This window comes from Trichomycterus rosablanca, chromosome 7, assembly GCF_030014385.1.
Source record: "Trichomycterus rosablanca isolate fTriRos1 chromosome 7, fTriRos1.hap1, whole genome shotgun sequence".
Classification (NCBI taxonomy): domain Eukaryota; kingdom Metazoa; phylum Chordata; class Actinopteri; order Siluriformes; family Trichomycteridae; genus Trichomycterus; species Trichomycterus rosablanca.
The window spans coordinates 4,504,443-4,568,665 of NC_085994.1; the positions used below are offsets into that span (position 1 = coordinate 4,504,443).

Here is a 64,223-nt window from a genome sequence, read left to right on the forward strand (position 1 = left end):
CATGTTTGTTTTATTGTCGTGTAAATCACTGATTTGTCCCTTTGGTAGTCAAAAAAACTGGACATCACCTATTACGCTTGTGTTGAGTAGATTTAGAATATATATCCTGACTCGCTTCCCATCGGTGTCAAAACAAAACATGTTTAGAGTGTGGACCTGAGTGGAAGTAGATCATTTAAGTGCCAGTTATTGTTTTGTCCAAAGCTTTAGTTTGCACCTATTTGCCCCTTGTTACATGATAACATTGTTTCGGATCAGCAGCAGCTTTGGAAGACAACTGTTCCATGAAGTGTGACAAAGAACTGTGAATGAAAATGAAAAGTAGCGTGTTACAGTAAGATAAACTAAATGCCCTGTCTGTACAAGGGTAGACGTACTATATTGTTTCTTTTGTGCACATTTTTGGTTTAATTGTTGTTTTTGTTGTTGTTTTCTTTTGTTTTTTGCTTTGAAGTAAAGATACAGAAATATGTTGGAATTGGAGGGCAGGGACCTCATGACATCTCGTGGCTGTTTCACTTGACTGATATGAGCGATAAAGCAAAAATATTTCGTTTTTTTTCCTGACAGCAAAGAACTGACATTAAATTTCCATATGCAACTCATCATTTAAATGATATATTTCTTTCTCTTGGCCATACACACGCACCAAAGACTTTAGATACACTTGTCTGGTACGTAAATCACTGATAATTTTATTAGCTACACCTGCCATACAGACCAGAGGAAGATCAACAGTTCATGGAAGAGAAAATAGCTCTATCTCTTAACTGTGTATACCTTCAATGAGTAGGTGTAGGTGTAGGCCAGTAAGCTTTTACAGTATTAAAATCCCAACAAGACCAGAAAACCAGAAAATCGGACCAAAAACAACACACACTATCGATTCATTATTATATTGGTGTTGGTGCGGTGCTGAGAATGGTGTATAGAGCGAGATATGGACTCCAGTCAGTATTGGAATACCCATAAAGTCCATCTGTATGGTAGGAATAGCTAATAAAAAAAAACCCAAAAAATCACTGAATGTATGTGCCAGATAGGTGTACTCAATAAAGTGCTTGATGTGTGTATGTTGTATTTTGTTTGTTGCTGAAGTTAAATGCAAAGTAATTGACCAGGGTAAATCAGGCAGGGAAAATGGTGGTAAAAACTGAAACACGTTTAACTACAACAGCACTGAATGTCCATGATTGTGTTTATACTGGTTTCCTCCAAAAATCACTAATTGCGGGCGCGCAGGTGGCACAGCGGGATATTCCGCTAGCACACCAATGCTGAGATTCTGAACTTGGTGTTGCCACCGGTCAGCTGGGTGCCATCTGGCGGGCACAATTGGCAGTGCCTGCAGCAGATACTAATTGGCCACCGTATCTGCAGGGTGGGGGCCGGACTATGTGTGGGGTGGGATCTTCGTAGCTGTGTAAGGACCCTGATTGGCGAAAGAGACGCCTGTGCAGAATGCAGGGGCGAGAAGATGAAATCGGGTATCCCTCAGCAGCGGAAGACAAATTGAGTGTGCTAAATCGAGAGGAAATGCATTTTAAAAAATCCCTAATTGTACATTTTATATTAATAGATAATAATAATAGTCTTTTTGTTACTATATAACAATTGTAGATTTTTGAGGTCATGCCATAATTTTTATCGAGATTAAGGAAGATGAATAAATCAGGTCATCTTTAAAAAATAAATAAATAAAGATGAAAAGTGTCCGCAATACAAACATCCAGGCCAGACATGGGAAAAATGCTTTCATCAGCCTTGAAATCCTGAAGCAGATTTTTTAAATAGGAAATCCCAGTCGGCATATCAGCATTGGAATAACAAAAATGCTTTTTTTCCTTCATCATCCATCACGATATTCCATATTTTATTTAGTACACGTTCGAATAAAGTCCAAGCAGTTTAATATTGAAAAGTGTGAACTGATCTGGATTAGAATTTAAGTGAAGAAATGTAGAGCCTGCATGGATGTGACTGTGTAGAGTTGGTGATTTTATTTTTATTTTTATTTATTTTTTCATTTACTATAACTGCATGACTTCAGCGGATGACTGTGACAATGGAATGTGCATTTAGTACAAACAGGCAAGCATGTGTCCTGAAGTGCAGTGGTGTATTCATCTGTCCTGATGCATGGGTAAGGTAAGGAGAACACGGTTTGCATGGCATGTACTATCTGAATAAGTGTTACTGTGTTTCGGTAAATGTTTGAGAGCTAAAACATGACAGGTGTTGTTGGGTAATTCATGCCATTCATGCCAAATTAGACTATTTAATTAATGAATTACTGAATCTACAGAACAGACTGACTAGAATCAGAACATCTGTTTAGGTTTTTGTTTCTGTTTGTGTTTTGCTAAGTTCCAGATGAGCTCAGCACACTTTCATTATTAAGTTCATGGGTTGAGTAATATTTACTCATTACAGGCTCCTTCACTGCTGGTACCTCTGCTCTTTCCTCACATTGCCTTAATTTCTATGTGCTAATTGTTATTTTTGTGCTTGTCATGAATGCTTAAGCAAACCTGGTTTTGTTTGTCACAGTACACGCAGCTGAGTGCCACTGACATTTAGCAGAATATTTGCTTTAGTTTCAGTTTATTTGACTTTAATTTGATATGCTGAATTATTTCATAGTAAAATGTGTTCAAACAGCCAGACAGTGTTGAACTCGTTTGAGCCAAAGTCGTCAGATGTGAAATGAGTGATGCTTTACACTTGTGAAAGTCCCTATTTCTAATTGCATTAAAGTTAATATAGTCAGAATGATGTTTTACTTGTCTCAGAATATGTTGGATGCAAACACATTCAGACTAAATGTATTTTTAAAGGTCGATAAGTAAAAAATCATAGCAGTGTAGCTTCAGATTTTCTAAAGAAAAGAATTAACGTGTTTTCATTACCAATGCTGACAGAAATCTGTGTTTTACTATGAAAAGTGACTTTTACCACATGCTACAGTACATTTTGCATTGGGTAGCACTGTCGCCTCACAGCAAGAAGGTCTTGGGTTTGATACCCAGGTGGGGTGGTCCAGGTCCTTTCTGTGTTGAGTTTGCATGTTCTCCCCATGTCTGCGTGGGTTTACTCCGGGAGCTCCGGTTTCCTCCCACAATCCAAAGACATGCAAGTGAGGGAAATTGGAGACACTAAATTGTCCATGACTGTTCGATACAAACTTGTGACCTGATGAATCTTGTGTAATGAGTAACTACCGTTCCTGTCATGAATGTAACCAGTGTAAAAAAAAAAAACATGACGTTAAAATCCTAATAAACAAACAAACAAACAAATTGTTATATTAAAACCAACAGCTAGTCTGTATGACCTAAAGTTGGTTTCCAAAATGGTTAAGCCATCAGGAACTCAAAAACAGCCCCCTAATTTGCTTCATCTGTGTTATATAACACCACTCAGGGATTCAGGTGTTCAAGGTGTGTTGCAACCATGGTGAAAACTAAGCATCTGTCACAAAAAAATAGAGGAGAACATTTCATTGCACCAAAAGTACATTTCCAAGACCTTGAACATTCCTAGAGACACCATTGAGAGTATTTTCCAGAAGTTTCCAAAATAATTGTACAGCAGCAAACCTTGGCTATGGGAGAAGGCGCAAAATTTCATCCAGATGTCTTCTGATCTGATCAAGACTACAAAGAAGTCAGTGGCCACCGTAAGATTACTTAAAAACCAGTGACTTCATGGCATGTGCCACTCCTGAAAAGCACAGAAGGAGTTTGGATAGCCCTGCAGAGTTTTGGGACACAGTTCTATGATGTGACGATGCAAAACTGGAACTGTTAGTCCATATACACTGATTAGGCATAACATTATGACCACCTTCCTAATATTGTGTTGGTCCCTCTTTTGCTGCCCCATACACAACAAACTGTGCTGCACTGTGTATTCTGACACCTTTTTATCAGAACCAGCATTAACTTCTTCAGCAATCTAAGCTACAGTAGCTCGTCTGTTGGATCGGACCAGTGAATCAATGAGCCTTGGCCGCCCATGACCCTGTCGCCGGTTTACCACTGTTCCTTCCTTGGACCACTTTTGAAATACACTGAACACTGCAGACCGGGAACACCCCACAAGAGCTGCAGTTTTGGAGATGCTCTGAGCCAGTCGTCTAGCCATCACAATCTGGCCCTCGTCAAACTTACTCAGATCCTCACGCTCGCCCATTTTTTTTACTTCTAACACCAACTCAGGATAAAATGTTCACTTGCTGCCTAATATATCCCCCCCACTAACAGGTGCCGTGATGAAGAGATAATCAGTGTTATTTACTTCACCTGTCGGTGGTCATGTTATGCCTGGTCGGTGTAGATCAATAGCTTGTCTAGTGCATGTCTAGGCAAGGCTTATGACTAAAAGAATACTATACCCATTGTCAAAATATGGAAGTGGGTCAGTGGTGCGGGGATGTTCTTCTGCTACAGGAAATGTGACAGGCAACATGGATTTACAGAAATACCCTAATAATGGTGTCGTGGTATTCCTGCTTTGGGTTTCTAGTTATGCTCTGGACCCACCACAATCTGAATAAGAATAAAACTATAATTAAAAATAATGTAAAAAATAAATGAATGTGTTTTTATCAGTGTGAGAATGTTTCGGTTTCCCGCAGACCTTGGCATGGCAACCATAAAATGTTATAGGAGGAGCCTTTTGTGTTCCAGTGTTCTGATTGGCTGAAAGCAGGTGTTCTGAGATTGCATGGTAGGGTACTGTGTGTGTGTGTGTGTGTGTGTGTGTGTGTGTGTGTGTGTGTGTGTGTGTGTGTGTGTGTGTGTGTGTGTGTGTGTGTGTGTGTGTGTGTGTGTGTGTGTGTGTGTGTGTGTGTGTGTGTGTGTGTGTGTGTGTGTGTGTGTGTGTGTGTGTGTGTGTGTGTGTGTGTGTGTGTGTGTGTGTGTGTGTGTGTGTGTGTGTGTGTGTGTGTGTGTGTGTGTGTGTGTGTGTGTGTGTGTGTGTGTGTGTGTGTGTGTGTGTGTGTGTGTGTGTGTGTGTGTGTGTGTGTGTGTGTGTGTGTGTGTGTGTAAGAGAGAAAAAGAGGGAGGGAGAGCTTGGGTATATACACCGATCAGCCATAACATTAAAACCACCTCCTTGTTTCTACACTCACTGTCCATTTTATCAGCTCCACTTACCATATAGAAGCACTTTGTAGTTCTACAATTACTGACTGTAGTCCATCTGTTTCTCTGCATGCTTTGTTAGCCCCCTTTCATGCTGTTATTTGATGGTCAGGACCACCACAGATCAGGTATTATTTAGGTGGTGGATCATTCTCAGCACTGCAGTGACACTGACATGGTGGTGGTGTGTTAGTGTGTGTTGTGCTGGTATGAGTGGATAAGACACAGCAGCGCTGCTGGAGTTTTAAAAAACACCTCACTGTCCCTGCTGGACTGACAATAGTCCACCAACCAAAAATATCCAGCCAACAGCGCCCCGTGGGCAGCGTCCTGCGATCACTGATGAAGGTCTAGAAAATGACCAACTCATCAGCAGCAATAGATGAGCGATCGTCTCTGACTTTACATCTACAAGGTGGACCACCTAGGTAGGAGTGTTTAATAGAGCGGGCAGTGAGTGGACACAGTATTTAAAAACTCCAGCAGCGCTGCTGTGTCTGATCCACCAGCACAACACACACTAACACACCACCACCATGTCAGTGTCACTGCAGTGCTGAGAATCATCCACCACCTAAATAATAGCTGCTCTGTGGGGGTCCTGACCATTGAAGAACAGGGTGAAAGCAGGCTAAAAAAGTATGCAGAGAAACAGATGGACTACAGTTAGTCATTGTAGAACTACAAAGTGCTTCTATATGGTAAGTGGAGCTGATAAAATGGACAGTGAGTGTAGAAACAAGGAGGTGGTTTTAATGTTATGGCTGATCGGTGTATATACTGGATCTTTTTTATGGGGACTAATTGTTTCCATGATGACGGGAATGCACAAGTCGGTGGAAATATCACACAGACAAAACTCTCTCTTTCTGTCTCTCTCTCGCTTTCTGTCTCTCTCACTGTTATAAACCGGCAGTAAAATAAATCAGCCAATGAGGGACTTTAAATATGGCACCATAATATGACTCCACCTTTTCATCAAGTCAGAGTTGCTCCAGTCATCTGAAACTGCTAACACTGTTAAGTATAAATATCTAAAAGCAGTAACAGCTCAGCATCATGATGATATGCCACAAATAACAGGTTGAAATAATGGTGATTCTCAATCCTGTTTTCAGCTCTGTAGTTTGTTTGGCGGGTTGTTTTTTGGCATTAAAAGGTCTTCCTTGGTCGCATTGCTTGGTAGTGAATTCCAAACTGCTTCTGAAAGCAACACAACACAAATACTGTTAGTCAGAAAATGAATGTATGGATTTTTTACAGAGTTAGCCACACACAAGCCTAGGAACACCAGCCACAATGCCAGATCTAAGCTGACACTGAGCATCATTGGTGCCAGGAAAACTCTACCTGCCTAAAATGCACAGTGCCAAGGTTTGATGGAATAGGAATTAAGTTTGGGCTGTAGATAAATCGTGATCATATAAATTTTTACTCCTTAGTTGGTTCTGAATTTGTTGAAATAGGTAAAAAAAGATATTTACGTTCACAAAGCAGCATCCTTTAAATGTGCTGTGTTAACTCCCACATCCCAAAATTATGCCAGTAGGTGCATTGGCTACTTCACATTGCCTCATCTGGGTGTAAATGAGTGACTTTATGACTTCTGAACTGTTTGCCTATTCATGGTGTCTTTCCATGCTGCACTTCATATTTGAGTCATGGTCAAGGCCTGGCAGTTGTGGGACATATTATGTGGGTTTCCTTCGGGTACTTCACTTCTCCTAAACTTCTCACAAACATACTGAAGGTGTACTGACTACATTAAAAGGTTACTGGGTGTTGGGGCAGGCTTAATGTCCCACGATTTTAAGGTGGTCTGTCCTGGTTACTGTGTTGCTGTGTGACCCACCTTGACCCTTTCAAGAGTCTTTACTGTTTTTTTACCTAGCTTATGTACAGGTACATATTGGAACAAAACAACGTTCCTCCAGGACCATGATGCAACACAAGTGCAAACAATACAATAAACGTGAGCAATGAAACCCTGATCACAATAAAGCGGTTACCAAAGATAAGTGAATAATAAATAAATACGTAAAGAAATTCCTATACCAGATACGAGGTTTTACTATGTGGTTGGGGTGGCATGGTGGCTCAGTGGGTAGCACTGTCGCCTCACAGCAAGAAGGTCCTGGGTAACTACCGTTTCTGTCATGAATGTAACCAAAGTGTGTAAAACATGACGTTAAAATCCTAATAAATAAATAAGGTGGACTGGTTATGTTAAATAGTTACTGGGTGTTGGGGCGGGCGTAGTGTCCCACGATTTTAGGGTGATCTGTCCAGGTTACTGTGTTGCTGTGTGACCCACCTCGACCCTTTCAAGAGTCTTTATTGTTTTTTTTATCTAGCTTATGTACAGGTACATATTGGAACGAAACAACGTTCATTCAGGACCATGATGCAACACAAGTGCAAACAATACAATAAACATGAGCAATGAAACCCTGGTCACAGTAAAGCGGTTACCAAAGATAAGTGAATAATAGCGTGTTTTAAAGCTAATAGTATATTAAAATATCTGTTAATGCAGGCAACATTCCTACACCAGATACAAGATTATACTCTGTGGTTGGGGTTGCACGGTGGCTCAGTGGGTAGCACTGTCGCCTCACAGCAAGAAGGTCCTGGGTTCGATCCCCAGGTGAAGTGGTCCAAGTCCTTTCTGTGTGGAGTTTGTATGTTCTCCCCGTAACTCTGTGGGTTTCCTCTGGGCGCTCCGGTTTCCTCCCACAGTCCAAAGACAAGTGAGGTGAACTGGAGACACAAAATGTACCATGACTGTGTTTAACATTAAAATTTGTGAACGATGAATCTTGTGTAATGAGTAGCTACCGTTTCTGTCATGAATGTAACCAAAGAGTGTAAAACATGACGTTAAAATCCTAATAAAACAAACAAACGATGTCCCACGATTTTAGGGTGATCTGTCCAGGTTACTGTGTTGCTGTGTGACCCACATTGACCCTTTCAAGAGTCTTTATTGTTTTTTTACCTAGCTTATGTACAGATATATATTGGAATGAAACAACGTTCCTCCAGGACCATGATGAGGCACAAGTGCAAACAATACAATAAATGTGAGCAATGAAACCCTGGTCACAGTAAATTGGTTACTAAAGATAAGTAAATAATGCATAAACACAGTGTTTTTAAGCTAATAGTATACTAACACAAACGCAGCAACATTCCTGTAGCAGATAAGAGGTTTTTCTCTGTGGGCGCTAAATCAGCGGTACAGTAGGGCGGGGCAGTGCGCATGCTCAGTGCGCAAATCATTCCCTATCGGCTATCGCATGAATTGCATTGGCGCATCGCAGGAGACGTCGGGAATCGAGCTGTCATCTACACCGAAAGGAATGTTTTACTGTTTTTAAACTCTGCATCCTGGGAACCAGAGCTGTATCATCATCTGTAGTGCGGATTTCGAGCAGCCAGACGGCGGGTGGGTTGAAGACCGCAGGGCGTCGACTTGAGCATCAGTGTAGCGGTTTAAGGCTGAGAGGAGGCGAACAATAAACGCTCCAGAATCACTGTCGACATGTCCGGGTACCAGGGCAAGAAGAACATCCCCCGCATCACCGTGAGTGTCTGAGGGTTTTAATTTACCCCTTTATAATGCAGGTAAAATCTCTGCATGCATTTTCTTTTATAGGCTCGTTTGCTGCAGCAGGTGACTTACAGAAATGACAGAGGAGAAGCTGAAGCTGCACTTTAAATCACCTGTTAGGATGAATGAATCATTTAATTGAGGGTTTTGGTCATTTTGTTTGTTTATATTTTGGTCCAGTTATGTCAGGGACATTGGTATGGACAATTCTTCATTAATTTTATATAGAACATCAAGCCCTTGTCTGCTTCCTCACGCCTATTGCCAGATATTAAAACCGATGAACACATGATGCTCTTTTGGTTGTCTTCTATTTATAACTTAACAAGATTAAAACCAAAGCATTACACTAAAAGCTATTAACAAGCTATCTTTGCATTGCTGTTTGATGTCTGGCACTGCCTGGATGAATCTTCTCATCATTTCTCTCATATAAATCCTATATTTAAATTCCTTGTGTTAATAATGGAAAGTAAATGTCCTTCATAATATTAAGGTATCGGTTTAGCTTCCTCTTATGGTGAAGTGTCCTTCCCATCCATCCCTGTGGAACAACCCAGTGTGCTGCTTTTGATAACTGTGTTAAATGGAGAAAGCTGAATGAAAATCCTCTTTAGAAAGTGGGTCAGTGGATTCACACAATATCTCATGAAGCCATGAAGGCTACACCTCGGTTTAACCTATCATTGGGTTAAAATGTTGAACTGGTGGGTGTCCATTGTTTTAATGTGTCTGTTTTACAGAAATGTAGGTTATATGTGTCACTTAGGGAGGGGTAAGCTAAAATACACCAAAATTAAATACATTTCTGGCATTTAGCAGACGCTTTTATCCAAAGCGACTTACAGTACTGTGACAGTGTACAGTCTAAGCAATTGAGGGTTAAGGGCCTTGCTCAAGGACCCAACAGTGGCAACCTGGCAGTGGTGGGGCTTGATCCAGCGACCTTTCCATTGCACGTCCAGTACCTTAACCACTAGGCTACAACTGCCCCTACCATAGTGCCCCAACATTTGCATAGCGGACAACACTGAAGCAAAAAGTACCTAAAATGTACCTTAAGACATAATTGGTATATTCATATACTTAATGTGACCTTGGAATTATGTTCTTCATTTCAACACTATATGGCCAAAAGTATCTGGACATCTGCCCATGAGCTTGTTGGTCATCCCATTTTAAAAACTAATGGTATTAACATAGATTGACTTCCATGTGATCTTTTCAGATATAACAGAAGCCACTTTTCTGAGAAGGCTTCTCACAAGTCTGTGGGAATTTGTGCCCATTCAGTCACAATAGCATTTGTATGACCAGATACTGATGTTGGTAAAGAAAGCCTCAAATGCTGTTCCAGTTTGTTCCAAAGCTGTTCAGTGGGGTTTTGTGCAGGACACTGGAGTTTCTGTAAATCAAGATTTTCTTCATGACTTTACAGGGGCACAATGGAACTGTTGCTGCGAAGTTAAAAGCATATAATTGACCTATTCCACCTGTTAGCAATTGTTGTAGCTGAAACACTTGAATTCAAAAATTAGGATGGGTGGTTCAATACTTTTGTCCATTTAGTGTAATTGTCTGTTACCTGACCCTGTGAACATGGATGATTTCACATTTTAGGTGCAAAACTCTGTGGTTATAACACTTTATGAACCTGAAACTATGCACAGTTTAGGGGCAGATGCAAACTTTGGTTTGTTTTTAATTTAATTGTAATTTTGTAATGTTGGTGTATTCTAGTTTACCCATCCAATTAAATGGTACTAATAATAACCCTGCAATGCTTTGGCCTTTGGTTTTGGGTGTGTTTTTGCCTTGCCCCTAGTGAAAATGTGAAAATGCTGGGTATGTGGGTACGGTGGTGGAGCTGTTACTGTAGGGGCCAGATAGCCGCATTGAACAAAGGTTTACAAGGGCATGGGTTTGATCCTCTGTAAAGTGTTAAGCATAATTCAATGTCAGAGTGGATTAATTCAAGCTTCTCGGTTTTCCAAAATTCTCAGATGTATGCCAGGGAGTGGGTAGGCTCTACATGTTGATTTTAAATATTTAAAGATTCATATAGAATGAATAGCGGTGTTGTTAACTGCTGTTGTACTGTAGTAACAATTTTCTTACGGAGCAACAGTGTGTGTTTGCCTGTTAGTCTCTTTTCTCTTCACACTTGTCCACTTTCTCTCTATTTGCTGTGTCTTCCACATCTGTATTTTCTGGTCTCAGCTGTCTCATTTATACTGGACAGTGCCACTGTGTCACTCTGCAACAAATGCCATACACATTTTTGTTGTATTGCACAATGTTGCACAGTTTATGTATGTTACATTTACATTTTAGGCATTTAGGAGACGCTGTAATCCAAACTGACTTACAGTACTGTGACAGTGTACAGTCTGAGCAATTAAGGGGTTTGCTGAAGGGCCCAACAGCAGCAACCTGGCAGTGGTGGGGCTTGAACCAGCAACCTTCTGATTACTAGTCCAGTACCTTAACCGCTAGACTACAACTGCCCCTATTTTATTGTACCTTTAATGGTTATTAAGAGCACGCTGTTTTATTTTGTCCATTCCCTCCACTTGCAGTAAAATTAAAAACCAAGGACCAGGGCTGTTTTTCACATTATTTAGTCACTCTTGATCACACAGTTATATTCAGCCATTAGCTATTAGATTTTTCCTAATGCCCAGAGCGCTAATGCAATTAAAAACGTTTGGAAAATTAAACACACTGCACTTTCTAATAGCATAATCTCTCTTACCTGACATTCACAATATATCAAGGGGTCAATCGGTTTACCAGAGCTTGATTCCATTCATAACACTGTAAATCTATTGAGAAATGCCACCACTGGAGTATTATACTGTATATTCACTGGAATATAGTGTTGTGGTAAATAATTTAAAGTACAAATTGCAGTTTAATACACACATGCAGACATTAAAAAATAATTATATGGCCTTGAATATTTGCCCTGCTGACATGTTTCTACAGTTAGTTACATACTGCATACTGCATAGGACAGTTGGCAGCCTAGCGGTTACGCTACTGGACAAATAAACGCAAGGTTGCTGGTTCAAGCCCCACCACTGCCAGGTTTCCACTGTTGGGCCATTGAGCAAGGCCCTTAACCCACGATTGCTTAAACAGTATACTGTCTCAGTTGCTATGGATAAAAGCATCAGCAAAATGCAGAAAATATAAATGTACTGCAGCTTTAATTTGCAATAATTAGTGTGGTGTGCATGTGCACCAAATACAAACCTTATTTTCAGAAAAGTTGGGACATTTTGTACCATCAAAGATGTTAGCTTTTGCACCTTTCACTGAATAGTAATACAGAGAACTCAACTTTCCCAAAAAAAGGTGAAATGTGGACTCATCTGACCACAGCACACTTTTCTACTGTCTGTATTTTATTTCAAATAAGCTCAGGCCCAGAGAACTTGGGTTAATTTTGCATAGAATTGATGTATGACTTTTTCTTTGTGTTAGAGAGTTTTAGGTGAGGCAGCGGCGTACTGTGTTAAGTGACAAGGGTTTTCCGAAGTACTTCATAATTAAGAGGTGTTTAAAACTGGAACCATAATTAATCTTCCTGGAAAATGACACATTTGTATTTATCCCCCACACACATAGTGAGGAGAATGGTTAAAGAGGCAAAGCTCATAGATGGAGATCTCCAGAAGTGGGTATAGTTTTGAGCTCACTAGGTGTCCAATATGATAGAATCCACCTTAATGCGAACAAATTATTCAGAGGTCAGGTCATTGTTATGTGTTTTCTTTTATCCAACCACAAAGACAAGCACCTTGGAGTGGGTGCCACACAGCAGCCCTGCGACATTCAGCCACTTTAAAGCGTTTTTCCAATATTTGTACCTGTTTTTCTCTGGGTACTTTTTTTTCACCAATTAAAGTCTGTAAAGCCCTGTACAGATCTCAGAAAGCAGGTCAAGGGATGTAAGGAATGTCCCTTGAATTAGAATTTTTTTAAACAGTTGTTCATAAGTACAAAGTACACAGAGACAGTAGTCATATTCACTATTAAGAAATAAGCGAAAACATAAAGTTAAATATAATTCTATCATATTTTTCACAGTGATGCGTAATGAATACTTTTATTTTGGCTGTTTCGATTCACTTTTCTTCCACCATGTGATCTGCATCATTGTGTTTCTCTATAGAGATGTCTGATCACATCAGCAAAAGGAATTCAGAACCTCTCTGGATCATTATGCTTTTGATTTTGTTTTCTTCTTATGGGTTATAGATGTAAAATGAACTTTTTAATCGTGCTTTTGCTGTATCAAAACAGACAAAAGGTGGAAACATGGCCAAAACTTGTGCTGGAAGGATTTTAAATTGTTGTAGCAGAACTTCCTACTTCTTCACTAGGCATGTTTACATAGATCCTTGACTGTGACATACATTATCTTGGACTCTAGACTAACATATGATCAAATTCCCCGAGTACAATCTCTATAAATTACAGACCTGTCTGTTCAGTTAGGAAGTTACAGCATATAAACGTACAAATAAGGAAAGTGTGGTTCTTAGATGTGCTCTGTTAAACACATTAATTCTCTGAATGACATGTGTGTGGGATGGACAGAGGTTCTGTACTTTGTTTGCGAACAACTACAAGGAACAGATCTAGTTACAGATCAGATCGAGTCCAAAACCAGAAACCAGACATGATAGTGTGTAGAAATGTGGTTAATAGAAAAATGAAGCAGATTGGATTAATAAAATCTAAAATATTTAACTAAAGACTGTAGTAAAAAAGCTAATTTTATATATCCAGAATGTAATGGCTTATCGTTCTACTTAGTTTGTATTCCCTTGTACATAACATTTTTGTAAACACTAATAACGTACTTTAACCCTTTGATGCACAAGCTAAGCAAACCCCTTCTAATGCACAACATGGGTCAAAAATGACCCATATTCATCCATTCAAGAATATTTTCATATGCACATTTGTCAGTTATTCATGTATTTGCTGTCTTAGCTAATAAAAGCTATCTATACTAGAATATGTAAACAGCTAGCAAGCAAATAGTGTTGGACATATTCAAGATTCAAGAGCCTAATCTTTGCTTGTCTTTCAAAAGATCAGTAAATAAGTTTTTGACTACAAACACTTACAAATGTCAGTAGTTTCTGTCAAATTCCATAGTAAATACATAAGGGTCATTTTTGACCCATGTTGTGCATTAGAAGGGTAGTGATACAAAAAAGATTTTTATTAAAAAAGCAAAAATATAAAACTGAAATAAGGATTTGTGATGATCAAAAACAAGTTAATTGAAAAATTCAGGGAAGCTTTTATGACTAAATTAATTTATTGCAAAGATATAGAAAATAAAAACTCAGTTGGGTCACTTTTGACCCAGGTTGTGCATCAAAGGGTTAAAAAAGACTGAATTAAAATGTACTACATTACATTTATTACATTTACAGCATTTTGCAGACGCTTTTTATCCAAAGCAACTTACACTGCTTTTACACTATATTGTCTAAGCAACTGAAGGTTAAGGGCCTTGCTCAAGGACCCAACCGTGGCAACCTGGCAGTGGTGGGACTTGAAACAGCAACCTTTTATTTACTAGTCCAGTACCTTAAAAATGTAAGTTGGTATGGCTTTAATCGTTAAATTCCACCGGTGTGTCTGGGATGCAAGCTAATTATGAATATTCATAAAGCTTTCAATTCTTTCAGATTCTAAAGATTAAAAGAGACAATTTTTCAAGTTAGTAGACATACATATGTAAAAAAAATTATAAATAGATAAAAACTTAATATATAGGCAGCATATGTCTCTCTAAAATCCCGCTTTACACCTCTGTATCAGTGGTACTTTTACAAGTATGCAAATCACCCATCCCATTACAGATGTTGGCTCTGCTTACAACAGTCTGTATGGTTCTCTTCATCTGTGGCACAGTGAAATCAATGTCTGTTTCCCATGAAGATGCTGAAACGTGAACTCATCTGGCCACCACACATATTTCCACTGTCTTTCGGTCCATCTGAGAGCATTGTGGGCCCAGAGATCTGCAAAGAATAATTGTATGGAGTTTCAGGTTGCATTTCTTGCAGCGGCGAACTGTATTAGGTCACAACAGTTTTCTGAAGCTCTGCCAAGCTTATGTAGCTTTATTTATCACAGTAGCATGACGGTTTCTCATGCAGTGTCGTCTGAGGACTTGAAGGTCACACAAATTCAACAGTGGTTTCTGGCCCTATCCTATACAGACTGAATTTTCTCCACATTTCCTGCATCTTTTTACAATATTATGTATGGTAGATGGTAAAAGACCTAAATTATATACCATCTTGAGACAGGAAATGTTCTTTTTGATTTGTTTGACAATTTTCCCACAAGGTTTAGCACAAAGCTATGAGCTAAAACTCATATTTGCTTGGAAATACTTTGGTGGATCCTCCGTTCATACCCTATCTATAGAATAGAATAAAATGGCTTAATTTGTCTTTTATACATATACAGGTGTACAGTACAACAAAGTTCGTGTTTGTGTATCCCAGCTCATTTGGAAACTGGGGTCAGAGCGCAGGGGCAGCCATTGCACTACTCCCTTTGAGCTGAAAGGGTTAAGGGCCTTGCTCAAGGGCCCAACAGTGGCTGCATGGCAGAGTTGGGATTCAAACTCTCAAGCCTTCACCTGTTACCAATTTAGCTTCTTATTGTGGAATGATTCAGAATGGTCTAACTTTAGTGTTGTATAAACTTTTCACTCTCACGTTTGAATGTGTTGCAGGCATCAAAATTAAAATGAAATTAAGTTGATCAGTCAAAACATTAAAAGTCATTTATTTGGGCCGCTCAGGTGGTGCAGTGGTAAAAAGTCATGCTAGAACACCAGAGCTGGGATCTCAAATACATCAGATTGAGTCTCAGCTCTGCCTGCCGGCTGGGCTGAGCAACCACATGAACAACGATTGGCCTGTTGTTCAGATAGGGGTGGGATATTAAGCCGGATAGGGTCTCTCTCATGACTGATGCAATTACGACCTCTGCTGGCTGATTGATGGCACCTGCACATAGACGAGAAAAGAGTGCTGTCAGGGTGTGTCTCTCCATACACAGTGCTGATCCGCATATGTACTCGTCAAGTGTAGGTGACAAGATGCATACGGCTGCTGCCCACGTGTCGGAGGGGGCGTGGGTTGGCTTTGTTCTCCTTAATCAGAGCCACGGTCGGCATTAGTGGAGAGAAAGCATGACGCAATTGGAAAGTTGCGCGCTAAAGTCGGGAGAAAATGCATAAGTATATACATATATATATATAAGTAATTTTTTGTAACTGTGTCAATTAAAAAAACGTTCAAGAGAATTAACAAATCACATATTCATGTTTTGTACTGCATTAAAAAATGTCCCAACATTTCTGGAAATGGGGTCTGTAAAAAGCTTTTCCTCTAATCTAGTCTCCTCTGCAGTATACCATCCTTGCTTAGGTTCTTAGATCAGTAGAGAACTTGAGACGTTTGACCTGGTTAGTAGCCTGACATCAGATCACATCATTTCTTCTCCACTGCCTCCTCTGGATGACTATTTGTGGGCTGTATTCAATGTTGTGCTCTGCTGCCCATAGCCATTAACCTGATTTTATTTTAATGCCCAAGAAATGTAAGTAATAGTTTGTTCCATAGACACTAACCTGAAAAAAATCAATTTAGTATATAGCACTTTAGTATATATTTTCATTTAGTAATGCACAGAAGGGTTTAATATGGAATTAGTCGACTCTTTACAGGCCATCATGAGCGACCCCCTTGTTTTCTCAGGAGGCTTAGCTATGAGAGAATGGGATGTGAAGTAGGCCAACCACAGCACAGTGGTTTAGTGGAGATTCAGTGAAACTTAAACTGAGGGTGAGCATAACTGTACAGAAAATGCATTTTTGTCCTCCACTTATCTTCAGTCATCATTTCCTCTGAGTCCTCTTAACAATCTCCCTTAAGCAAACTAACACATTTGTATGGCTGCTTTAAGTGAGCTCATATCTGCCTGGTTTTCAGTGGTCGCATTCTTAAAATAGTAATGTTGTCTCTTTGTGCCAGTCGGAGTCAACAGTGACATCATCAAACAGGCACAAAGTATTTTCTCATGCAGACAGATTTAGTATTAGAGTATTAGAGTATTAGCAGCCTGTGATTTATTAACATGGGACATGGAAACATTACAGAATCAAATAGCTTTAGGAACACGTGTAGCTGTTCTGGCTTCTGGAAAAGAACATTTAACAAACCTATTAACCATCTGCTGGAAAGACCTGTGTACATGTGTGCTAGCTGTTTTGTTTTGCGCACACTTCATTTGATGCGTTATATATTGTGCATAGTGATTTATTGTTCCAACGAAGTTTATTTTGTGACATCCACAAAATGAAATGATAATCTTTCTAGTTAATAAATTAGAAAGGGTGAGTGAATACTTTTGGCAATATAATGTACGTAATAAATCTATTTACACAAATCAAATAAATACAAAATAATAACATCAACTTAGTTTATTTTTTATTATTATTTTTTTTTACTAATAACGGCTACCACAACATGTTTGTAAACCCTTTGGTTTGCAGTCAGGCAGGTAACAATGGTATTCTGGTAACCTGGCATTCACCAAACCTAGACTTGTCCATCAGATTGCTAGATAAAGAAACGTGATGGAATCCAACGCACAAACACAACTTAGACTGCAAGGACTGATGTGGAGCAATATTGTAGGGAGAAATTATTTTTCTCTCATTCTCCTGCATAAATGATGTTATGGTTAAAAACAGTGATCTATTTCTGTATCAGTTTTTCGTATCAAGTGTTGAATGCATGCAAGATTTGTCCTTTCGTATGGTTGGGTCATAACCATCTATTTTAGGAACAAAGCCTCAAATTCTTCTCCTATTTGCTTGGTTAGATTCATGAACTGATGTATGGCTTTTTCTTTCTGAAACAGAGCTTCAGGTTAAATTTCTTGCAGCGGCAAACTGTTTTAAGTCACAGCAGTTTTCTGAAGCTCTGTCAAGCTCATGTAGCTTTATTTATCACAGTAGCATGACGGTTTCTCATGCAGTGTTGTCTGAGGGCTTGAAGGTCACACAAATTCAACAGTGGTTTGTGGCCTTGTCTTATACAGACTGAGATTTCTTCACATTTCCTGCCTCTTTTTACAATATTATGTATGATAGATGGAAAAAGACCCAAATTATATACCATCTTGAGATAGAAAATGTTCTTTTTGATCTGTTTGACATTTTTTGCACAAGGTTTAGCACAAAGCTATGAGCTAAACACATATTGGCTTGCAAATACTTTGGTGGATCCTCCGTTCATACCCTATCTATAATAGAATAAAATGCCATTATTTGTCATTTATACATGTACAGGTGTACGGTGCAATGAAATTTGTTTTTCGTGTATCCCAGCTCATTTGGGGTCAGAGCACAGGGTCAGTCATTGCACGGCGCCCTTGGAGCTGAAAGGGTCAAGGGCCTTGCTTGAGGGCCCAACAGTGGCTGCATGGCAGAGCTGGGATTCAAACCCAGCTTTTTAGATTCATGAACGTATTTGGTAGCAATATTGTATTATTATTGCTGGAAAATAAAACTGGAACTGTTTCTGTGTTCAGTCTGTTAGATTCCGACTGAAGCGTGGTATGTGATGCATGACATGAGGGGGATTTGTGGTTACGCTGAATTAACACAGCTGTTTAAATCACTGCACGTAGAAGCCGAACTATGTTAAACATCTCTCTTCTTCTCAGAGTGATCGTCTCCTTATCAAAGGGGCGAAGATTGTGAATGATGATCAGTCCTTCCATGCTGACATCTATATGGAGGACGGGGTCATTAAGTAAGTTATCTGTCTCATTATTCATAACATCATCAAAGCCTTTAGCATTAGTTCAAAAGCTGACACTGGTACCAGTTTACTAGTTGACCCAAAACAAGTACTAAGTAGTTGTAGGAAGACTGTCACAGCTAATAATACTAAACTGATCATATGTGGGCAGCACGGTGGCTCAGTGGGTAGCACTGTCACCTCACAGCAAGAAAGTCCTGGGTTCGATCCCCAGGTGGGGCAGTCCGGGACCTTTCTTTGTGGAGTTTGCATGTTCTCCACGTGTCTGTGTGGGTTTCCTCCGGAAGCTCCGGTTTCCTCCCACAGTCCAATGACATGCAAGTGAGGTGAATTGGAGATTGACATTAAACTTGTGAACTGATGAATCTTGTGTAATGAGTAACTACGGTTCCTGTCATTAATGTAACCCAAGTGTAAAACATGATGTTAAAATCCTAATAAATGGCTGCTCAGGTGACGCAGGGGTAAAAACACACGTTGGAACCAGAGCTGGGATCTTGAATACATTTTATCAAGTCTCAGCCCTGCCTGTGGGCTAGGCTGAACAATGATAGGCCTCTTGTTCATATATGGGCAGGATTAAGCCAGATAGGGTCTCTCTCATTACTAATGCAATTGCGACCTCTGCTGACTGATTGATGGCACCTGCACAGAGATGAGAAAAGAGTGCTCTTAGGGTGTGTCTCTCCGTACACAGTGCTGAGCTGCACTGCACTCGTCAAAGTGTAGGTGATAAGATGCATTCGGCATGCTGCCCACCTGTCGGAGGGAGCGTGGATTAGCTTCGTTCTCCTTAATCAGAGCGGGGATCGACATTAGTAAAGAGGAAGCATGACACAATCGAGCAATTGGATGCACTAAAAAGGGAGAAAAAAGGAAAAAAATGCATAAAGAAAATATAAAAAAAAGTATGTAGAGAAACAGATGGACTACAGTAAGTAATTGTAGAACTACAAATTGCTTCTATATGGTAAGTGGAGCTGATAAAATGGACAGTGAGTGTAGAAACAAGGAGGTGGTTTTAATGTTATGGCTGATCAGTGTATACCATGGAACACAAGGAAGACGGTCATCAACAAATGGATAAAATATGGAACAACAGTGACATTACTGGAGCCCATCCCAGCTTTTCAATGGGCGCAAGGCACACAGTAACACTCTGGGCCGGGCGCCAGTCCAACGCAGGGCAGACACACATACACACACACACACACACACACCCATTCACCTATAGGGCAATTCACTCACTCGCTCACTGTCTTAACCGCTTATCCAATTAGGGTTGCGGCTGGGGGGTTGGGGGTGCTAGAGCCTATCCCAGCTTTTCAATGGGCGCAAGGCACACAGTAACACCCTGGACAGGGCGCCAGTCCATCACAGGGCAGACACATACACACACATACACACACAACCATTCTCCTATAGGGCAATTCAGTGTCTCCATTTAACATGACTGCATGTCTTTGGACTGTGGGAGGAAACCGGAGCTCCCGGAGGAAACCCACACAGACACAGGGAGAACATCCAAATTCCACACAGAAAGGACCCAGTCCACCCCACCTGTGGATCGAATCCAGGACCTTCCTGTGGTGAGGCGACAGTGCTACCCACCGAGCCACCGTGCCGCCCACACATCCACACGGTTTACTGTTGATCATCTGATATTTTTGTTGTACTGTGTCTCTATTTTTTGTCTCTTTACTCCTTCAGGCAAATTGGGGAAAACCTGATTGTTCCTGGTGGGGTGAAGACTATTGATGCCTATGGTAGGATGCTGATCCCTGGTGGCATTGACGTTCACACCCGATTCCAGATGCCCGACCGGGGCATGACGGCTGCAGATGATTTTTATCAGGGCACCCGTGCTGCTTTAGCTGGAGGAACCACCATGATCAGTAAGTGAGCTAAATGTAGTCTGTACTTATTATACAGTCAGTTCCAGAAATATGTACACATTTGGTAAAGATGGGTAAAATGGTACTTTACTAGCTACAGTAACTATAGAAATATTATATTCACAAAAAGATATCCTAACACGTTGATACAGTGGCCTGACATTAATGAATTCTGACTCTTCACACTTTTCAGTCACTAAAATATTGCCTGGTATTTGGAAGCCTGCAGCACATGTTGTGCATTCATGGACAACAGAAGACAAGGAGACCAGCTGACCCCGACACACAGCCTCTGTGTGTGTGTTTTTGTGTAAACTGTCAGGTCCGGCATGTGTGGACGTGTAGTAAAAGCTCATCTAGTGCAGATTAGTAGAAAGGTGCCAATTAGGCGTTTTTAGGAACCCACGCAATACTGCACTCGCTCCCGCTGACTCTCCTACACAGAGCTGCATTGTTTTGTCTGCAGTGAAGCGGAAAATCTGAGTGTCATGGTACACTGTATTAAACTGGGAATCATTACACCATTAACATTACAGGACAGATCACAAAGAAACTGAGATAAATTGCAAATAAAATAATTCATTCTGGTCTGCTTTTTAATTGTTCCATTCTATAATCATTTCTGCATCTTGACCCTTATTTAAAAATACAGGTATCCTTTAGTGGGTGGCACATTGGCTAAGTGGGTAGCACTGTTGCCCCACAGCATCCCCAGGTGGGGCGGTCCAGGTCCTTTCTGTGTGGAGTTTGCATGTTCTCCCCGTGTCTGCGTGGGTTTCCTCCGGGAGATCCGGTTTCCTCCCAAAGTCCAAAAACATGCAGTCAGGTTAATTGGAGACTCTGAATTGCCCTATAGGTGAATGGGTGTGTGTGTGTGTGTCTGCCCTGCGATGGACTGGCGCCCCGTCCAGGGTGTTACTGTGCGCCTTGCGCTTATTGAAAAGCTGGGATAGGCTCCAGCACCCACCACCCCCACCCCCCGTGACCCTGATTGGATAAGCGGTTAAGACAGTGAGTGAGTGAGTATCTTTTAGTAGGGATAAATGTACAGTGTGGAAATGTCCCCATGTCATCCAAAAAAAACAGGCTGGCTAGCAAATACACACTTCTGGATGAGGCCATGAGATTTCCTTTGTGATTGATTACATATAAGCAAAATACCACATTGGCTGATTTTAAAACTACGTACAACAGCACTAAACAGTATATGAAATTAGTACACCAGTATAAGTGTTAATAGTATTTTACATGTGATTTGGAATGCAGCCTTTTTATTGCTGCCAAGTTGGCAGATCAGCTGTGTAACTGCCAAAAACAAGCAGCTCACTTTGCTTATGGCTAAAAACTAGTGTAATTTAATATCTATAATAGAGTCTTAAAGTACATTGTTATATACACCGATCAGCCATAACATTAAAATCACCTCCTTGTTTCTTCACTCACTGTCCATTTTATCAGCTTCACTTACCATATAGAAGCACTTTGACACTGTTGTGCTGGTATGAGTGGATAAAACACAGCAGCGCGGCTGGAGTTTTTAAACACCTCACTGTCACTGCTGGACTGAGAATAGTCCACCAACCAAAAATATCCAGCCAACAGCACCCTGTGGGCAGTGTCCTGTAACCACTGATGAAGGTCTAGAAGATGACCAACTCAAACAGCAGCAATAGATGAGCGATCGTCTTTGACTTTACATCTACAAGGTGGACCAACCAGGTAGGAGTGTCTAATAGAGTGGACAGTGAGTGGACACAGTATTTGAAAACTCCAGCAGCGCTGCTGCGTCTGATCCACTCATACCAGCACAACACACACTAACACACCACCACCATGTCAGTGTCACTGCAGTGCTGAGAATGATCCACCACCTAAATAATACCTGCTCTGTGGTGGTCCTGTGGGGGTCCTGACCATTGAAGAACAGCGTGAAAGCAGGGTAAAAAAGTGGATTACAGTCAGTAATTGTAGAACTACAGTAAAGAAACAGATGAATTACAGTCAGTAATTGTAGAACTACAAAGTGCTCCTATATGGTAAGTGGAGCTGATAAAATAGACAGTGAGTGTAGAAACAAGGAGGTGGTTTTAATGTTATGGCTGATTGGTGTACATATATACTCCTGCAATTTTGTTGTGAATTTAGTTTTGTGGTAGGCAGCTACTGACATATAAAGTTTGATACTGTGTGTGTGTGTGTGTGTGTTGCAGTTGACCATGTAGTGCCAGAGCCCGGTGTTAGCCTCATAGCTGCCTTTAACCAGTGGAGGGAGTGGGCTGATAACAAGTCCTGCTGCGACTATTCACTTAATGTGGATCTCACTGAGTGGCACAAGGGTTTGCAGGAGGAGATGGAGACCCTGGTGAAGGACCACGGTACTTGCTACACTTATAAATCTGAAACTCAGTTTTACAACACCCTAAGACAACGTAAAACATTGATCTCTTTAGCAATCAGATGTCAAGTGGTGTTGCAGTTTAATATAAGATTTAAAAAAACGTTTGTCCTTTGCATAGCCGTAAGTATGTAGACACTGATCCTTATTAGTAGGTTTGACTTGTTTAGCCACAACTATTGCTAAAATGTGCATTTCTAATAGTCCACATGTGTCAAACTCAAGGCCCGTGGGCCAAATCCGGTCCACCACATCATTTTATGTTGCCTGCAAGAGCTTAAAAGACGTATAATTGTCTTTGATACAGTGTAAAATCGTACATAAACTGCATCTCCCACAATGCATGCCGATTTTGTGACCCGCAAAGTGTCCACATCCCGTCACTAGATGGCGGTGTTTACACATTAGCGATTAACTGAGGCGGTTTTCCAAGAAATATTTACAAATAATCCCAAAATGTACAAGAAGAGAAAATTGAAGCAGAGAGAAGGAAATTGAATGAACGATGGGAAAGTGAATACAAGTTTGTGCTTCAAGAAGAGAAATTGGTACATCTCTTGTGTTATGAGGCCGTGTCTGTGGTAAAGGAGTACAATATAAATGTAGATATACATTTTTAAATATACAGTATAAATTTGGCATTTTGACTCAAACACAGAATTTAGCCTCCAAGAAAAACAACAAATTGTCCAAGACTTAAAATTGACAATACAATCGGCCCTTTGAGGGCCACCATAATGCAGCTGTGGCCCTCGGTGAAAATGAGTTTGACACAACTGTAATAGTCAAAACACTCAGACTAAATGCCCTTTGTTGTTTTAGATCCTGACTAAAGCTCACAGTATTGTTCTACCTTGGCTAAATATTTACCAATTGGTTCTACACTGTGAGTCAAAAAGGGACTTTTGTACTTCTGCCCATAGCCTCGACTTTAATGCATTAGATCTGTGAAACTTCTATTAAAGTCGAAAGCAAAGCAGCTAAACTAAAGTGCACATACCTATGACAGCATAGAGCAAGTTCAAAAACCTCGAGACCCTTCAGTCAACATGTCAAATTTCTTAAGCCAATCATCACTTTGAATTCTTCTTTGTGATCTGGCGCTGCAGCAGTGAAGGGATTTGAAGGGATCTGTGTGTTCCAGCCCTGTTGCAGTAGCTTTATTTTATTTTTAATCTACATACAGTCATGTGAAAAAGTTAGGACACCCCATGAGAACCTTTGTCTTTTTGGACATATTTAAACATATGGACATTTGAGCTTCAGTGGAACAGTATTGAGAGATGGAGCTTATATAACTAAATAAAAATAATGTAAAAAAATTACTTTTAAACACAAGTTGTAAAATATAATGAACAAAAATGGAAATTTATTGTGAGGAAAAAGTTAGGACACCCCCACATTTATTACTACTTAAAATGTCTAAAATTAGAATCCGGTGCACCACACCAGCTGCAATGATTAGACCATTGTTAGAGGACATGATTGTTGAAGTGAGTGTTATCACCATGGTGGGATCTAAAGAGCTCTCTGAGGCCTTCAGAAAAAGGTTGTAGATGCATATGAGTCTGGGAATGGATTTAAAAAGATCTCAAAACAATTAGAGATCAGCCACTGTCCAGAAAATCATTTACAAGTGAAGAACATTTAAAACAACTGCCAACATGGTCAGGTCAGGTGGTCCTAGCAAGTTCAGCCCAAGAGCAGACCTCAAGATGCATAAAGAAGTCTCCAGTAATCCTACAATGTCATCAATTAATTTTTAATTTTCATGAGAGGTGAGCAAGGAGGAAACCCTTGCTGTCAAAAAAAAACATCAGGGCAGAACTAAAGTTTACCAGAGAACACCTAGACAAAGACCAGGACTTCTGGAACAATCTGCTTTGGACAGATGAATCCAAAGCTGAATTATTTGGGCACAGTAACAGAAGACATGTTTGGCACAAACCAAACACAGCATTTGAGCACAAGAACCTGTGAAGCATGGAGGTGGAAATGTCATGGTTTGGGGCTGCTTTGCAGCAGCAGGGCCTGACAAGCTCTCAATTATAAAATCCACTATGAATTCTTCACTGTATCAGAGGGTGCTTGAGGAAAATGTATGACCATCTGGCCAAAAACTGAAGCTGACGTGGAGGTGGACCATGCAACATGACAACGACCCAAAACATTCCAGTAAATCCACCAAGGAACGACTCAAAAGAAAGAAATAGAGAGTTCTGGAATGACCAAGTCGAAGCCTGGATCTTAATCCTATTGAGATGCTGTGGGGTGATTTGAAACAGGCTGTGCATGCAAGAAACCCCTCAAACCTCACACAGCTGAAGAAATTCTGCATGGAGGAGTGGAAAAAACTTTCTCCCAGTCGATATCAGAGACTGGTAGATGATTATAGGAAACGTCTAAGGTTATTTCAGCCAAAGGGGGAAATACCAGCTATTAGGACAGTGGGTGTCTTAACAAGCTTCATCTCTCAATACTGTTCAAATGAAGCTTAAATGTCCAAATGTTTAAATATGTTGAAAAAGACAAAGGTTCTCATGGGGTGTCCTAACTTTTTCACATGACTGTATATTTATTTTTTACATGTCATATTCATTAATTATATGCTCTGTATTCTGTATTTGTACAGGTGTCAACTCTTTTCTGGTTTATCTGGCCTATAAGGATTTTTTCCAGCTCAATGATACCCAGGTATGTGACACTGATGAGATTATTGTAGTTCTTATGATTCAGTTTTCTAGTGAACTGTTGCTCAGGAGGTTTCATGTTTCAGTGAGTGAAGCAATGAGAAAATGATGGCCCAGGAAGTTTGCTGTAAAAAGAAATTAGTTTTGGTATCAGGTGTAAATACATATGCAGTTTGCATTGCCAGTTTGTAACACCTTTCTCTACTAATGTTTCCATAGCGTCAGTATTTTATTCATTTTCCCTCTCTCAGTTATTTCCATTCTTGTGTTTTCTATCAAAGGGGTTTTGGTCTGTTGGTCCTGGATTCTGTAAAGTTGATTTGAGACAATGTCCATTGTAAGAAGTGCCATATAAATGAGTCTGACTTGACTTGACTTGACCTGACTTGATACACATAACTTATTCTGTACAATACCTGCACATCTGGACATTATAAAATTATTCTAATTCTAAACTGAAATGTTATATGCAGGAATAATACTTGAAACATTACTTTAGCATATCAGAATATGTTTTTTCTACCTCACCCATCATTTACTCAGTACCATGTACTGACCAACACTTGTCTCTAGTCTTGTCTCCCTTAATTACTCTTTAGATTATGAATGTCTTTTTGTATGTATTGTACTGTTGTCTATCTGCACTGTGTACTGTACTGTCTTGCACTTTTGTTCTATGTTGCACCCTGGTCCTGGAGGAACGTTGTTTCATTTCATTATGTACTCGTATATAGCTGAAATGACAATAAAACCTCTCTTGACTCTTGACTTGACTCTTGAAAGAAATGGATAACAGCAGAAATGAAACATCCTGTCTGTGTGTGTTTCATGTGCAGATGTACGAGGTGTTCAGTGTGATCCGAGACCTGGGAGCCGTCGCCCAAGTGCACGCCGAAAACGGTGACATCATTGCTGAGGTAACACACACGGCTTCCAAACTGCATTTTAAACTGCATGCTTCTCGACCAGCTTGCTTTTCTCTGCTGGATTTAACGGCTGGATTTGGCTCTAACGGTTCGGGTGTGAATCATTTCAGGAGCAGAAGAGGATCCTGGAGCTGGGAATCACTGGGCCGGAGGGTCATGTTCTCAGTCGCCCAGAGGAGGTAGAATACCAGCATAGTGTCAGAGAGTGTATTATTCATAAGTATTTCTTATCATATGTTCTACATTTACAAACCCAATTCCAAAAACAGGGCAGTATTAATATAGAAAAAACATACAGCAATGATTTGGAAATGTGTTTTGTAATCTGTATTTAATTTAATATTAAATATATGTAATATTTCTGTAATGACATCATATTGCTTTCCCAAGTAGCTTTATAGTCCTTGTGAGCCTTTCCTCAAACATTAGACTACACACACTGTGAAACACAGATGGTTTAAATTCAGTATCTAATCCAGGAAATGGTGCATACAAACGCCTGGAATATACCCACAAATAAAAATACAGGTGTGTGCAATGCTATTGAAACTACTACTAGTAGAAAAACTGTAACTTACACCGATCAGCCATTACATTAAAACCACCTCCTTGTTTCTACACTCACTGTCCATTTTATCAGCTCCACTTACCATATAGAAGCACTTTGTAGTTCTACAATTACTGACTGTAGTCCATCTGTTTCTCTGCATGCTTTGTTAGCCCCCTTTCACCCTGTTCTTCAATGGTCGGGACCCCCACAGGACCACTACAGAGCGGGTATTATTCAGGTGATGGATCATTCTCAGCACTGCAGTGACACTGACATGGTGGTGGTGTGTTAGTGTGTGTTGTGCTGGTATGAGTGGATAAGACACAGCAGCACTGCTGAAGTTTTTAAACACCTCACTGTCACTGCTGGACTCAGAATAGTCCACCAACCAAAAATATATCCAGCCAACAGCACCCCGTGGGTAGCAGCCTGTGACCACTGATGAAGGTCTAATAGATGACCAACTCAAACAGCAGCAATAGATGAGCGATCGTCTCTGACTTTACATCTACAAGGTGGACCAGCTAGGTAGGAGTGTCTAATAGAGTGGACAGTGAGTGGACACAGTATTTAAAAACTCCAGCAGCGCTGCTGTGTCTGATCCACTCATACCAGCACAACACACACTAACACACCACCACCATGTCAGTGTCACTGCAGTGCTGAGAATGATCCACCATCTAAATAATACCTGCTCTGTATGCAGAGAAACAGATGGACTACAGTCAATAATTGTAGAACTTCAAAGTGCTGATATATGGTAAGTGGAGCTGATAACATGGACAGTGAGTGTCACAAAATCACAAAATTGAGTAAAGCTGACAAAAGGACCAAAAATACAAATACCACCAATCCTACATGACACATTGCAGCCATTTTAGTTTCAAGATACACTTTGACCATTAAATCTTAATGACTTAATGAGCAATCAATTCCCTCCTTGTGTCCAGAGCCACTGATCAGCAGGCTGAGACACGTTATGTGCTTTTAGATTAGGACGTTGGCCCCTGTGTAGCGTGCTCAGCATTTTGGGAGTTGCTGAGCAGTTAGGCTTTGTTATTATTCAGTGTGAAGGTCGGTGTTAAAGCGTGTACTGTTTTACAGGTGGAGGCCGAGGCAGTCAACCGGGCAGTAACGGTGGCAAATCAAACCAACTGCCCGTTGTATGTCACCAAGGTGATGAGCAAGAGTGCCGCAGATGTCATCGCTCAGGCCAGGACAAAAGGTAAAGCTGTACATTAACAAATTGCAAAAAATATTGATGTCTTCTCACTAACCACACTTTTCCATAATGTCTCTATGCCAGAAATCATTACAGTAACTCAATCATTTATTTATTTATTTATTTATTTATTCATTGTTTTTTACCATTGCTTCATCCTGGTCAGGGATAAGATGGGTCCAATTCATTAGGCGATAGGCAGGAAACACCCCAGACAGGCAATTATTTGTGATTATTTAAGTGTTTACATTCATCTAGGTTATTTGATGATGGGAAATGCTGGAGCTAAATGAGTTATATGATAGTCAGAATTTGTTTAAGTAGTTTTTACAGTAAGTACAGTTTTTTTTTCCTTAATCTGCCAATAAACTCATTCCCACCTCTCTGTTTCCTTTTGCAATTTTGCGGCTCCTGCACTACCCCGATATGGCCACAGGAGGGCAGAATATTTTTAAAGGAGGATAGTGGAGCATGAAATTTCTCCAGACACTACCTGGAAGTGAGGATTGAAACCATGTTGCTAAACCGTCTCTGTTCTCTTTCAGGCACTGTTGTATATGGTGAGCCTATCTCTGCCAGTCTGGGTACTGATGGCACTCACTATTGGAGCAAGAACTGGGCTAAGGCAGCTGCTTATGTGACATCTCCACCCCTCAGCCCAGACCCCACCACCCCCGATTATCTGAACTCCCTGCTCTCCTGGTATGTATCTATACAGACTTCATTACTTTAACCGGCATGAAAGGAAAACGTTTAGTAACGTGCATAATGAGGCGGTAATAATGGAGAAGCTTCGACCCTAAAGGGAGGCACTGATTTAATGAAAAAAATTACTCAACACTCAGGACTTCTTTTCCTGAGATATAAATAAAATCTATATTGTTATGTCAACTATTTGGATGATTTATTTATTATTATAATAAGAATACATATTATTAGGCCGCTCAGGTGGCGCAGCGGTAAAGTACGCTAGCATACCAGAGTTGGGGTTTCGAATACATCGTATCGAATCTCGGCTCTGCCTCTCCGACTGGGCTGGGCGGTTGCATGAACAACGATTGGCTGTTGTTCAGGGTTAGAGGGTAAGAAAGTCGGATCATAGGTCCTCATAACTGGTGCGACTGCGGCCCCTGCTGGCTGACTGATGGCGCCTGCACAGGGCTGAGGAATAATGCTGATGGGGGTGTGGCCCTCCGTACACAGTGCCCGTCAGTGTATGAACTCGACTCGTGCAGGTGAAAAATGCAGTCTGTACTGACTACACGCCGGAGGGGGCACATGTCAGTTGAGAGGCGTCCTCAGTCAGCGGTGAAGGGTCGATACAGTATAGAGGACGCAATCAGGGTACTTGGACAAGACTAGACTGGGGGATAAAAATATGTTGATGATAGGACTAATAAATCTTTACATTTGATCTTACATGTGTATATTTTGAACCCTGGGTGGTGCAGCAGTTTATTACACTGGTCCACCACCACTGAGATCCGGGTTCAAATCTCAGCGATGCTATCGGCCGGCTTGGCATCTACACAGACATGATTGACTGTATAGAAGTAGGGGTGGTCAAAGCCCAGTGATGGATTACCACCCTATCCAGAGTATTTCTGCCTTGCAGCCAGTGTTTGCTGCTAAAACCGAACCTGCCAGTTGATGGAAATATTAATTTTTACTTTATTCTGGTCATGGTCATGGTGGGTGCATTTCACTGGGCGAAAGGTAGGAAACAGCCAAGACAGGTCATCAGTCCATCACAGGATAAACACACATGCACACATTCACCGGAGCACCCGGAGGAAACCCACGAGGACAACATGCAGACTCCACACAGAAAGGAATCAAACCCACAACCTTATTACTGTGAGGCGAAAGTGCCACCCACCATGTATTTTAGTGATGCAGATTCCATTTCTACATTTTGATTTCCCCTCTCAAAATAATATTTCTTTGTGTGGTGTACAGTGGTGACCTGCAGGTAACTGGCAGCGCCCATTGCACCTTTAACACCTCACAGCGTGCTGTGGGCAAAGACAACTTTACTCTCATCCCAGAGGGCACTAATGGTACTGAGGAAAGGATGTCCATCATCTGGGACAAGTGTGTGGTGAGCAAATATAGGTTTATTTTTTTCATGGCATAATGTTTTTAATACATTTTATGCAGTTTGCCCTTAACATTCAGGTTATGTCTGTTACATTCAACTTTTTGTGTTGTGTATTTAAACATAAAGCTTTGAACAAGAGCTTACACCTACAATTTGTTACATTTAAACTCTCTTAGCATCAACATGCCCGGAAACTCTCATTGGCATGGGCATTTGGAGCAGCTACCTAAAGCGACAATGATAACCGGCTGCCACTTCTCCATTCTGTGAATATGATCTTGACTAAAACTGTACAAACCAACTGGGAGGACAAACAGCACCTCTTATTTTGATCAAAGTTTCAGAATCAGAATCAGCTTTATTCGCCAAGTATGTTTACACACACAAGGAGTTTGTTTTCGGCTGTTGTTAGCTCTCTACAATATACAAACAATACAATATACAGACAATAAAGACTATACAGATAATGTAACATGCTAGACAGAATTTTGTATATATACAGAAAATAGAAAAATAGCAGAGATAAATAGTAAAAAATTTAAATGAAATTACAGTATTTTACAGTATGAATAAAGTGCAGAGTGGCATGTAAACAACAGTTCAGTTCTGGTTATTAAAAAGTTTGATGGCATTTGGGAAAAAACTGGTACTGTGTCTGTTTGATTTAGTGTGCAGGGCTCTATAGCGCCTGCCAGAGGGTAAAAGGTTAAAAAGTTCATGTCCAGGGTGTGAGGAGTCTGTGATCATTTTTTGTACCCGGTTTCTGATTCTTGTTTTGTATAAGTCCTGGAGGATGGGCAGGGGAGCACCGATGATTTTCCCAGCTCTATCCACCTCTCTTTGCAATCTGCATCTGTCCTGTTTTGTGGCTGAACCAAACCACACTGTGATGGATGTGCACAGGACAGATTCAATGACTGCAGTGTAGAATTGCTTCGACAGCTCCTGTGGCAGACCGTGTTTCCTCAGTTGACGCAGAAAGTACATCCTTTGCTGGGCCTTTTTGAGGATGGAGTTGGTGTTGTACTTCCACTTTAAGTCACTGGAAATTGTAGTTCCCAAGAACCTGAAGGTCTCCACGGTAGACACAGTGCTGTTGGATATGGTGATGGGGAGCAGTGTTGAGGGTTTCCTTTTAAAATCCACTACCATCTCTACAGTCTTCGGAGTGTTCAGCTCTAGGTTGTTCTGACTGCACCAGAGCACCAATCTCCTGCCGATATGCAGACTCATCTCCATCCTGGATTAGTCCAATGATCGTAGTGTCGTCTGCAAACTTTAGGAGTTTTACTGTTGAGTTTGTAGAGGTGCAGTCGTTCAAGTAGAGATAGAACAGCAGCGGAGAAAGGACACAACCCTGTGGTGCACCAGTGCTGACTGATCTTATGGCAGAGGTGATATTCCCCAGCCTCACCTGCCGTGTCCGGTCTGTTAGAAAGCTGGCGATCCACTGACAGATGGCGGGGGACACACTGAGCTGAGACAGTTTGTGGCAGAGGAGTTCTAAAAGTGTTTCAAAAGTGCTTTTGGAAATGCAGGAGTGTTTCAGTATATTAAGGATGTTACAGTAAATAACAGAAAATGTAACTGCTGTCCACAGGTAACTGGTAAAATGGACGAGAATCAATTTGTGGCTGTGACCAGCACCAATGCCGCCAAAATCTTTAACCTGTACCCACGCAAGGGCCGCATCGCTGTGGGCTCTGATGCTGACCTGGTACTGTGGGACCCTGACGTTACCAAGATCATCTCTGCCAAAAGCCACAACTCGGTGAGAACACACACGATCTGAGATGGCCGAATAAGGTCAGGCTGCAGAATGCACACTTTGGTGTAACCTCCCTCAAACCAGGAACCTCATGAAGGCTTTCCACGTTATTTTGGAGTGTTTCAGTGGGAATTTGGGCCCATTTGGACACAAAGAGCATTCGTGTTAAAGATGTTTAAATACAAAAAGGCTTAAATCGGAACATTATTTAATTATTTATTACAGATTATGTAGCACAACAGCTCTTTGTATCCAGTATCATCAGTAAATAACAAACTGTATTTGTTTTTTACTAGTTTATTGTGGAATTGACAGTCGGTAGCACTGTCGCCTCACAGCAAGAAGGTCTTGGGTTCGATCCCCAGATGGGGCGGTCCGGGTCCTTTCTGTGCGGAGTTTGCATGTTCTCCCCGTGTCTGCGTGGGTTTCCTCCGGGTGCTCCAGTTTCCTCCCACAGTCCAAAAATATGCAATCAGGTTAACTGGAAACCCTGAATTGTCCTATAGGTACCGAGCCGCTAGGATGCATTAAACCAGCGGTCCCAAGCCCGGATAAATAGGGAGGGTTGTGTCAGGAAGGGCACCCTGCGTAAAAACTGTGCCAGATCAATAACGCGGATCACGATCCGCCGGCGATGCCTAACAGTAGCAGCCGAGGAAATAGAGAAATAGATTGTGGAATTCACAGTCTTGTTTGTTTTATGTTAGTCTTTTCAGTTCCATATACGTATATAGTCATTAATGTTCATGTTTAATTCATTAATTGTTGTCTGTCACATCTTTTTCTGAGTAGGCTGTGGAATATAACGTTTTTGAGGGTGTGGAGGTGCATGGTGGTCCCCTGGTGGTCATCAGTCAGGGGAAGATTGTTTTGGAGGACGGGAACCTGCACGCTATAGAGGGATCAGGGCGCTACATCAGTCGCAAGCCCTTTCCTGACTATGTCTACAAGAGAATAAAGGCTCGCAGTAGGGTGAGTGTATGGCTCTCTTTTATTTACTTCGTTCAAAATTAAAAACTGACCACAATATTAAAGATCAGTAAAGAACTGCATAGAATTTATAGCTTTAGAATCACAGTCAACTTTTTGAGTTATTTAAGTCACTGTAGCCTTTTTATCAGCTTAAATTAGTTTAGCTATTTTTCTTAGATTTGTCTTAGTTTGTTTTATTAGGATTGTAACTTCATGTTTTACACTTTGGTTACAATCATGACAGCAATGGTAGTTACTCATTACACAAGATTCATCAGTTCACAAGTTTAAATTGAACAAACTGGACAATTTTGTATCTCCAATTCACCTGGGAGGAAACCGGAGCACCTGGAGGAAACCCACACAGACACGGGAAGAACATGCATTAAATTAAAGACCACCCCACCTGGGAATCAAACCCAGGACCTTCTCGCTGTGAGGCGACAGTGCTACCCACTTAGCCACCATGCCAACATTTCTTTTAGTAAGAAGGCATTTCTGCCCACAGAATTGTCACTACTATCAGGATGTTACCAGTGGCTTTAGAGACGGTGTGTAAAAATCCTAGAAGATTTACAGTTTCTGTCATATTTCGTTTGTTTATTAGGATTTTAACGTCATGTTTTACACTTTGGTCAAATTCATGACAGGAACGGTAGTCACTCACTAAAGAAGATTCATCAGTTCACAAGGTTATATAGAACACAGTCATGGACAGTTTAGTGTCTCCAGTTCACCTCACTTGCACGTCTTTGGACTGGGGGAGGAAACCGGAGCACCCGGAGGAAACCCTCGCAGACACGAGGGAGAACATGCAAACTCCACACAGAAAGACCCGGACCGCCCCACTCGGGGCTCGAACCCAGGACCTTCTTGCTGTGAGGCGACAGTGCTTAGCCACCATGCTGCCCTTCTGTCATATTTAAATCAGCCTGTCTGGAAACAACACCCATGCTGTGTTCAAACTCACTCAGATCAGAACTTTTCTTCATTCTGATGTTGAACTCCACTGGCCAAATGAATTTTTTTTCATTGAAATGAACACATCTTAATACATGTAATACACAAATACTGTGTATTTATTGAATGTACCATAATAGACAAAAATCAAAATGTGGCCTTAATTTTTGTTGTATTTTTTTCCAGTATGATCATTTGAATAAATAGATACAAATTGATCATGTTAATTTGTGTACTAAAATTTGCAGAAATGTGTTTTTCTACAACCCCAAATCAGAAAAAGTTGGGGCAGCATGGAAAATGCAAATAATAAAAAACACAGAGTTTCTTACATTTACTTTGACTTTTATTTGATGTCAGACAGGATGAACCTGAGATATTTCATGTTTTATCTGCTTAACTTCATTTCATTTATTAATAAACATCCATTCCTGCATTTCAGGCCTGCAACACATTCCAAAAAAAGTTGGGACAGTAAAGCATTTATCACTTTGTAATGTTGTTGTTCCTTTTCACCACAGTTAAAAGATGTATTGGCATCGAGGAGACCAAGTGATTTAGTGTTTCAGCTTTTATTTTGTCCCGTTCTTCCTGCAAACACGTCTTAAGATGTGTAACAGTACGGGGTCGTCGTTGTCGCATTTTTCTTCACATATTCTCTACTGGGGACAGGTCAGGACTGCAGGCAGGCCAGTCCAGTACCCGTACCCTCTTCTTCCGCAGTCATGCCTTTGTAATGTGTGCAGCAGGTGGTTTTGCATCGTCTTGTTGAAAAATGCTGGATGTCCCTGGAAAAGACGACGTCTTGAAGGCAGCACATGTTGCTCTAAGATCTCAGTGTACTTTTCTGCATTAATGCTGCATCACAGAAGTGTAAATGACCTTTACCAAGGGCACTGACACACCCCCATACCATGACAGACCCTGGCTTTTGGACTTGTTGCTGATAACAGTCCTAGATGCCTTAGAGCACAGACAAGTCAACAAAACATGAATTATCTCAGGTTCATCATGTCTGCAAGTCAAAGTAAATGTAAGGAACTCTGCATTTTTATTTTATTAGCATTTTCCATACTGTCCCAACTTTTTATGATTTGGAGTTTTACATCTCACGTTGTTGTGATGGACCTGTTGTTTATAAAAGGGTATTTTTATATTTATATTATTTACTTCACTCTCAGTAACATGGGTGTTTTCTCTATCCTCAGCTTGCTGAGCTGCGTGGGGTCCCACGTGGTCTTTATGATGGTCCGGTGTGTGAGGTCACCGTGACACCTAAAATAATGACTCCTGTGACCTCCAACAAGACCTCTCCCACCAAGCCAACCCCTCAACCCATTCGTAACCTGCATCAGTCTGGATTCAGCCTGTCTGGTCAGTAACAGATTTAGTGATGCTCTGCATGCATAATGTTGTTTAAACATGCAGGTCATTTTGAATGTTTAATATTAACAGCAGAAGCATTATTACGTCTTAGAGGTGTTGTTGGTACTGTTAATGGGTGATATTAGAAATGATTTGTTATTATTTTATATTATTTCTGAGGTAATTTAACAGAGCATTAAAGAGTATTTTCATTTCGACGAGGATGGGATTCGAACCCACGCGTGCAGAGCACAATGGATTAGCAGTCCATCGCCTTAACCACTCGGCCACCTCGTCTTCTGTGTACCAGTGAGATGCGGTTCTGGTCTGATTGGTCTAATTGCCCTGAAAAACTGGTAGACATTTGGTAACACTGACAGCTTGAATTGCTACTTTCCCTTTAAGAAGGCTTATCAAATTGCTTAAATTTACTGTCTTCGATGAGGATGGGATTAGAACCCACTCATGCAGTGCACAATCGAATAGCAGCCCATCGACATAACTACTCGGCCAGCTCGTCCTAGCTGCTTTAACCAGATGTGGTTGTGATCTGATTGGTCTGATTACTCTGAAAGATTTTTGGAAATTCTTAAGACCGACGGCATGAATGGTGAAGTATGCAGATCCAAAAAGTGTGAGCTAACCTGGCTGAGCGGAAAGCAACAACCTCCAAGTTTTGCTTAAAGTTTCAGTTTACGACAAGGATGGGATTCGAACCCACGTGTGCAGAGCACAATGGATTAGCAGTCCATCGCCTTAACCACTCGGCCACCTCGTCTTGTCTGTAACTGGGAGATGCGGTTCTGGTCTGATTGTCCTGAAAAGTTTGAATTGCACCTGGACCTGCAGGCGTGTCATTTGTAATTGACTCTGGTAAGGAGGCTCTTCATCTGGCTAGATTGTTTTGAATTGCTACTTACCTTTAAGAAGTCTTTTCAAAGTGTGAGCTAATTTATCAGACCAGAAAGCAACAACCTCCAAGTTTTGCTTAAAGTTCCAGTTTACGACAAGGATGGGATTCGAACCCATGCGTGCAGAGCACAATGGATTAGCAGTCCATCGACTCGGCCACCTCGTCTTGTGCTTACCTGAGATGCCCTAAAAAGTTGATAGAAATTCTTAAGCAACATTGGTCTGATTGCTCTGAAAAGCTGTATGTGGAGCCAAAAAATGTGAGCTAACTTATCAGATCTAAAAGGAAGATCCTCTGATTGTTGCTGAAGGTTCACAGTTTCTAATTTTAACAAGGATGTGATTCAAACTCGTGTGCAGAGCACAATGGATGAGCAGTCTATTGCCTTAACCTCTCGACTACTCATGGCCTAAAGAGAGGTGGAAATTGCTAACACAGGTGGTTTTAGTTGCTACTCTTTCCTTAAGAAGTCTTACAACCAAGTTTTGCTTAAAGTTCCAGGTTACAATTCAAACCCACACATACAGAGCACAATGGATTAGCAGTCCATTGCTTTAACCACTCAGCCACCTCATCCCAGCTGTGCGGCCACTTTATCTGGTTTGATTGTTTTAAAAACTAGTGGTAATTGGTAACACAGGTGCCTTTAATTGCTACTTCCCTTTCAGAAGCCTTATCAAATTGCTTAAAGATGTTGTCTTCGACGAGGAAGGGATTCGAATCCACGCATGCAAAGCACAATGGATTAGCAGTCCATCACCTTAACCACTCGACCACCTCGTCTTGTCTGTATGGGCAGGATGCGGTTCAGGTATTTTTGGTGTAACTGCCCTGAAAAGTTGGTAGAAATTTGGTAAAACATGAACTGCGTCTCGACCTGCAGGTGTGTTGTTTGTAATAGACTCTGGTTGGAGGCTCTTCATCTGGCTCGATTGTTTTGGTGGAAATTGGTAACACTGATGGCTTAAAGTGCTGCTTTCCCTTTTAGGGGCCTGATCAATTTGCTTAAACTTATTGTCTTCGACGAGGATGGGATTCGAACCCACGTGTGCAGAGCACAATGGATTAGCAGTCCATCGCCTTAACCACTCGGCCACCTCGTCTTGTCCGTACCTGGAAGATGTGCTTCTGGTCTGATTGTCCTGAAAAGTTTGTAGAAATTTGGTGAGACTGACGGCATGAATTGCACCTGGACCTGCAGGCGTGTCATTTGTAATCTACTCTGGTAGGAGGCTCTTCATCTGGCTAGATTTTTTAAGAACTGGTGGAAATTTGTAACACTGATGACTAGAAAAAAATGAAAATCCTTAAGACCAACGGACCAATGAATTGTGAAGTATGTGGATAAAAAAAGTGTAAGCTAACTTATCAGATCTATAAATAAGACCCTCTGATCCTTTCGACTAGGATGATTTAAGATGTGCGATATGGTTCTAGTCTGATTGGTCTAAAAACTAGTAAAAATTGGTAACACAGGTGGCTTTAGTTGCTACTTTTCCTTTAAAAAGTCTTATCAAATTGCTCAGACCAGTCTAGACACCTGAAGTGCCTTCTTGTGAGAAGTGCCAATATATCACCAACAAGTGTGAGCTAATTTATCAGACCTGAAAGCAACAACCTCAAAGTTTTACTTAAAGTTCCAGTTTGTGACGAGGATGGGATTCGGCCACCTCGTCCAAGCTGTGTGGCCACTTTACGTGGTTTGATTGTTTTAAAAACTAGTGGTAATTGGTAACACAGATGGCTTTAATTGCTACTTTCCCTTTAAGAAGCCTTATTAAATTGCTTAAAGTTGTTGTCTTCTACAAAGATGGGATTTGAACCTACACATGCAGAGCACAATGGATTAGCAGGCCATCGCCTTGACCACTCGGCCACCTCGTCTTCTGTGTACCAGTGAGATGCGGTTCTGGTCTGTTTGGTCTAATTGCCCTGAAAAGTTGGTAGAAATTTGGTAACACTGACAGCTTGAATTGCTACTTTCCCTTTAAGAAGGCTTATCAAATTGCTTAAATTTACTGTCTTCTACGAGGATGGGATTCAAACAAACACATGCAGTGCACAATGGATTAGTAGTCCAGCCCCTTAACCACTCAGCCACCTTGTCCTAGCTGCTTTAAACAGATGTGGTTGTGATCTGATTGGTCTGATTACTCTGAAAGATTGGTGGAAGTTCTTAAGACCAACGGCATGAATGGTGAAGTATGCAGATCCAAAAAGTGTGAGCTAACCTGGCTGAGCGGAAAGCAACAACCTCCAAGTTTTGCTTAAAGTTTCAGTTTATGACGAAGATGGGATTTGAACCCACACGTGCACTTAACCACTCGGCCACCTCGTCTTCTCTGTACCTGTGAGATGCGCTTCTGGTCTTATTTGACTAATTTGTCCTGAAAAGATGGTAGAAATTTGGTGTGACGGCATGAATTGCACCTCGACCTGTATGGGTGTCGTTTGTAATCGACTCTGGTAGGAGGAACTTCATCTGGTGTGATTGTGTTAAAAGCTGGTGGAAACATGACAGCTTGCATTGACACTGACCTTTACGGAAGCCTTATCATGTTGCTGTCTTCAAAAAGGATGGGATTCGAACCCACGCATGCAGAGCACAATGGATTAGCAGTCCATCACCTTAACCACTCAGTCACCTCGTCTTGTCTGCACGGGTAGGATGCTATTCAGGTATTTTTGGTCTAATTGCCCTGAGAAGTTGGTACAAATTTGGTAAAACTGACAGCATGAACTGCGCCTCGACGTGGAGGTGTGTTGTTTGTAATAGGTTCTGGTAGGAGGCTCTTCAGGTGGCTCGATCGTTTTTGGTGGAAATTGGTAACACTGACGGCTTAAACTGCAACTTTCCCTTTAAGAAGTTGCTTCAACTTATTGTCTTCCACGAGGACGGGACTCGAACCCACGCGTGCAGAGCACAAGGGATTAGCAGTCCATCACCTTAACCACTCGGCCACCTCGCCTCATCTGTACAGCTCAGATGCGGTTCAGGTCTGTTTGGTCTGTAGAAATTGGTAATGCAGGCAGCTTTAATTGCTACTCTTTCTTTAAGAAGACTGATCAAATTGCTCAGATCAGTCTAGATACCTGAAGTGCCTTCTATTGAGTAGCACCAATATACTACCAACAAGTGTGAGCTTCTTACCAGACCTGAAAGCAACAACCTCCAAGTTTTGCCTAAAGTCCCAGTTTATGACAAGGATGGGATCTGACTCTGGTAGGAGGAACTTCAGTTGGCCAGGTGGCTTTAATTGCTACTATCCTTTAAGAAGCCTTATCAAATTGCTATACATTGCTGTTTTCGACGAGGATGGTATTCGAACCCACGCGTGCAGAGCACAATGGATTAGCAGTCCATCGCCTTAACCACTCGGCCACCTCGTCTTGTCTGTACCAGAGGTGCAGTTCTGTTTTAACAAGGACGTGACTCAAGCTCATGTGTGCAGAGCACAATGGATTAGCAGTCCATCGCCTTAATCACTCGGCCACCTCGTCTTCTGTGTACCAGTGAGATGCGGTTCTGGTCTGATTGGTCTAATTGCCCTGAAAAACTGGTAGACATTTGGTAACACTGACAGCTTGAATTGCTACTTTCCCTTTAAGAAGGCTTATCAAATTGCTTAAATTTACTGTCTTCGATGAGGATGGGATTAGAAGCCACGCATGCAGTGCACAATCGAATAGCAGCCCATCGACATAACTACTCGGCCAGCTCGTCCCAGCTGCTTTAACCAGATGTGGTTGTGATCTGATTGGTCTGATTACTCTGAAAGATTTTTGGAAATTCTTAAGACTGACGGCATGAATGGTGAAGTATGCAGATCCAAAAAGTGTGAGCTAACCTGGCTGAGCGGAATGCAACAACCTGCAAGTTTTGCTTAAAGTTCCAGTTTACGACAAGGATGGGATTCGAACCCATGTGTGCAGAGCACAATGGATTAGCAGTCCATCGCCTTAACCACTCGGCCACCTTGCCTTGTCTGTAACTGGGAGATGCGGTTCTGGTCTGATTGTCCTGAAAAGTTTGTAGAAATTTGGTGAGACTGACGGCATGAATTGCACCTGGACCTGCAGGCGTGTCATTTGTAATCTGGTAAGGAGGCTCTTCATCTGGCTAGATTGTTTTGAATTGCTACTTACCTTTAAGAAGCATTATCAAATTGCTTAAACGTATTGTCTTCGACGAGTATGGGACTCGAACCCACACCTCACCTTAACCACATTGCCTTAACCACTCGGCCACCCCATCTTCATCGGTCCAGTGAAATGTTCGTAGAAATTAGACAACATGAATTGCAAAGTATTCGGATCCAAAAAGTGTGAGCTAACTTATCAGATCTAAAATTAACATCATTTAATTGTTAATGAATGTTTACAGTTACTAGTTTGAACAAGGATGGGATTCAAACTCGTGTGCAGAGCACAATGGATTGGCAGTCTATTGCCTTAACCTCTCAGCCACTCTTGGCCTTAAGGGAGATGGAAATTGGTAACACACTTAAGAAGTCTTACAACCAAGTTTTGCTTAAAGTTCCAGGTTACAATTCAAACCCACACATACAGAGCACAATGGATTAGCAGTCCATTGCCTTAACCACTCAGCCACCTCATCCCAGCTGTGTGGCCACTTTATCTGGTTTGATTGTTTTAAAAACTAGTGGTAATTGGTAACACAGGTGCCTTTAATTGCTACTTCCCTTTCAGAAGCCTTATCAAATTGCTTAAAGATGTTGTCTTCGACGAGGAAGGGATTCGAATCCACGCATGCAGAGCACAATGGATTAGCAGTCCATCGCCTTAACCACTCGACCACCTCGTCTTGTCTGTATGGGCAGGATGCGGTTCAGGTATTTTTGGTGTAACTGCCCTGAAAAGTTGGTAGAAATTTGGTAAAACATGAACTGCGTCTCGACCTGCAGGTGTGTTGTTTGTAATAGACTCTGGTTGGAGGCTCTTCATCTGGCTCGATTGTTTTGGTGGAAATTGGTAACACTGATGGCTTAAACTGCTGCTTTCCCTTTAAGGGGCCTGATCAATTTGCTTAAACTTATTGTCTTCGACGAGGATGGGATTCGAACCCACGTGTGCAGAGCACAACGGATTAGCAGTCCATCGCCTTAACCACTCGGCCACCTCGTCTTGTCCGTACCTGGAAGATGTGCTTCTGGTCTGATTGTCCTGAAAAGTTTGTAGAAATTTGGTGAGACTGACGGCATGAATTGCACCTGGACCTGCAGGTGTGTCATTTGTAATCTACTCTGGTAGGAGGCTCTTCATCTGGCTAGATTTTTTAAGAACTGATGGAAATTTGTAACACTGATGACTAGAAAAAAAAGAAAATCCTTAAGACCAACAGACCAATGAATTGTGAAGTATGTGGATCAAAAAAGTGTAAGCTAACTTATCAGATCTATAAATAAGACCCTCTGATCCTTTCGACTAGGATGATTTAAGATGTGCGATATGGTTCTAGTCTGATTGGTCTAAAAATTAGTAAAAATTGGTAACACAGGTGGCTTTAGTTGCTACTTTTCCTTTAAAAAGTCTTATCAAATTGCTCAGACCAGTCTAGACACCTGAAGTGCCTTCTTGTGAGAAGTGCCAATATATCACCAACAAGTGTGAGCTAATTTATCAGACCTGAAAGCAACAACCTCAAAGTTTTACTTAAAGTTCCAGTTTGTGACAAGGATGGGATTCGGCCACCTCGTCCAAGCTGTGTGGCCACTTTACGTGGTTTGATTGTTTTAAAAACTAGTGGTAATTGGTAACACAGATGGCTTTAATTGCTACTTTCCCTTTAAGAAGCCTTATTAAATTGCTTAAAGTTGTTGTCTTCGACAAAGGTGGGATTCGAACCCACACGTGCAGAGCACAATGGATTAGCAGGCCATCGCCTTGACCACTCGGCCACCTCGTCTTCTGTGTACCAGTGAGATGCGGTTCTGGTCTGTTTGGTCTAATTGCCCTGAAAAGTTGGTAGAAATTTGGTAACACTGACAGCTTGAATTGCTACTTTCCCTTTAAGAAGGTTTATCAAATTGCTTAAATTTACTGTCTTCTACGAGGATGGGATTCAAACAAACGCATGCAGTGCACAATGAATTAGTAGTCCAGCCCCTTAACCACTCAGCCACCTCGTCCTAGCTGCTTTAAACAGATGTGGTTGTGATCTGATTGGTCTGATTACTCTGAAAGATTGGTGGAAGTTCTTAAGACCAACGGCATGAATGGTGAAGTATGCAGATCCAAAAAGTGTGAGCTAACCTGGCTGAGCGGAAAGCAACAACCTCCAAGTTTTGCTTAAAGTTTTAGTTTATGACGAAGATGGGATTTGAACCCACACGTGCACTTAACCACTCGGCCACCTCGTCTTCTCTGTACCTGTGAGATGCGCTTCTGGTCTTATTTGACTAACTTGTCCTGAAAAGATGGTAGAAATTTGGTGTGACGGCATGAATTGCACCTCGACCTGTATGGGTGTCGTTTGTAATCGACTCTGGTAGGAGGAACTTCATCTGGTGTGATTGTGTTAAAAGCTGGTGGAAACATGACAGCTTGCATTGACACTGACCTTTACGGAAGCCTTATCATGTTGCTGTCTTCAAAAAGGAGGGGATTCGAACCCACGCATGCAGAGCACAATGGATTAGCAGTCCATCACCTTAACCACTCAGTCACCTCGTCTTGTCTGCACGGGTAGGATGCTATTCAGGTATTTTTGCCCTGAGAAGTTGGTACAAATTTGGTAAAACTGACGGCATGAACTGCGCCTCGACGTGGAGGTGTGTTGTTTGTAATAGGTTCTGGTAGGAGGCTCTTCAGGTGGCTCGATCGTTTTTGGTGGAAATTGGTAACACTGATGGCTTAAACTGCTACTTTCCCTTTAAGAAGTTGCTTCAACTTATTGTCTTCCACGAGGACGGGACTCGAAACCACGCGTGCAGAGCACAATGGATTAGCAGTCCATCACCTTAACCACTCGGCCACCTCGCCTCATCTGTACAACTCAGATGCGGTTCAGGTCTGTTTGTTTTGTGGAAATTGGTAATGCAGGCAGCTTTAATTGCTACTCTTTCTTTAAGAAGACTGATCAAATTGCTCAGATCAGTCTAGATACCTGAAGTGCCTTCTATTGAGTAGCACCAATATATTACCAACAAGTGTGAGCTTCTTACCAGACCTGAAAGCAACAACCTCCAAGTTTTGCCTAAAGTCCCAGTTTATGACAAGGATGGGATCTGACTCTGGTAGGAGGAACTTCAGTTGGCCAGGTGGCTTTAATTGCTACTTTCCTTTAAGAAGCCTTATCAAATTGCTATAAATTTCTGTCTTCGACGAGGATGGGATTCGAACCCACGCGTGCAGAGCACAATGGATTAGCAGTCCATCGCCTTAACCACTCCATCGCCTTAACCACTCGGCCACCTCGTCTTGTCTGTAGGTCCAGAGGTGCGGTTCTGTTTTAACAAGAACGTGACTCAAGCTCATGTGTGCAGAGCACAATGGATGAGCAGTCTATAGCCTTAACCACTCGACCACTCATGGCCTAAAGAGAGGTTTAAATTGGTAACACAGGTGGTTTTAGTTGCTACTCTTTCTTTTAAGAAGTCTTATCAAATTGCTCAGACCAATCTAGACACCTGAAGTGCCTCCTTGTGAACAGTACCAATATGTTGGCACCAAGCCTGAACTGATTTATCAGACCTTGAAAAGTTGGTAGAAATCTGGTAAAACTGACGGGATGAACTGCGCCTTGACCTGCAGGTGTGTTGTTTGTAATCGACTCTGGTAGGCTAGGTTAATGATGGTTAATGTACTCTTCATCTGGCTAGATTGTTTTAAAAACTGGTGGCAATTGGTAACAGTTTGGCAATTGCTACTTTCCCCCTAAGGAAGCCTCATCAAATTGCTTAATATTATCGTCTTCGACGAGGATGGGATTCGAACCCAGAAGATGATATACTTTATTTGTCATATATACAGTACAATGAAAATTTTTCTTCGCATATCCCAACTTGTTTGGAAGCTGGGGTCAGAGATCATACAGCACCCCTAGAGCAGAGAGGGTTAAGGGCCTTGCTCAAGGACCCAACAGTGGCTGCCTAGCAGAGCCTGGATTTGAACCGCAATTCTTCCGGTTGATAGCCCAAAGCTCTACCCACTAGACTACCACTGTCCCTGCAGAACCACTCGGCCACCTCGTCTTGTCTATGCCTGAATGATGCAGTTCTGGTCTGACTGGTCTAATTGCCCTGAAAAGTTGGTAGAAATTTGGTAAAGCTGACAGGATGAACTGCGCCTCAACCAGCAGGAGTGTCGTTTGTAATCACCTACTATCAATTACTGTCTTCAACAAGGATGGGATTCGAACCCATGTGTGCAGAGCACAATGGGTCCCACACCTCGACCCAGCTGCCTTGGCCAGATGTGGTTGTGGTCTAATTACTCTGAAAAGTTGGTTGAACTTCTTAAGACCTACGACATGAATTGTGAAGTATGTGGATCAAAAAAGTGTGAGCTAACTTATCAGATCTAAAAGTAAGATTCTGTGATTGTGATGTCACTGAGGATGGGACCTGAAATGTGAGATGTGGTTCTAGTCTGATTGGTCTGTTACTCTTAAAAGTTGGTATAAATTTGGGAAGACACTTTAGGTGGAAATTGGTAACGTGGATGACTTGAGTGGCATGAAAGTTTTGCCTAAAGTTGTTGTTCAGGTCTGAAAACTGGTAACACAGGCTGCTTGAGTTGCTACTCTTCTTTTTAGAAGCCTTATTAAATTGCTCAGACATGCAGGGGTGTAGTTTGTAATCAAAACCATCATCAATCATTAAAATAAGTCATTAAATTCCACGTCACTGTATGGCCAAATGTTTGAGGCCAGTGTTTGTATGGATAACAGTTTGAGGAAGACCCTTTCTTGTTTTAGCATGACTTTTCTCCTTTGCACATAGCAATATGTTTCTTGTGGTGGGACTCCAGTAGCCTGCACAGTCGCCCCGCTAAATTCTTTTGGGTTTAAATCTTTATTTATATTGGGGGAAACTGATGCTGATGGTATAAAGCTTATGGGATATCCAACAAGCTCATGGTCGGCTCATGTTGTGTACATATCACTGAGAAGTTTATGTAAACGTTTGACATTGTTGGTCTTTGAGGAAGCATGCTTTTTGGCATTATAATAGATTTTGCACCAACTTGAGCTAGATGTGTAACTTAAACAGACAATTTCTGCTCTTTAACATGGTAATATTCTGATATTAACATTTATCTACATATTTCAGATGAGAAACAAAGCATAAAGTCTTGCAGTTAAATGTGATGAGCCCAGATTTATACCATGGTAACTTGCAGCAAACCTAATAATTTATATGCTTTTTTTCAGGAGCACAAATCGATGACAATGTTCCTCGCCGCACCACCCAACGCATTGTGGCACCTCCCGGTGGCAGGGCCAACATCACCAGCCTCGGTTGAATGTCCAACCTCCCCATACCAGAAAAGAAGGGGTGGCAGGGGGTAAAGAGAACCAAGGGGTTTTGCCTTGGTATCACTTCTACCAGTTAGTGCCCCACCAAGCCCCTGCAGCTACACATCATTTCTCCACTCCTACATAATTCATCCACTTGTGTTTCTAAATATTTTTTTGTATTTTATGTTTTCAGTATTGTTTTCAGTATTTTATCTAAAAAGAAATGTAATCCAGGCAGAAGTGTGTATTTTCCATGATGAGTACAGCTGATTTAGTTTTATTTATTGGTGAAATGTGGGTCACAAATCATAGCGAGAAATATGTCCTGTTAATAAGTTTTGTGTTTGAGTTTGAGTGTTGAATTTCTGTCTCATGGAGAGAAAAATGTAGTTTTTATTTTGCTTTATATTTTTTATAATGTTTTGATGACTGTTATTGGCATTATTTTATTTTTGACACTTACATTTTCTTAATCCTCAATTAAAAAAATATGCAACCCTGGCGACATTCCATTAACCCTTGCTGCTTTAATCCTTGACTGGTTGCACAGCAGCAGTTGGTGGGGGTTGCACTGGTGACCTCTTTATGCCAGTTGCAATTAAATTGGCACTACAAATGTGAAAATGAGCCAAGCTGCTCATCCCACATTGCCAAAGTCTTACACTGTTCCTGTAGTCATTACGTTATTATTATAAGTTTTTTTTCTCTATATTTCTCTTTCTTCCAGACCTTTAATGTATGGGCATTTTTTCTTTTTTCCCATTGATCATAGTGATCCACATAATTTGGCATGTGTAGAATTAATCCTGTGGAGTTAAAGTGTTGTTAAAATTATTCCTAATTAAGAACACTAAATTCTGGTTTTCTTTATGTCACGTCCACTTGCCTGCCTGTTTACTAGAATCGTTTTTGATGGTTGTCTGTGAGTATTGTTGTAATGGAGAAAAATGTGTGTAGAGTTTTTTCCTCTTCCAAATTCCGTCCATTATGATGAATTATTAGTGATCAAATGCCAACATGTTTATTTAAGAAACCCATAGTGCACTTTTTTTGCAGTATTACTCCCTACCTGGTTATGTATCCAGTTCTCTTGTGGTTATGGGAAGTGTTTGTAAATTTGATGTGTAAGATAAAGAGCGGGTTTAATGCCGGTACCATACAAATACTGCACTCCATCAGATTCCATATGTCGCTGAGGCATCTGAACATAGTTGTGATTTCTGTGGAGTGCATAGAGGAAAGTATATTTTAGTGTCTTCTTAATTTTTTTAACAATATGACTTGTCGTTGCCCTTTGTCATCCATTGTTAAAGGTAAGATGTTGACAGTGTATGTTTTGTGGCCTACTGGGATCTGCAAAACTTTTCATTCAAACTCAGAAAGCTTTGCATTTCATAGGTGTGTAATGAAATGATTTTAAGTATTAAAAATGAAACAAACTGCACGTCTTCTGTTTTCTGTTGGATTTCTTTTTTAAACAGACTTTATCAGTGGTTCTTAATGTTTTTGTGTAATTGAAAAGAGGGCAAATATTGTGTGCAACCAACTGTTTATTAGTTCATCACAGTGCTTTGGTCCCCCCTCAGACAAAGTCAGGTCTGTGAAAACACCAGGCTGGCCGAACCCAGTTGGTGGACTAGTGTTATAAACTGTTGCACCACCCAAGCGAAACCTTATATGTTTTGTCAAAGGCATTTGAAACATTGTGAGGATAAATGGTATCATAGACTTAAAGTACCAGGAGACTTTAACAGTAATCTAGTTGTCTTTGTCAGAAGGCCAAAAGTGAGTTGTGGTTACATATATCCTCACAATCAGTTCACAGAATCAGGATTTTCAATGCTTTTATGCAGAGTGCTGCTTATACAGTGACAATTTGGGGGGGGTCAACTTTATATATTATCTTATTATTATTATTTTGCTGCCCCTATCTGTCACATGGTCAATTTATCACTTTCTTCTGGCTATGTTCCTCCATCATGGAAACTCGCTGCAGTCACTCCCATCATCAAGAAGCCTGATCTTGATATCACTGATCTCAGTAACTTCAGACCTATTTCAAACCTTCCGTTTCTTTCCAAGATTACAGAAAGAGTCGTGGCATCCCAGCTGCTTGATTTCTTAAATTCTAATCACCTGCTCGAAGATTTTCAATCTGGTTTCCGTCCATATCATAGTACAGAGACTGCATTGCTTTGCGTTTTAAATGACCTCCTTTTGTTCGCTGACAAAGGGTTGGTCTCCATGCTTCTACTTCTCGACCTCACTGCTGCATTTGATACTATCAACCACACTATTCTTCTGTCCAGACTGTCCAATATTGGTCTTTCTGGCCTGCCACTTGCATGGTTTAAATCCTACCTCTCTGACAGGCAACATTTTGTGCAGCTAGGGTGCCATGTCTCAAATAATGCACACATACATCAGGGTGTGCCTCAGGGCTCGGTCCTTGGACCACTGCTATTTATTCTATACATCTCTCCCTTGGGGGAAATTTTCCGAAATCACGGGTTAAAATTCCACTGCTACGCGGACGACACACAGATTTACCTTAGCCTCAGGCCCTCTGATCCCTTTCCTCCTACTGCCCTCTCCAGGTGTCTTCAAGATCTCATCCTATGGCTGCGGGCAAATTATCTTCAATTAAATACCGATAAAACTGAGCTTCTGTATATTGGCTCGAAAGCTGCACTTTCCTCTTTCTCTTGCCCTGTTCTTCTCATTGGGAACACCTCTGTTTTTCCTGCTGCTACTGCACGGAACCTTGGTGTGACAGTCGACCCTCTCCTAACTTTTCAGCCCTACATCCGCTCCATCACAAAGTCTGCTTACTTCCACCTACGTAACATTTCTCGTCTTCGCCCCATGATTTCACCTCAGACAGCAGAGCTTTTGGTCCATGCTTTTGTTACTTCTCGGCTGGACTATTGCAACTCACTGCTCTATGGTCTTCCTAACAAGTCGATACGCCCTCTACAGCTTATTCAAAATGCTGCGGCCAGGATCCTCACATCCACTCGAAAACACGACCATATCACCCCGGTTTTGGAGCAATTGCATTGGCTCCCTGTGCATAAACGCCTCCAATTTAAAATACTACTCCTTACTTTTAAAGCCCTTCATGGACTTGCCCCGGTCTACCTCTCCCATCTGCTGACACCTTACATACCCAGTCGCTCACTCAGGTCCTCCGATGCTGGCCTGCTGGCCACACCTAGATTTAGGCTGTCAACCTTGGGTGGCAGATCATTTAGTGTGGCTGCCCCCACTCTGTGGAACGCTCTCCCTTCTTCTCTTCGCTCTGTCTCTTCACTTCCACAATTTAAATCTCTGTTAAAAACCCATCTCTTCAATTAACTATGCTTTCTTTTTGTACCTCACTGAACTGTTTATTGTTTGATGTAAAGCGACCTTGGGTATCTTGAAAGGCGCTATATAAATTGAAAGTATTATTATTATTATTATCTAATTAACAACCACATTAACTGTTGTTTTTACCTCATTTTAAGAGGGTGCGTATATAGCTTCTCTGCCTTTTGGCTAAGATCAAGTGTAGAATCAGTTCTTGTCAGTTTAATATCTGATACGCCCTCTACCCGAGGACCATATATTAAATGGATTTTTAGGTCTGGGAGTCAGAAGAGGGGCTTGCTCCGTCCGCTCCTTGCAAAGACCAGTTATTGCATTGCCTCCTGTTGGAGAGTTGGGCTATCAACTGAAAGGTTGAGGGTTCGAATCTTAGCTCTGCCATACTGCCACTGTTGGGCCCTTGAGCAAGGCCCCTAACCCTGTCTGCTCCAGGGGTGCCGTACAATGGCTGACCCTGTGCTCTGACCCCAGCTTTCAAAAAATATGGAATATGCAAAGAAAGAATTTCATTGTACTGTACGTCTGTATATGTATATATGACAAATAAAGGCGTTCTATTCTAACTGGAAAGGTCAGACACCCCCAATACGCCCAAAATTCGAACCATGATTTTGTAAGTTCCCCATACTTAAAGGGAAACTCGTAACATTCAAATTTAGAGGAGTTTTGTACAGGATTGCTTCACCTTAATACTTAATATTCTGTTAAGAGAGACAGCACAGTGGCTAGTGGGTAGCACTGTCGCCTCACAGCAAAAAGGTCCTGGGTTCGGTCCCCAGGTGGGGTGGTCTGGGTCCTTATTGTGTGGAGTTTGCATGTTCCCCCCCTTGTTTTATTCCACAGTAAATAAACGGATGCTTAAGAAGGCTTAATCTATTCTACAATTGTGATATACTGTATATATATATATATCACAGTTACACCACTGGACTCACTCAGGTCTTTATGCTGATCATATCTGATGCATTTTTATACATGTACTATGAGTAACTATCATCAGTCCAACATATAATAAATCCCTAGGCCCTAATGCACATTTTTCATGGGTGAAACATGGAGCTGCGGCTTTTAGGATACTTTCTTTCCTTTATTTCTTTCTTTGGGGCGGCACGGTGGCTCAGTGGATAACACTGTCACCTCACAGCAAGAAGGTCTGGGTCCTTTCTTTGTGGAGTTTGCATTTTCTGCGTGGGTTTCCTCCGGGTGCTCCGGTTTCCTCCCACAGTTCAAAGACATGCAGGTGAGGTGACATTAAACTTGAACTGATGAATCCCCTGGATGTGTCGCCAGTCTGTTACAGGACAGACACACACATTTACAAACACAGTTACATTTTTAGTAGCTACAGTTGTTTTCTTTACAGTTGTGGGAGAAAATCTGAGCACCCGGAGGAAACCCACACGGACTCCACCGGGCTGGGAAATTAAACTGCTCCTTGCTGTGAGGTGAAAGCGATACCCACTGCCCCACTGTGCCACCCCAAATATCACAATTATAGAATAGATTAATGCCAAGTTCACACTACACGACTTTCCAAGTCGTCAGCTCGCTGTACAGTTCACACTGCACGACTGGATCTCTTGTAATCAGGAGTCTTACAAGTCGGTGTGGCTTTCACACTACACGACTGATCGGCGATAGGGGGTTTCACACTACACCATCTATCACCAACTGGAATCGCAGACGAGCTTCTCTGGTCTGGTCTCCCAAACTATGGTCTGTCATGAAAACAAACGCAAGAAGTGACGAGCGGTTTAATGATACCTCGTCCAAAAATGCACGTCAACAAGTAGCGAGCGATCAAAGTTTGTGCGCTGATGTGCAGCGTAAATAAATATTTTATTTGCAGTGCAACGTTGGTGTTATGTTTTGTAGAGAACGATCAGGTCAGAAATACTGTAAAACTTGTGTGTGCTGATGTATTCTGATATAAACTATATTACGCCCCTGTCCTACCTTTTTACACTCCTCCCCTGTGTTTCCACTCACCCCGTATCTTGCGCTCTCATTGGCTGTTCGACACAGCACTCATTGCAAGTCGGGCAACTCAGATCCAGATATTTGACATGCTAGAAATCCCGCTTCGGATCGAGTTGTTGAATAGTTCACACATAGCGAGAGCCGAGTTTCAATCGCCGGGCGAACCCAGAGTTGCTCCCAAGTCAGCAAATCTAGCACCGATCAGTCGGCGAGTGAAAATCAGGGCAAGAGTCGTGTAGTGTGAACTAGGCATGAAACAACTAAACTAAAAATGTGCCCGATGTGGTGTCTGCCCAAAAGGCCAAAGGGAAGAAGTAGCAGCAAGAGCGAGAGAGAGCCATCCTATTCCCACCAAAAGAACCATGGTTCTTAAACCGGTTCTGTTCAGGTTTCTTCGAACCTTGGTGTTTTGTAGAGAACCGACGCGCGTTTCCACCAGTTTTTGAGAACCAAGCCTGCATCATCAACGGTGGGCGTTACACAACGAAAGTTAAGAGTAGTATCATCATGGCGGAGTGTGTAGAATATGTGTGAGCATTTGTGCTGTTGTTAAAGATGTTTTAGTTTTTATGTAAAAAGCATCGATCAGCTGTTGGTAATAAAAAGACGTAGACGTGTTTGTCGCAGCTGTTGTTTTCTTTAGTTCATTGACGGGAGAAGCGTTCTCGCGTTCACTGCGACTCGGCGCAAATAGCGCTCGGCTTGAGCGATAAAACATCATTAAAGTTCCACGACACGAACATGTGTGAAATATCCATCAAATCTACTCTAAAATACAACATGTATCTGTGTTTAGCTGGATTTACTTTACGTGTGGTGTTAATATTTCATGTTAAACGTTGTTCGTTCTGTCCGGGTCACTTTTACCATCATATCACACAATTCATCTTTTTAAAGGCGGCAAACTGGCTCAAAATGTAATCAGGTGAACTTTAAAAGATAAAAATTCAGCGTCAAGCTCCATACGAGACAACAGCACAGTGGTTTAGTAAAGCACAGAAACCTCTACACTGTGACACGCCCACAGATGACGTCACGGTTCTCGCTGAAAAACCAAGTATTCTGTGGGGCCAGATTAGAACGCTGGTTCGCTGTCTGGAACCTCTTTTTTCTGTGAAAACACGCGGAACCGGTTCAAAATCAAGTTCGCGAACCAGAACCGGAACCGTTCCGCGTCGGTGGAAGAGAAGTACCTGTGACAAGCTGGTTTAAACAGAAGAAAGCCGGCCCAATCAGGAGATTAACGCCCCAGGCTCCACCTACAGGAACACACACACACACAAATCGCCCATCAGCCAGGGCTTTGGGGCAGCTGCTGAGGAGGTGTTGAGGAGATCTTCTCCCAGAACACAAGGGACAGGAAGGAGTCTCTGTCTTACATAAAGGTTTGCCAGGCTTGGTAAGGTGTCATAAACAGCTTGGACCAGAAATCTGATCTGATTGAAATCTGACCTCCAGAAATCTGTCCAGGTGATGCACTATATTTTCCCACCTTGTCCAGGCGCCTTGCTGACCTAGTCCCACCATCTTGCTGACTCGTGCCTCCTCTTTACCTGAACGCACTTCCCCCTGGAGAAGATGTTGCCTCTCCTTTCCTTCCCCTTTGCTTCTCTGCTGACTAGGGAAACCACCCAAGCCTACTCGCCCTACTGCGACTGTCCCAACAAGAGCCCTCTGCCTTAGCCGTGCCTCCGCAACCTGGAGCGCTCTGGCGGCACTCCACTTCTTTCCTGTGCGAACCTGAATGCCGACTGTTGCTACTTTGGCGTCACTGGAGTCTCTGTACTGCTTGGCTTCCCTCGTCCGGCTCACCATTAAATCTTCTAAAAGACTGGTGAAGGGGAGCTGAAGGGTGTTGGTGGCTCCATACAGAGCTGTGCTGCTTAAGCTCCTTGGCAAGCCAAGCCACCTTTGCAAATAACTGCTGATTTATCTCTCTAGAGACTACACAGTTGAAATGAGGATGTCATACAGCAATAGGGGCCACAGAATACCAAGCATGATGGCATGCTGACATATCCACACCTTAAAACGACCAGGCAACCCCGACTTGTCAATCTTGGCGAGCCAGACTTCAAGGTCACCACAGGCTTTATGGATGGCACTTGTTTCCCCTAGACTCTTGACTGGCTTTTCTGACAGTGTCGGAATTGTGAAGTAAAACTTGTTCACAACTTTCCCTTTCTTCAGCACAAAAGACTTGATTTTGAAGGTTTGAAACCCATCCTCGCTCATGATTCAGTGGGATCCCGTTCATTTCTCACTGGAACGTTATCCAAAGCCACTTCTGCAGCACTGATTGTGGTTCACTATCTCTAATCAGAGCTTGCTTACCCACTTCGTCAAGGACGGATTAAGGATAGTCTGGGCAAAGACACTCCTACCTAGTTGGTCCACCTTGTAGATGTAAAGTCAGAGGCGATCGCTCATCTATTGCTGCTGTTTGAGTCGGTCATCTTCTAGACCTTCATCAGTGGTCACAGGACGCTGCCCACGGAGCTCTGTTGGCTGGATATATTTTTGGTTGGTGGACTATTTTCAGTCCAGCAGTGACAGTGAGGTGTTTAAAAAAAACTCTTGTTTCTTTTGTGAGAAAGTGCTGATGAAAAGACATTGGTTGTATTTAAGCGATGCAGAAGACACTCAGAAATGTAGTCCAGTGTACTTTGGGTAATTTGAATGCAGAACAAACATGTATTATTCAATATTACTAAAAAACCTTGATTTTATTGTGTATAAATTAATATGGTGAACTGAAATGACAAACGAGTTAGAATAAAAGTAAATAAATATAATTTTTACAATAAATACATTATAACATGATTAGTGACAAAAGTTGAATCACAATTTTACCTGCAGTATTCTCAATAGACTCTGGGTGGCGCTACAGTACTACGAACAGGGGACAAACTATTACAATAAGAAGATTTATTTAAATGTATTCACACAATTATTTATTAATTTATTAATTGCTTAATCCCAATCGCAGTCTCGGTTTGTTATGAATTATACCTTAAACACTAGGTCAGGAATACACCTTGGACATTATGCAGATTCATCCTGGCAAATCAAAACTTACAAAATCACTGTCTCATAAGAGAATATTTAGAGTAGCTAATCCACCTACTTACATGTATTTGGGAGAAACACATGCAGAAACTGGGAGAATTTGATGTAAAATTCCTTACAATAAGTGAATCAATTGGAATCCTGGACCTGTGCAGCACCTATACCACCTGCTGTGTCACAGTGCTGCACAGGTTTGAGGTTTAACCTAATCCCTGACTTCAGATTTTAATAAGCACTATGTGCCTATTTGCAATGCCAACACTTGGCATATTAAGGGGCAAAAAAAAAAGTTTGTGATTCCCCCAAATTTCTAAATTATGCACTAACTATTGTAAATTATTATTTTAACTTAATTCAAGTCACATAATACACAAACATTCTGCCAAAACTAACGTCATACAAACAATTGTAGTTTTCATGTATTTATGAACTGAAGGGATTAGTCATTAGTTTCAGTAGTTTATTTAGAAGCTGTTTGTCATTATGACTGATGAAGATCAGACCACGTCTCATAAATGATTAATGTGAAACTGCAGGTTATTTTCAAGGGTTCACAAACTTTTAATGTAACTGTAAGGTATACACCGATGAGGCATAACATTATGACCACCTTCCTAATATTGTGTTGGTCCTTCTTTTTGCTGCCCCACAAGCAACAAACCGTGATGCACTGTGTATTCTGACACCTTTCTCTCAGAACCAGCATTAACTTCTTCAGCAATCTGAGCTACAGTAGGCTCGTCTGTTGGATCGGACCATGACCCTGTCGCCGGTTTACCACTGTTCCTTCCTTGGACCACTTTTGATAGATACTGACCACTGCAGACCGGGAACACCCCACAAGAGCTGCAGTTTTGGAGATGCTCTGACCCAGTCGTCTAGCCGTCACAATTTGGCCTTCGTCAAACTCGCTCAGATCCTCACGCTCGCCCATTTTTCCTGCTTCTAACATCAACTTTGAGGATAAAATGTTCACTTGGTGCCTAATATATCCCCCCCCACTAACAGGTCCCGTGATGAAGAGATAATCAGTGTTATTCACTTCACCTGTCAGTGATCATAATGTTATGCCTGGTCGGTGTATATGCAAACACAGCACTGATTAGTAACATTTTTAAAGATATTCAGTCTATAATATGACTGTATGACAGCCCAAGTCATATGACCGTCAAATATATTCTAATAGGCACATACAGAGGGGTCCAAAATGTATACACACTTTAATAAATGTTATCTGTGGACCTTTTTAAAGTTGAATGGAATTACAGTAGCATTGTGTATGATGTTCAAAGGTGACATCTATTCATCCCTTAATGTCTGTAAAACTGTTTTTTGTTTCATTTGTTGTACTGAGTGAACATTTTGTATTTACTACAACATTATTAAAGAGTGTGTAATATCTGGCATAAATATTTTACGCAATAAAATGTCAGTGTATTGTCAATATGGTCTATATTGCTTTGTACCTTTGGGGTAGAAATTATGCAATTTGGTGGCTAATTTACAATCCACAATCAACAGAAAAATGGATTGAAAGAAGAAAAGCAGCACTCAGCATTTTTCACTGCTCCAGAAATGAGGTTTCAACTCTGTCCAGAATAAAGTAAAATCTTGGGGATCTCACTGTTGGGATAAGGTCACAGCTAAAGGCAAAGAAAAATGCTGACTGGATTAATGAATAACATTATAAAGTTATTTATTCACTTTCATAACATATGTCTTGTATTTACCATAGCTAGAGGCTATAATGTTGTAGAACTACGAAGTGCTCCTATATGGTAAGTGGAGCTGATAAAATGGACAGTGAGTGTAGAAACAAGGAGGAGGTTTTAATGTTATGGCTGATCGGTGTATAGTCCAAAACTTGTTGTAGTGCTGTGTGAATTAACAGCCAACAGAAAGTGGAAACTTGTAATGAAAGCCATGTTGGAATTATCTGGACGTCCATGTGTGATTAATCTGTGCACATCTGTTTCCTACAACCTCTCAAAAACATGCAGATGTTTAACTGGCTGCTCTAAATTGCCTCAATATAACAAGATATGTCATTTACTTCAGACATGACCTTCAGTTATTATTATTGTTTATTCAGGGATTATGATCGACTACAGCTTGAGATTTTTTGTATTGTTTTACTAGTTTGACTGAACATTATAGGCTGAGCCAAGTCCAGAAAATCTATGGAGTCGAGAATGTTGCTTGAAGCCATTTGAGGCAATTGCCCAAGGTTATTTGTACAAACAATTTTCTCTAAGCACAGAAGTACTTGGAACAGTGGTCATCTTGCCAAGATAAAAGCCTGCCCAGATGAAATTCATGGCAGAGCAGGTTTGGTGTGATGTTTGGTAATTCACACAGTTTAGTTCAAGTCAGAATTGGCACCTACTCTCCTCCCTTGTGTCAGTAAGCTCCATACATGGAATTACTGTAAACACTAAGCATAGAAACAGTTTTAATTTTAGATAGAAGTACAGACCACAACTCTAACTATATTAGTGTAAGAAGTAATACAGATTAAAGTACAGCAAAAAAGAGAAGAGCACTTTGGTCTGGTGTTTAGGTTGTTTTGATTAACTAGCGAAGTCTCTGTTCTTCTAAGAAAACAAGGCAGTCAGGGGTCATGGAGGTGTAGTGAGAGGGGTGGTTTTGGGAGTGAGAACTCATAAGTAATGGAGGGGAGAGAGGAATTACATTTACATTTTAACATTTTCAGCATTTAGCAGACACTTTTATCTAAAGCGACTTACAGTACTGTGACAGTGTATTGTCTAAGCAATTAAGGGTTAAGGGCCTTGCTCAAGAACCCAACAGTGGCAACCTGACAGTGGTGAGTCTTGAACCAGCGACCTTTTGATTACTAGTCAAGTACCTTAACTGCTAGGCTACAACTGCCTACAAAGGGCAAACCCAAACATGAACATGAACATTTTTGGCATTTAGCAGATGCCTTTATCCAAAGCAATTTACATTATAGTTACAGTATACAGTCTGAGCAATTGAGGGTTAAGGGCCTTGCTCAAAGGCCCAACAGCAGCAACCTGGCAGTGGTGGGGCTAGAACCAGTGACCTACTGATTACTAGTCCAGTACCTTAACCACTAGGCTATGGCTTAGACAATTGAATCACAACATTTCTCTTAAAATGTAATTTGTAGTACATTTGTGTAAGAGACATACATCAGTCTTTCTGGGATTAAGCTTACAAAAGCTTACACCTCAAATTTACACTGAAGGATTCTGGTAAATGTGCACATTATGCAAATATTATTTCCAGAAAAGACGAGACATTTTGTTAAATACAATAAAATCAAGAATCTAATTTGTTTATTCTCTTTTATTAAATTGACAAAAGTACAAACGAGAATTCCAGTTTTTTTATTAACCAGCTTAATGGTATTTTTTTTAATATAAACAAATTTAGAATTTTTATTCCTGATTCCTGCAAAACACTTCAAGTTGGAACAGAGAAATTTTTAGATTAGATTAGATTAAAGATATATAAAGGATATTTAGGATATTTATATATAAAGGATATTTTTAGCTCATCCATCTTATTCATCAGGTACCCCACATTGGCAAGGAAGATATTAGGAAGCGCTGGCCTGTGCGGATTTAGCCTTAGCTTAGCACGCAAACCTCCACGCTTACCCCTTCTTTGTCTTTTTTTTCTTTTTTTTTTTTAAACAATATTTTTATTGGATTTTACATACATTTCAAACATGTAAACAGATAATACATATAACGAGGTCTGTGGTAGCTGGTGAACGTGCCCCGGGTTCCCAGCGAAGCAGACATTACAGAGCTCAGAGAACAAAGGCCTCTTATACCAGGCCTCCTAATTAGTGCTGATCACCCGCAGCCGTGGGGCTGACTACTTATGCCAGCTCCACACAGCAGCGGGTGTCGCACCTTTGTTTGTTTTCCGGTCCGTGGTGGCAGCTCGTCCACACGTTCGTAGCCTTAGCTGGTAGCCCTGGTGGCGTATGCCATTCGGGTAAGTAAAACCGCAAGGTTTGAGGTAACTGGTATGTTCTGTTGGTCTCGTAGATATAGTGTGGTGCGACGCGGTGCAGTCCTCGAACTGCAGTTCATTTTGCGCTAGCAGTTAGCGTTAGCGGTTTCACTCAGCGCTGTGTTAAAGCGCTGAAAGTATTCTGGCATCAGTGCCTTCAGTTATTCTGAACATTGGATTCTCCAACCGCTGGGTGGCGACTCCGCTGAGCAAGCGGTTGCCGTGCTAAAGACCCCGGTTCGAATCCGCAGTCTAGAACTGCCTAACTTTGTTTATTTGTTTCTTTCTGGTTTCAGATTGGTGTGTCAGCTGCGCGATCCAGGGCGCGCCGACCGGTCACTGCGATTGTTAGTCGCGGTGTTGGGTCTAGCGCTCCTCGGAGTTCCCCTCCTCTCCCTTCGCTCCTAAGCGTATTAGAGGTTCTCGCGCTCCCGTTTTCCAGCACCACTACAGTGCGGTGGTAATGCTCCCGGCTGCCACGCGGCTGACCGGGGTTCGCGTCCCGCTTCCTTCTGTTTTGGTTTCACTTTGTTTATTTTTCATTTAGTTGCGCCAGCAGCTCCGTCGGAGTTTCCGATCGGGTTTTTTGTGTTCTGTTTTTCGTTTGCTGTTTATCTTTCTGTTGTCCTTATAATTAAATAAAATATTATTATTTTTATTTACTTCTGCATTTGCGTCCTTTCTTCCCACGTGACAGAAAGGTGCGACCAACCATGGACGCAGCAGAAACGCCACCCCCTATCGACGTATTACGCCACCAGGGTGTGGCGTTAGGCAGGCACGAGGTGGCCATTAGCCAATTGGCGCAGCAGGTAGCTGCGCTTAGCCAGCAGTCTCCAGCTTTAGGAGCCGGCCCACACCCCCCACCCCATTCGGGAGGATGTGGAAGCCGCGACACCCCCATTCCTCCTCCTGAAAGATATTCGGGAGAGGCCAAGAGGTGCCGTGGCTTCCTCCTCCAGTGCGCGCTAGCCTTCGAGTTGCAGCCCTCCCGCTACCCCACAGAGCGGTCGAGGGTTGCCTATATCGTTTCTCTATTGACTGGCCGAGCCTTGGAATGGGCTACCGCCCTCTGGGAGCAGAACGCTCCGGAATGCTCATCCGAAAGCGCCTTTAAGGAGGCCTTAAAGGAGACCTTCTTCCACCCCTCGGGGGGTCGTGAGGCAGGCCCACGCTTACTTGAGCTAACCCAAGGTAATCGGCCAGTCGTAGATTACGTAATCGAATTTAGGACACTAGCGGCGGAGTGTGGGTGGGATGAGGGCTCTCTCACCGCCATCTTTCATCGTGGCTTATCGGAGAAGATAAAGGATGAGCTGGCCACCAGGGACTGTCCAACGACCCTTAAGGCCTCCTATACGCTGGCCACAGCCATCGATACCCGTCTTCGCCAGCGAAACCGGGAGCGGGGTACCTGCCCCCCGTTTACCCGCTTGCTGGCGCCCCCTAAGTCTCCTCCACCGGCCCTGGATCCCGAACCCATGCAGTTGGGCTCAGCCCGTGCCAATGCCCGTTCGGCATCGGGTTCGTTCTCCCGACCTCGGCGGCCGGAAAACATCTAGGCCGCTCTCGAGTCAGGGACTCGGGAGTGAGCCGACCTACCATCCCTGCCCAAGGTCTGCTTTTGCAGGCCCGGTTGTCCTGGGGCCTCGGGAACACAAACCTTCAGGTTTGTGTCGATTCAGGTGCGTTGGAGAATTTCATTGACAGCGATCTGGTACACAGGCTGGGGATTGAGGTCCAACCGCTAGCATCACCAGTGTCGGTCCATGCGGTGGATGGCCGACCTGTAGCGGGCAGCCCGATAACCCAACGGACAAGACCTCTCACGTTGCGTCTGCAAAACCACGAGGAACGGATTACCTTTCTTGTAACTCACGTTCCTCACCTCCAGGTGGTTTTGGGGTATTCGTGGCTGCAAAGACACAACCCTCAGATCGACTGGGCCACCGGATCAATCTTCATCTGGGGAACGCGGTGTCGCGACTCGTGTTTGCTGCAAGGTGGCACGGGTTCTGCTCCGACGGAACCGAAGATGGAGGTGCCGGATTTGGCAGCTGTTCCCCCTGTGTACCATGACTTACGGGAAGTTTTTAGCAAGTCCCGGGCGCAGGACTTGCCCCCCCACAGACCGTTCGATTGCGCCATCAATCTTTTGTCCGGCACTACTCCTCCTAGGGGGCGCCTTTTTTCGCTCTCCGGTCCAGAGAAGGTGGCTATGGAGGAGTATGTGCGTGAGGCACTTAAACAGGGCTTCATCCGTCCTTCCTCCTCCCCAGCTGGGGCAGGGTTCTTTTTTGTGAACAAAAAGGACGGCACCCTGCGCCCCTGTATCGATTATCGCGGTCTGAACGCCGTTACGATCAAGGATCGGTACCCGCTGCCGCTGATGGCCACGGCTTTCGAAGCCCTTCAGCGAGCTTCTGTTTTTTCCAAGCTCGATCTTCGCAGCGCGTACAATTTGATCCGGATCAGGCAGGGGGATGAGTGGAAGACTGCGTTCATTACGCCCACTGGCCACTATGAATACCGGGTGATGCCATTTGGGTTAATGAATGCCCCCGCAGTCTTCCAGAGATTTATCAATGAGGTCTTGCGGGAGACTCTTGGTAAATTCGTCTATGTTTACTTAGACGATATTCTTATCTTTAGTCGGTCCATCGACGAGCATATAGGGCATGTCCGACGAGTTCTCCAGCTTTTGCTTGACAACCATTTGTTTGTCAAACTGGAGAAATCAGTCTTTCACTCCCCCACGGTTTCGTTCCTGGGGTTTGTAGTGGCCGAGGGCACCCTGCGCATGGACTCGGCTAAGGTATCAGCTGTGGAGAAGTGGCCAACTCCAAGTTCTTTACGCCAACTGCAAAGGTTTTTGGGCTTTGCAAACTTTTTTCAGCGTTTCATTAAGAACTTTAGCTCAGTCGCCTCTCCGTTAACGGACCTTACAGGAAAAGGTCCGTTCCGATGGACGGTGCAGGCCCAACAAGCTTTTGACGAGCTAAAAACACTCTTGACAACTGCTCCCGTTTTACAGTTGCCCGACCCAGAGGAACCCTTCGTTGTCGAAGTGGATGCCTCCGAGGTCGGAGCTGGGGCAGTTTTGTCCCAAAGAGTGGGGCCAGAGAAGAAGCTGCATCCATGTGCCTTCTTCTCGCACCGCCTGACTCCAGCCGAGCGGAACTACCCGGTTGGAGACAGGGAACTCTTGGCCATTAAGTTGGCGTTAGAGGAGTGGCGACACTGGCTCGAGGGGGCCAATCATCCTTTTCTTGTCTGGACGGATCACAAAAATCTGTCATTCATCCAGCAAGTCAAGAGGATGAACTCCCGTCAGGCCCGGTGGTCCTTATTTTTTGGAAGGTTCAATTTTACACTGTCTTATAGACCGGGGTCCAGAAACGTCAAACCGGACGCTCTGTCTAGACAGTGGGAACCGACCAGGCCGGAGACCGGACCTGATCCCGTGATCCCCTCGACCCTGATAGCGGCCCCAGTCACATGGGGCATATCGAAGGTCATTCGGGATGCCCACCGGGCTGAACCCGACCCCGGTGGGGGACCTCCTGACAGACTGTACGTACCTTCATCCGTACGGCGTCAGGTTTTTGAATGGGCCCATGCTTCCCCATTTTCGGCGCACCCAGGTGTGACTAAGTCCCTGGTCTTGCTGCGCCGAAGATTTTGGTGGCCGGGGATGGAGAACCAGGTACGTGACTTTGTCCGTGCTTGCTCTGTGTGTGCTCTGAACAAGACACCCAGAGAGCGCCCGCGGGGCCTCCTTCATCCGTTGCCAATACCTGCTAGACCGTGGTCCCACATTTCTCTGGACTTTGTGACAGGCTTGCCAAAATCCAGAGGGTTCACGGCGGTATTGGTAATTGTCGACCGGTTTACCAAATCTTGCCTTTTTATCCCTCTGCCCAAGCTACCATCCGCCATGGGTACTGCGCAAATCATCCTGAATCATGTGGTGAGAGCACATGGGGTCCCATCAGACATTGTGTCTGATCGGGGTCCACAGTTTGTAAGCCAGTGCTGGCGGGCCTTTTGCCAACTTCTTGGCGCCACGGCCAGCTTATCCTCCGGCTACCACCCGGAGTCGAATGGGCAGTCGGAGAGGCTGATCCAGGATCTGAGCAAGATGCTCAGGTGCCTGACGGCAGGGAATCCGACCACGTGGTCGGATAAGTTGATATGGGCAGAGTTTGCTCACAACACCCTGCATCATTCGGCGATTGGAATGTCACCGTTTGAGGCTCAGTTCGGGTACCCTCCGCCGCTCTTTCCTGAGCAGGAGCAGCAGGTAGCGGTCCCGTCTGTACAGCTTCATGTCCGCCGCTGCCGCGCCGCCTGGCGCAAAGCTAGGCAGGCACTTGTGGCCACCCAGCGCTCTGTGAAGCGCAAAGCTGACCGCAGGCGGCAGCCGGCTCTTACCTTCCGGCCAGGCCAACGAGTACTTGTGTCAACGAGGGATCTCCCCGTTCGAGGTGCCCCACATAAGTTGGCACCCAAGTACATTGGTCCGTTCAAGGTGGTAAAGCGGATTAATCCGGTGACGTATAGGTTGGAGCTTCCTCCCCGTATGAAAGTGCATCCAACCTTTCATGTCTCCCATCTCCGACCATTTATGTGCGGGGGAGTTTTACCCCCTCCCCAACCTCCCGCCCCTCGTATCATCCAGGGTGCCCCTGCCTTCACCGTCCGCCGGTTGCTTGACAGCAGGAAGGTTCAGGGTAGCACCCAATACTTGGTGGATTGGGAAGGTTACGGCCCTGAGGAACGTTCATGGGTACCGGCTCGCCAGATCCTGGACCCTGAACTGATCCGCGAGTTCCGGCGCAACCGAGCTGCGGGTCTTGGGACCTCAGGAGCTGTCCCTAGAGGAGGGGGTTCTATAACGAGGTCTGTGGTAGCTGGTGAACGTGCCCCGGGTTCCCAGCGAAGCAGACATTACAGAGCTCAGAGAACAAAGGCCTCTTATACCAGGCCTCCTAATTAGTGCTGATCACCCGCAGCCGTGGGGCTGACTACTTAAGCCAGCTCCACACAGCAGCGGGTGTCGCACCTTTGTTTGTTTTCCGGTCCGTGGTGGCAGTCGTCCACACGTTCGTAGCCTTAGCTGGTAGCCCTGGTGGCGTATGCCATTCGGGTAAGTAAAACCGCAAGGTTTGAGGTAACTGGTATGTTCTGTTGGTCTCGTAGATATAGTGTGGTGCGACGCGGTGCAGTCCTCGAACTGCAGTTCATTTTGCGCTAGCAGTTAGCGTTAGCGGTTTCACTCAGCGCTGTGTTAAAGCGCTGAAAGTATTCTGGCATCAGTGCCTTCAGTTATTCTGAACATTGGATTCTCCAACCGCTGGGTGGCGACTCCGCTGAGCAAGCGGTTGCCGTGCTAAAGACGCCGGTTCGAATCCGCAGTCTAGAACTGCCTAACTTTGTTTATTTGTTTCTTTCTGGTTTCAGATTGGTGTGTCAGCTCCGCGATCCAGGGCGCGCCGACCGGTCACTGCGATTGTTAGTCGCGGTGTTGGGTCTAGCGCTCCTCGGAGTTCCCCTCCTCTCCCTTCGCTCCTAAGCGTATTAGAGGTTCTCGCGCTCCCGTTTTCCAGCACCACTACAGTGCGGTGGTAACGCTCCCGGCTGCCACGCGGCTGACCGGGGTTCGCGTCCCGCTTCCTTCTGTTTTGGTTTCACTTTGTTTATTTTTCATTTAGTTGCGCCAGCAGCTCCGTCGGAGTTTCCGATCGGGTTTTTTGTGTTCTGTTTTTCGTTTGCTGTTTATCTTTCTGTTGTCCTTATAATTAAATAAAATATTATTATTTTTATTTACTTCTGCATTTGCGTCCTTTCTTCCCACGTGACAATACAAACCATAATAACAACAATTAAACTAAACAGTAAAGCACATAGCCATG

General features: G+C 42.6%; 2 protein-coding genes and 14 non-coding genes across 16 annotated transcripts in view; 3 read left to right on the top strand and 13 right to left on the bottom strand.

Moving 5' to 3' along the window:
* The window catches only part of bnip3la (BCL2 interacting protein 3 like a), an 18,354-nt gene extending 17,749 nt beyond the window's left edge, over window positions 1-605 (top strand). Inside the window, exon 6 of the mRNA XM_062998875.1 lies at window positions 1-605. This exon is cut by the window's left edge and continues 2,189 nt beyond it. The gene's annotated coding sequence lies outside the window, so the exon portion shown is untranslated.
* Window positions 606-18,536: 17,931 nt separating this feature from the next.
* On the top strand, window positions 18,537-46,185 carry dpysl2a (dihydropyrimidinase like 2a). Its single transcript, XM_062998278.1, has 13 exons — window positions 18,537-18,632; window positions 20,352-20,536; window positions 22,747-22,911; window positions 25,564-25,625; window positions 26,458-26,538; window positions 26,658-26,726; window positions 28,202-28,322; window positions 28,865-29,021; window positions 30,279-30,420; window positions 32,021-32,191; window positions 32,981-33,160; window positions 35,329-35,494; window positions 45,793-46,185. The coding sequence occupies exons 1-13, from the start codon at window positions 18,613-18,615 to the stop codon at window positions 45,882-45,884; spliced, it is 1,611 nt and encodes a 536-aa protein (XP_062854348.1). The 5' UTR covers window positions 18,537-18,612; the 3' UTR covers window positions 45,885-46,185.
* On the bottom strand, window positions 35,701-35,782 carry trnas-gcu (transfer RNA serine (anticodon GCU)). The gene has a single exon. It is a non-coding gene; the product is annotated as a tRNA-Ser (tRNA).
* On the bottom strand, window positions 36,182-36,263 carry trnas-gcu (transfer RNA serine (anticodon GCU)). The gene has a single exon. It is a non-coding gene; the product is annotated as a tRNA-Ser (tRNA).
* Window positions 37,100-37,181, bottom strand: trnas-gcu (transfer RNA serine (anticodon GCU)). Its single transcript has one exon. It is a non-coding gene; the product is annotated as a tRNA-Ser (tRNA).
* Window positions 37,420-37,501, bottom strand: trnas-gcu (transfer RNA serine (anticodon GCU)). Its single transcript has one exon. It is a non-coding gene; the product is annotated as a tRNA-Ser (tRNA).
* On the bottom strand, window positions 38,968-39,049 carry trnas-gcu (transfer RNA serine (anticodon GCU)). Its single transcript has one exon. It is a non-coding gene; the product is annotated as a tRNA-Ser (tRNA).
* On the bottom strand, window positions 39,286-39,367 carry trnas-gcu (transfer RNA serine (anticodon GCU)). Its single transcript has one exon. It is a non-coding gene; the product is annotated as a tRNA-Ser (tRNA).
* On the bottom strand, window positions 39,707-39,788 carry trnas-gcu (transfer RNA serine (anticodon GCU)). Its single transcript has one exon. It is a non-coding gene; the product is annotated as a tRNA-Ser (tRNA).
* On the bottom strand, window positions 40,299-40,380 carry trnas-gcu (transfer RNA serine (anticodon GCU)). The gene has a single exon. It is a non-coding gene; the product is annotated as a tRNA-Ser (tRNA).
* trnas-gcu (transfer RNA serine (anticodon GCU)) lies at window positions 41,142-41,223 on the bottom strand. The gene has a single exon. It is a non-coding gene; the product is annotated as a tRNA-Ser (tRNA).
* trnas-gcu (transfer RNA serine (anticodon GCU)) lies at window positions 41,462-41,543 on the bottom strand. Its single transcript has one exon. It is a non-coding gene; the product is annotated as a tRNA-Ser (tRNA).
* Window positions 42,243-42,324, bottom strand: trnas-gcu (transfer RNA serine (anticodon GCU)). The gene has a single exon. It is a non-coding gene; the product is annotated as a tRNA-Ser (tRNA).
* On the bottom strand, window positions 43,319-43,400 carry trnas-gcu (transfer RNA serine (anticodon GCU)). The gene has a single exon. It is a non-coding gene; the product is annotated as a tRNA-Ser (tRNA).
* trnas-gcu (transfer RNA serine (anticodon GCU)) lies at window positions 43,740-43,838 on the bottom strand. The gene has a single exon. It is a non-coding gene; the product is annotated as a tRNA-Ser (tRNA).
* Window positions 46,186-49,399: 3,214 nt separating the features above from the next.
* Window positions 49,400-49,593, top strand: LOC134318619 (U2 spliceosomal RNA). The gene has a single exon (XR_010013403.1). It is a non-coding gene; the product is annotated as a U2 spliceosomal RNA (small nuclear RNA).
* Window positions 49,594-64,223: the final 14,630 nt, after the last annotated feature.

Coding starts and splice junctions, on each gene's coding strand:
- dpysl2a (XM_062998278.1), top strand. CDS start 18,613: ATGGAGGACGGGGTCATTAA. Junction 30,421..32,020: donor TCATCTGGGACAAGTGTGTG/GTGAGCAAATAT, acceptor TGCTGTCCACAG/GTAACTGGTAAAATGGACGA. Junction 32,192..32,980: donor CTGCCAAAAGCCACAACTCG/GTGAGAACACAC, acceptor TTTTCTGAGTAG/GCTGTGGAATATAACGTTTT.